Genomic DNA, 72089 nt, shown 5'->3' on the forward strand with positions numbered 1-72089 from the left:
AGGAAGTTCAACTTGACAAGAAAAATGACATTTCAATCAAAATTAGACAACACCCCCACTTCTTAGAATGGCTATGATAAAAAGATCAAAGAAGACTATGCTGGCTCAGAAACAGATAGCCAGTCACATTTTACACTAATAGTGGAGGTGTTAGTATAGACATAGGGGAAGATAGTATAGAATTTCCTTAAAATGCAATGCTAAAATGTGGCATAAAAAAACTAATCAACTTCTTGCTGTCTGAAGGAATAAAAATATCTTTTTTCCCCCAAACATCTTTAATGTGATTTTCCCATCCACCCTCCTCCTCCTCCTCCTTCTTCTTTTTAAGCTTAATATTTAATTTTAATACTTTTTATTTAAAAGCTTTTTTTCATTTTACATACCAAACACAGTTCCCCTTCTCTCCCCTCCTCGCACTCATCCCCATATCCCCCTACCTCACCCCTCCTTCACTCCTCAGAGAGGGTGAGGCTTCCTGCTGAGGATGCTGTGAATGTGTGGCTCTGACTGATTGATAAACAAAATGCTGATTGGCCAGTAGCCAGGCAGGAAGTGTAATGTAGGCAGGATAAGGAGAAAAGAGAATTCTGGGAAGTAGAAGGCTGAGTCAGGAGACACTGCCAACTGCCACCATGAGAAGCACATATTAAGATACTGGTAAGCCATGAGCCATGTGGCAACTTATAGATTAATAGAAATGGGTTAATTTAAGATATAAGAACTAGATAGCAAGAAGCTTGCTATGGCTATATAGTTTATAAGTAATATAAGCTTCTGTGTGATTACTTTATAAGTGCACTTCAGCGGGGGTGGGAGGTGGGGGGCTTGGCGGAACCAGGAGAGAAACTCTACAGCTACAGCCTCCCATGGGCAGTCAACAAAATCTGGCTTATCAAGTTGGGCAGAGCCAAGTCACACCCGCCCCAACTCCTTATCACCTTCTTTTTTGGGATTTTGTTTTTATTGTTAAGATATTTTCTATTCATTTTAATACCAACCACAGATTCCCCTTACCTCCCTCCTCCCATACCCTAGCCTTCCTTACCCCACCCCACCCATTCCCACCTTCTCCAAGGCAAAGTCTCCCATGGGGAGTCAGCAGAGCCTGGCACTCTCAGCTGAGGCAGGTTCAAGCCCCTCTGCTCTGCACCAAGGCTGCAAGTGTCCCACCATAGTCACTAGACTCCAAAAAGCCGATTCATGCATCAAGGATGGGTACGATAGGTCTGATCCCACTGCCTGGGGGCCCCTAAACAGTTGAAGCTAAATGACTGTCTCTCCTATCTAGAGGATCTAGTCCAGTACCATGGGGTCTCCTTAGCTATTGGTTCACAGTTTATGCATTTCTACTACTTTGGCTGGCCATCTGTGTACATTTTCCCATCATGATCTTGATGTTCCCTGCTCATAGAATCCTCTCTTTCACTGTATCACATTCTTTACAAAACTCTTTCTTGATAGAAAGTAGAGAACAACAGCATCTGTGTCCATACCTGTGCTGTATGGGAAGGAAAGATATGGCATACTTATATAATGAATTATCATGAGCCTAGGATACATTATAATTAATGAAGTAAGCTAGACACTGAAAGACAAATAGTGTACAACTTCCTTCATTTGCAGAATATAAAATTTACAAATTCATAAAAAAGAATAGTAGTCTACCATGAAAAGTAGAAGTAAAGAGGAGATGTACTTATTGTAGTGATGCAAAACAAGTCCCAAAGAAACAGGCACTACAGCATAGAATCTGGAGCTGACATTGGTGCACTGTGTACTTAAAATCTGCAACATTTTATATTTTAACATGAGTGCACTAATAAAGAGTAACACATGACTTTTGAGCAACGATGTAAATTGCTGACCTCTATAATGGTGGCAGTTTTCCATGAACATACTTATGCTGAAACTCATTAGTATTCATAGTTAAATAATATAGATTTTATATATTAGTGATTCAAAATATAGTACTTCAAAACAGAAGGGATAAAAAGGAAATCAATTACATAGTTCATTAAAAGGAACTATGTAATTGTGTCATTATTTTGTTCATGGAAGTGTAGGGGATGGTATAAACATTTGGAAAGTAACCCTGAACTGTATATTGTTCGAAATGTGCATTCTTTTGGACTTAGCACTTTTGCTGCACTGTTTAGAAGCCCCCAAATAACAAATTTAGTCGATGAAAAACTCTTTACTGCAACCAACAATTCCTAGTGACACCATGTTCCAACCACACCACTCTTTTAGAACAAAGTGTTTGATCTAGAGATCCACTATAATAGGAAGAGGCTTTATCTCCTGAACATCTGCACCAGGATTCCCACATGAATCTTTTTCAATTTTCAGACTTCCCTTCAATCTTAGTTATGTCCACATATACTCAATAATAGATCTAATCTTACTATTCAGGCCTGAAGTGCAAATATAGGCATAGATATCCATATATGTACATGTGCATACACACATGTGCATACACATACACACACACACACACACACACACACACACACACACACACTTCCTTCTCCGTTCTCTAATCTTTCAAGATGTGCTTCTATGAAAAAGTATTTGTCAAGGTGGAAATATTTTACTTAAAAAGTCATGCTTTTCATCGTATTTTCATATTATGGGCAATGTTTTAAAAAGGGTTTCTTTGTTACATGAATCACCACCTCATCCTTCAGTTCCTTGCTCTATTGTCCCTTCTACTGGAAATTTTCTTTTACTTTCTTATTTAAAGGACAGTATCCTAAGTTCTTCAAGAATCCACAAAAGACTTTGCAAGTTACAATTTACTGAATTTTGAAAAGGCATTCTTTTTCACATCTTTGTCTTCCATTGGATTGTTAAATCCACAGGAAAAACATATTACCTCATTCAGTACTTTTTATCTTAAAGTCTTATCCCACACTTGGCATATCTCAATCACTCCATTTTTTTCCTAAAAAAAATAAATAAATTATCCTAGGCACCATTTCTCATATATTGGGTTAATGTACATGAAAATGATCTTTGAGCTCTTTAGTAATCCATTTTTTTTCCCAAATTCGAACCTTGGGAAAATGAACTGATTAATTAGAGTCCTGTTATTTGATTTCTATGTAATTAAGTTTATTATTTCACACAAGTAGACCTCACAAAATTATAAGAGGCGTAGAATCGGTTTTTCTCATTCTATGTTGAAATCTTTTCCTTATTTTTACCTGTGTAATAGACTCTATATCTTCAGGTTACAAGAAAAGTCCCCTTCTGCTAATTAATAAACATAGACTCCCCATGCCTCTTAATTCCATACTAGTCACTAAAACTCAATTCTGTTAGTATAAAAAAATGCAGTCTTGAGTTCAAGCAATCAAAAAAAAAAAAGCATCACTTATCTTAAATCCTAGATACTCAAATATAGCCTATATATTCAAAATATTGTTTTTCTAATTGTAACACTAAGAAAGCACTGTTGGTTCAACATTTTTTTTTCTTTTTAACCTTCTCACATTTAATGATTCATTCTCAAAAGTGTCAGTATTAAATATGGGAACACAAAGTGAAGTTCTTTCAAAAGGTTAAACATTTTGTCATTTCCTGAAAGACTAAAGAAGCCAAACTCAGCTAGCATCATTCCATTCTATATTGACAATATTTTTATTTATATATGCATGATTGCAGGAAATCAGGATCTAAGATTGCTAGAATGTTTTGAAATAAATTATAATATCTTTAAAATTAGATCCCCAATATCAAACAAATTATGTTTGTTACTTTAAATTTCCTAACTTGAAGGAATTTCTCAATTCTTGTAAGCAAATATGCCAGCCAGGAAATAGAAACCTTTGTTTCCTAAGTATACACCCCTTGAAGTATTGTACATAGTAGAAAATAATAATTAAATATAATTTTAAAAATATTTTAGAAATAAGTATTCATAAAACTAGATAAAATGTGAGATGCATCAACATATTTTAAGATGGGCATGTGTGTGTATGTTTGTTGGTATCTTATCAAGGGAACTGAAAATTAGCTATTTTAGTTAAGAATGTAAAGAAATGCCAGACACTCTGATGCATGTCTTTAATCCTAGCAGGTAGGAGGTAGGTCTCTGTAAAATTAATAAATAAGAAAAGAAAAAAAACACAAAATTTAAAGAAGAATGCAAAGAAGTGCAAAGGCAGAAGGAAAGGAAACTTGTTTGCTCGATGACAATACATATGCTGCCTTTGCCAAGTTCAGATCAGGTTAATGTAGTCCAGTCGTAGATGGTTGTGGGCCTTGATTTCATGTATGCTAGATACTCAATGTGGATTGCTGACATTGACTTCACATTCAGGTAGAAGTCTGCCCTGTAAACCTATGCATGCCATTGTGTAATTACAACCAACACATGTGCCTCACTGGAAGATGCAGAACCCAGACAGTTTTAATAATCATTTTTCATCAGTTCCTGTCTTAGAGGACATCTCTTCTAAAGAACAAATGGCATTGCAGGGAGTCATAAACAAACCAGGAGACATGAACAGATAAATAGGAGAGGGTATTTGTCAGTGTAGTGGTATAGTTCAGCTTGATCTCTTGTTCATTTGTGCAGATGGCTAGCTGTTTGGCTTCTTATAAATAATAAGATGCAGATTTCTTTTTTTTTTTCTTTTTTTTTTTTTTGGAGACAATGTCTTACTACATGTCCCTTGTTAGCCTGGAGTTTACTGTGTAGACCATGGTGAATTTAATTCACAGAGTTCTGGTTACCTCTGACTCTTGATTTCTGGGACTAAAGGTTGATGAGCTAAGATTCGGATTTTTAAAAACATTATAAATTTTTTATGAACATTATAGTATGATTGCAGTGATATGTTGTGTATCCTAATAAACGTGCCTGAGGTTCAGAGAACAGAGCCAGCCACTAGATTAGACACAGAGCAAGGCAGTTGTGGCACACACCTTTAATTCCAGCATTTGAGATCTCATGTCTTTGATGGGGAAGCACACATTCCTTTAATCCCACAAAGAAATATGGCTGGACAGAGAAAGGTATATAAGGTATGAGGAAACAGAAACTCACTCTCTTTAGGCTGATGATTTTATAGAGATAAGAGCTAGTGGCTGGCTGTTCTGCTTGTTGATTTAGCTTTCACCCTGATATATGGCTCTGGATGTTTTATTAAAAGATTTGAACAGCATATGGTAAAATTTTAAGTTTGAATGGAATATGAATTTCTGTCAAAAGTATGTTGAGATCATAATCTTTTCATTATACATTTGTCATCAATACATTTAGGAAGCTTCATTTCTGTACATTCTAGCTGAAATCTCATATTATCCCAATTAGGTCATTTGTTCATTCTTGAAACAGTCTATGTCACCTAAAGGGAAGCTACTCCAATGTTCAAGAGCTATGTGAATCTCAGAAAGTGAGACAGTGGTATACTTTCTCATAGGGAAGCCGGTGCTCTACAAGATGATTGGATAATATCTCTGGAGGATCCAAGAGTATTTGATGACAAAGAATAGGATTATGTTCAAGTGAGATAACTGAACTTACACTATTTTGGAGGAAAAAATGAAAATAAAATGCCTCCTTTCTTTGTTAAAAATTTTCCCTCTTATTAAAATGTTTTTTTCCTCACATTATATATCCTGACCATAATTTTCCATCCCTCTACTCTTCTCAGTTCTTTCCAACTTCTCCTACCATCTGTATCCACACCCTTTCAGTCTCTAATTAGAATACAAATACACTTCTGAGGGATAATAATATAATAATATAATATGAAATAATATAATATAATAAATAATATAATATAATATGAAATAATATAATATAATAAATAATATAATATAATATGAAATAATATAATAAATGTAATAATAATATAATATAATAAAATAGATTAAACAAAAAAGTACATATGTATATAGTATCCCCATATAAGTGAATTATACAATATTTGCTTTTCTAGGTGTTGGTTACCACATTCAGGATATTTTTTCTAGTTCCATTCATTTACCTGTGAATTTCATGATTTCATTATTTAAATGGCACAGTAATACTCCATTTTGTAGACATACCAATTTTTCTTTATCTATTCTTCTGCAAGGAACAGATAGTTTGCTTCTAACTTCTGGCTATTCTGAATGGAGCACCAATGAACATGATTGAGCAAGTGTCTCAGTGGCAGGATAAAGTGTCCCTTGAGGACATGCACAAGATGGTATAGCTGTATCTTGAAGGAGATTGATTCTCATCTTCCTAAAGAACTTCCACAGTGATTTCCATATTGGTTGTTCAAGAGTATACTCCTACCAGCAATGGATGAGTGTTTCCCTTACTCCACATCCTTAACAGTTGGAGTTGTCTCTTGTATTATTACCTTAGTCATTTTGATAGGCCCAAGAAGAAATCTCTAAGTAGTTTTGATTTGCATTGCCCTGATGACTAGGGATGTTAAACATTTATTTGTTTCTCAGCTGTTTGAGTTAACTTTTTAAATAATTCTCTGTTTGGAATTATCACATTTTTTAATTGAGTTATTTTTTTCTTGATATATAGTTGTTATAAATTTTTTAAAAATATATTTTGGATATTAGCCCTCTATCAGATGTGTAATTGATAAAATCTATCCCCATTTCTGTTGATATCTTTGGTCCATTTGGAGTTGAGTTTTGTTTAGGGTGATGAGTATGGTTCTATTTGTCTTTTTCTAAATATAATTGTACAGTTTGACTAGCACTACTTGCTAAAGATGTCTTTTTTCCAGTGAGTGTTTCTGGCCCCCTTATCAAAAATCAGGTGCCCACCAGTGTATGGATTTATGTACAAGTTTTCAATTCAATTCCATTGATCAGTGAGTCTTTTTTGCCAATATCATGCTTTTATTATTATTATAGCTCTGTAGGATAATTTGAAATTGGTAATATCTTAGCAGTTCTTTAATTATTCAGAAATATTTTAGCTATTCTGAGGTTTTTAATTGTTGTTGTTTGTTTCCATATGAAGCTAAATAATGTTCTTTAAAATTTGTGAAGAATTGTGTTAGAATTTTCATGGGGATTGCATTGAATCTCTAGATTGATTTTGATAGAATGGATATTTTACTGTGTTAAATCTACTGCTTCATTAGTATGAAACATATTTTCCTCTTCTGATATCTTCTTCTATTATTTAAAGTTTTATCATACAAGTCTTTCACTTGTTTGTTTTGAGTTACTCCATTATATTTTATATTACATGAGGCTATTGTGAATTATCAGCTATTTTGCTGAAAGTGTTTAGCAACTGTAGGGAGTTCCTCAATGAAATTTTTCACTCTAATTATGTATAATATCTATTGATCTGCAAATTAAGACACTTGACTTCTTCCTTTCAAATCTGTATCCCTTTGATCTCTTTCAGTTGTCTTATTGCCCTAGCTAAGACTTGCAGTGTTTTGAAGAGATATGAAGAAAGGAGACAATCTTGTCTTGTTCCTGATTTTAGTAGAATCACTTCGAGTTTCTCTCCAATTAAGTTTATGATGGCAATGGGCTTGTAAACTGCCTTAATTGTATTTAGGTGTGTCTCTTGTGTCACTAATTTCTATAGGACTTTTATCATGAAGTGATAAAAAAGCATCTAATGAGATTATCCTGTGGTCCTTGTCTTTCTTTATATGATGGATTACATTTGTTCATTTGCATAAGTTGAATCATCCCTACATCTCTGAGATGAAGTCTACTTGATCATGGTAGATACTCATTTTGATGTATTTGATTCAATTTACAAGTATTTCATTGAGCTTTTGGCATCAATGCTCATAAGAGAAATTGGACTGTTCATTCTTTATTGGATTTGGACATCAATTTAACTATGGCCCCATAAAACAAATTGGTCAGTGTTCCTTCTGTTCCTATTTGGTAAAATAATTTGAGGAGTATTGGTGTTAACTTTTCTTTGAAAGTCTGCACTTAAACCATCTGCCCCTGAGCAGTTTTTGTTGTTGTTGTTGTTATTTGAGACTTCTAAAGATTGTTTCGTTTTCACTGTGGTTATAAGTCTATTTAAATTATTTATCTGTTCTAGGTTTAACTTTGATTAAGTTGTGCCTATTGAGAAAATTTTCTATTTATTTTAGATTTTATAATTTGGTGGAGTATAGCTATTTAAAGTATTTCTTTATTATTCTAAGGAGGTCTTATTGGTGAAATTATTAAGGCCACTCCACGTAGTTAAAAGGGAGGTTTATTTTGTGGGGTACTTACAAATGAGGGGGTAGGTTACAGGGTCTGGCAAGGGTATAGCACAATCCGGCGTTGTTCTCTGGAGAACTCTGCTCGGTCTACCTCCAGCGTCCAGAGTCCGGGAACCAAGAGCGTGAGTTCTTCCCGATCCTTCGTCTTCCGCTTCCTCCTCTGCCCCGCCTTGTGGGCGTGACCATTACCAAAGCCTCAGTGGGGGTTGGAACTTCCAGGCCAATGCTGGGATGGCTACCCACTACATCTCCCCCTTTTGTCTAAATAAGAAAGTTCTAACCTAATACAAGACTATATACAAAGAGATGGTTATCGAATATTGTCCAGGAGTCATGAGGGATAATGACCTAGATAAGTTGGAATTACGATAAGTACAAACAATATCAAGCAAAAAACACATAGTAAAATCCAGGGAAGTCTAGGGCATGGGTAGGTGGCGTGTTACAAAGATCATTCCAAAAGGTGTCCTATCCTAAAGAACCTGAGTCTAATACATAATATATCCTATCTAAGATATTATATATGTATATATACTAAGTTGTAACTATAACTGCTAATCTCCAACCTCATCAAAGACCTGAGAAGGAATATAATAATATCTGAGAAATGGGAGAAGGACGCAAGCAACTTTCGGGAGTCTTGCAAGAGTAGACAGAGACAGCTAGCAGCCTGGACAGTCACCTAACGTTTCTCAGTATCGTTGGTGCATTCAAATTGGCTACAGGCCTAGAGTATCTGACAGACCATTTTCAGAAGCAGGAATTCTGAAAGACCATCTTACCCTGTCTTGGCAAAGTATAGTGGTCGCTTTCCTTGTGTCCCACTTGTCCAGAAAGGACAGCATTTGTACTGTCAGCAGTTGAGGCGAGGGCAGTTCTTTGCCCAGTAGGCCATTTTGTGCCAAGAAGACAAAGACAAATTTCCAAATGGAAATGTCTTAGAAGCCCAACATTCTCTCGGGATCAAATTGGTGCTGCCAGGAGCAATTATGTCTCATGTCAACAGAATTCTAAGTTATTTAAATGCCATGTTCTCTAGGTCCATGAAGTGTTTGAAGATTACCTGTCCATCTGACCTATGTATTTATAAATCTGGATAACCTAACTAACATAATTATAGAGATGACAAGCATAGGTGACAATAACTATGTAAGTCTTATCTACCTAAACAACCTAAGGACTAAGCTTCCTATAAATAAGGCAAACAGTCTGTAAGCAAATGTACAGTAAAAGGACAATGACTTTAAATTGTGACAATACACAAAATAACTTTAACAGAGGTAGGAATGTATAGTGCAATATGCAATATGATAATAATCCTAAATATATATCAGTATACAGAATATCTTAAACAGAAGTAGAACATACATACAGTATGACAGATATAAATTCACATTTGTATCAATATACAAATATTTCACATAAGAGTAAAAATATGTGTACAATATAACAAACATAGTTCTGTATTTGTATCAATATACAAATTATCTTAAATAGGAATGTAAAAATTTTATAATTTTATCAACATATAAGAATTCATAACAGTGCAAAGGCTGCTATATTACTAAATTTGTTTACTAATGTATATGACAGTCTACCATAATATCTTATACCTATCCATTCCATTTCTTCTTTTCCCATTTTTTTAAAGACATATTTTCTTTCCTTAAGGAGAGTACTGAGTTTAACAGTTTCTTCCACCCCCAACCCTAGAACCATTATCCATAACCCTGAGAAATATGAACCTTAGGGAGAAGGGGCGTCGTTTTCTTAGAATTGCTTCCTGCTGTTTAGGGAGCGATGGTATCTCTGTTGGGTATTGTGAGAAAGCTCAGATAGTTAAATCTCAGTTAGACTAACTGTAGATTCTGCAGCAACTCTCAGAGTAATGGGTAAGACTGTCTGAAATTTTGGCAAGAAGTGTAGTATGATGATGATTACCATGGCATCATTCTGGATTGGGTAGAGTTGTTGTTGTTGGGGCCCCATCTTCCTTCTGGAGACTTCAGAGATTGCTATTGGAAAAAACTTATTTTTTATCAGAATGGAAGGTTTGGATTTAAAGATGTCATGACATGTAAGAAAGGATTCCAAGAAAGCAAGAGTAAGCATGGAGAGAATTAGAAGCTTGAAGATAATGGTCCCTTATAATTGGTTTCCTTCTGTCTCACACCAGAGGGCTCTTCTGATATGGGACTGAAGAATCTCTCAACCTTTTCTTTTATCAATATGCTTGGGTTTAGAGAAGGAGTGAGCCAGTTCCATCTCCAAAGCCAGCTTGGTTTATGATTAAATTGGAACCACAACTATTCTAGATTGATAGAGATATAGATGTTAGACAGTGATATCTTACCCTGTGTAGATTGGTACCAATAGATTCTTTCTTTCTGCTGTAAACATCCGGATATCCAAGGCCTTATGATTTCTGGAAGATGGGTATTTCCATTATCCTGGAAAGACAAAAACAGAACCCTACCCCAACCTTTGATTGTTAATTTTTTCTTACAACCTGAAGAGATGTCATATTGGTGGATGATCTTTTATTTCTCCTCATCAAGGGGTTTCTCCTGTTCGAATCAAATTTTTATTAATTTTGTTGGTATCCATAGCTTTTCTTCTCCTGTGGAAACAAAAGCAAAACCCCTTCCCCAACGTAGGACATATCCAGGTTTCCATTCTGAGGTCAACACATCTTTGAAATAAACCGGTTGGTTTAGCTCAGGAGTTTTGTCTGTCGTCCAATGTCTCTCCGCAGCTGTTGTTCCTTTCTCATCAGCATTGAGAAAATTCAAGGTTAATAAAGCACTATGCAATCTATTTCTAGGAGTCATTGTTACCTGTTGCTGTTTATTTAGCATATCCTTTAAAGTTCGATTGGATCTTTCTATGACTGCTTGGCCTGTGGGATTGTGTGGTATACCTGGAACATGCTTTATATTGTAATAAGCAAAGAACTGTCTCATTTTATTGGAGACATATGCTGGGGCATTGTCTGTCTTAATTTGTACAGGTATTCCCATGATGGCCATAACTTCTAATAGGTGTGTAATCACAGAATCAGCCTTTTCAGAACTCATAGGAGTTGCCCACTGAAATCCTGAATAGGTGTCAATGGTATGGTGTACATACTTTAATCTTCCAAATTCTGCAAAATGAAACACATCCATCTGCCAAATTTCATTTCTTTGTATACCCTTTGGATTGCTTCCTGCAGGTAATGGAGTTTGGTTATAGAAGGAACAAGTAGGACATTTTTTCACAATATCCTTAGCTTGTTGCCAAGTAATGGAGAAATCCTTCTTCAAACCTTTGCTATTTACATGGTGTTTCTTATGAAATTCTGAGGCTTCTAGCACATTACCTATTAGTAACTGATCAATCTCATCATTACCTTGTGCTAGAGGTCCTGGCAGACCTGTATGGGATCTGATATGTGTTATATATATAGGATGTTCCCTTTTTCTGATGATTTCCTGCAATTGTATGAATAATGAAGTTAATTCTGTATTATCAGGAATAAATTCAGCAGTTTCAATGTGTAAAACAACTCTCTCTGCATATTGAGAGTCAGTGACTATATTGAGGGGTTCTGTGAAGTCCATCAGTACCATAAGAACGGCATACAGTTCTGCCTTTTGTACAGAGCTGTATGGACTTTGTACCACTTTACTTAAGTCTCCTGATTTGTATCCTGCTTTCCCTGATTTATTTGCATCTGTATAGAATGTGAGGACTCCAGAAATTGGCTTGTGTCGTACAATGTGAGGAAGGACCCATTCAGTCTTCTTTATGAATTCTATTCTCTTGCTTTGGGATAATGGTTGTTAATCTCTCCCAAAAAGTTACTGCAGGCTCTCTGCCAGTATTCATTATCTTTCCATAGTGACGAAATTTCCTCATTAGTTAAAGGTACTACAATTTCTGCTGGGTCCATTCCTGTCAACTGACGAAGTCTTAATTTACCTTTTTGAATCAAATCAGAGATCTTTTCTATATAAGTCTTTAATTTTTATTTGGTTTACGTGGTAGGAATATCCATTCCAATATAATATCTTCCCTCTGCATCAAAATACCTGTGGGGGAATGTCTGGAGGGGAATATGACAAGAATAATTTAAGTTCTGGATCCACACGATCCACATGTGCTTCTCGAATTGTCTTTTCTACTAGAGCCAATTCCTTCTCAGCTTCAACTGATAATTCTCTGGACTATTAATTCTTTGTCCCCTTCTAGTAGAGTATTAGCCAAATTTTGTAGTCCGTCTTGGGTATTCCATGATACCCAATAAGTTGGAAATGTTTCCTCACCCACGAGAGAGGATCTCCTATCCAAGCCTCATTACTGTAGTTAAGAGATTCACACTAATTAGTATACTGAATCCATTCTTCCAAAGGAGCTGATCTGATCTTTAATGGTGTAAGTATTCTTTTGCATTCTGCATTAGCATTGTCGAATGCCAAGGACTCAGTTTAATACTTTTCTTAATTCTTTATCTGATACAGCTTTTGTTATAGCTGTGTTCAGCCTTTGTAAAAAATCAGTGAAGGATTCATGTGGTCCCTGAAATATCTTTGTGTATACCTCAGTTGCTTTTCCAGGTTCTGGAATTTTTTCCCAAGCATTTAGAGCTGCTGTACGGCATAGGGATATTGTATGCTCATCATAAATGGCTTGTACATTCCTGTCAGCGAAACATCCCTCACCAAGTATTTGATCTTGGGAGATCTCAAACCTCTGAGTTTACCTTGTTGTTCTAAATTTCTTGCCTCTTCTCTCAACCAGCTTTTCCACTGTAACTGCTGGCTATATTCTAGAACAGCTGAAATTAACTGATGCCAGTCATCTGGAATGATTCTATGTGAGGTAGACCATGAATTTAACATCTGTTTTACGTATGTGGAGTGTATCCCATATGTAACTACTGCTTCCTTTATATTTTTAAAGTCCCTTGTTGAAATTGGTTGTAATGTATATGTCGTATATGGCTCGGGGTGTGTGTCATCTGCTGGCTTCTCATGGATGATAACAGGATAAGCCATTGTATGAGAGCCATTTGGAGATGTTACAACCTGTATGGTCTTGCCCTTCTGCTTATTAGGTCCCTTGTCATGTTTATTTAGAGTTTCCTCCAGGGATTGTAAACGAGCACCTAGGGTCTGTTCCAGGGAGTAAACCTCCTCTCTTGTAAGGGATTCCAGATTTTTCATGGAATCATGGAAGTTTTTATGTTCTTCTGAAACACATGATTCTATGGACCTTATCTTATCAAGTAATGATAATTTTTCTTCCTTATATATTGTCTGAGTAGCTACAACTTCACTCTGGAGAGTTAGTGTTCTATCCATTAAATACTCATATTTATTATCAATAAAAGCAATTTTGGGTACAAGCTTGTTTTGTAAATTCTGGTTAGCAGATTCCAAAGAGAGAATCTTTTTATGTAAGTCCTGGCCAGCAGATTCCAGAGAAAGAATCTTTTTCTGTAAGCCTTCATTGCTATATTTTAAAAACCTGTAAATCCTGATTAGCAGATTCCAGAGAGAGAATCTTTTTATGTAAGCCTTCATTGCTATCTTTTAAAACCTGTAATTCCTGGTTAGCAGATTCCAGAAAGAGAATCTTTTTATGTAAGTCCTGGTCAGCAGATTCCATAGACAGAATCTTTTTCTGTAAGCCTTCATTGCTAACTTTTAAAACCTGTAAATCCTGGTTAACAGATTCCAGAAAGAGAATCTTTTTCTGTAAGCCTTCATTGTTATCTTTTAAAACCTGTAATTCCTGGTTAGCAGATTCCAGAAAGAGAATCTTTTTATGTAAGTCCTGGTCAGCAGATTCCATAGACAGAATCTTTTTCTGTAAGCCTTCATTGTTATCTTTTAAAACCTGTAATTCCTGGTTAGCAGATTCCAGAAAGAGAATCTTTTTATGTAAGTCCTGGTCAGCAGATTCCATAGACAGAATCTTTTTCTGTAAGCCTTCATTGCTAACTTTTAAAGCGTGTAAATCCTGGTTAGCAGATTCCAGAAAGAGAATCTTTTTCTGTAAGCCTTCATTGTTATCTTTTAAAGCCTGTATCAGTCCCAATAATGACTCATCTTTGTTCTTATTATTAAACCAGTGTTTGAACACTGTGTGAATTATTACAATGAATGTCAAAATGGTACAGGCCAGATATGTCTTAGGGAGGTCGTATATTTCCAGGAAAATGTCATTCATCATACAGGCAAAAAGGTTATTAAATTCTTGTGAGGTAATGTTGTCAGCCATATTACAAGAATTACTCAAAATTTGTTAGTCGTTTTTAAGTTGTAAAATTATCAGGTACTTTTACTTGAAAGAAGCTTACCTTTCCGTGGTTTTGGGAGGTGCAGTAGCACTCTTCAGCCAGCAGGAGGCGTTGGTATAGCTCCAAAGCAAGGCCTGCTGGCAACCTTGGCTGGCGGCAGCTGAAGGCAGGAGCCAAGATGGCGGGGAGCCAGCACTCAGGGAGGAGTGGGAATGCCTCACTCACAGCGGTTTTCGCTGGTCTAGGGGCTAAGCTAGGGAACTGAGACAGGACAAACTGCTCCCTTTTTCGGGAATGGAACCGTGTAGGCGTCCCCTGGTTAAATGGAACTTTGCAGGCGGGTTTAGGTACCCGCCAGCCGGGGAGGAGGCTGAGGGAGGGAGCCGCCTGGGCCTTTGGAATTTGCCCCACGTGAGCGCCAGATATTGGTGAAATTATTAAGGGCCACTCCACGTAGTTAAAAGGGAGGTTTATTTTGTGGGGTACTTACAAATGAGGGGGTAGGTTACAGGGTCTGGCAAGGGTATAGCACAATCCGGCATTGTTCTCTGGAGAACTCTGCTCGGTCTACCTCCAGCGTCCAGAGTCCGGGAACCAAGAGCGTGAGTTCTTCCCGATCCTTCGTCTTCCGCTTCCTCCTCTGCCCCGCCTTGTGGGCGTGACCATTACCAAAGCCTCAGTGGGGGTTGGAACTTCCAGGCCAATGTTGGGATGGCTACCCACTACAAGGTCTTCAGTGTCTATTGTTATTTTCCTGTTCTCATTTCTTTTTTTTTTGTTTGTTTGTTTTGTTTTGTTTTTTCAAGACAGGATTTCTCTGTTTATCTTTGTGCCTTTTCTGGGTCTCACTCTGTAGACCAGGCTGGCCTCAAGCCCACAAAGATCCGCCTGGATCTGCCTCCTGAGTTTTGGGAATAAAGGCGTGTGCCACCATTGCCCAGCCCTCTTGTCATTTCTTTCTTTTTTCATTATTATTATTTTGTGTTTTAATTTTATACATCAGCCATGGGTTCCCCTGTCCTCCCCTCTCCCGCCCCCACCCCCACATTCCCCCAAGCCCCTCCCCTCCATTCCCATCTCCTCCAGGACCAAGACACCACTGGGGACTCATTTAAACTTGGTGGATTCAGTACAAGCAGGTCCAGTCCCCTCCTTCTAGGCTGAGCATGTGTCCCTGTGTAAGCCCAAGGTTCCAAACAGCCAGCTCATGCACCAAGGATAGGTCCCAGTCCCATAGCCTGGGAGCCTCCAAAACAGATTAAGCTATTCAATTATCTCACTTATCCAGAGGGCATGATCCAGCTGGGGGCTCCACAGCCATTGGTTCATAATTCATGTGCTTCAATTCAAATGGCTATTTGTCCCTGCTTTTTGCAATCTTGGATTGAATAATTCACGTTCTTGCAGTCCCTCCTCCTTCTCCAGAGTTGGACACCTGGAGCTCCACCTGGGGCCTGGCTGAGGATCTCTGCATCCACTTCCATCAGTTACTGGATGAGAGTTCCAAGACAACTGCTAGAGTATTTAGTCATCTGATCACCAGACTAGGTCAGATCAGGCCATCCCTCGAACAATGACAGCAGTCTACAGAGGATGTATCATTGTGGATTTCTGGGGACCTCTCCAGCACTCTGTCTATTCTTGTTCTCATGTGGTCTTCATTTACCATGATCTGTTACTCCTCATTCTCCCTTTCTGTTCTTGATCTAGCTGGGATCTCCTGCTCCCCTAAGCTTTCTTTCCCTCAAATCTTGCCCTTCATTATTCCCACTGTCGACTAGGTTGTTCATATAGATCTCATTCATTTCTTTGTCATTGGGTGATCCCTGGGTCTGTCCTAAGATCCTGTTTTCTAGGTAGCCTCCCTGGAGTTGTGTAGCAGTCTAGTCATCTTTGATTTACATCTAGTATCCTCCTATGAGTGAGTACATACCATGTTTGTCCTTCTGAGTCTGGGTTACCTCACTCAGGATGATTTTTTCTAGATCCATCCATTTGCCTGCAAACCTCATTATGTCATTGTTTTTCTCTGCTGAGTAGTACTCCATTGTGTATATGTACCATATTTTCTTTATACATTCTTCAGTTGACGGGCATCTAGGTTGTTTCCAGGTTCTGGCTATTACAAACAATGCTGATATGAATTGTACCTTTTGGGTCTAATTTTTTGTAACTCTATCTTATAATCCTAAGTAATTAATAGAATCTCCTCTTTGTATTTTTCAGGAGCAATTTGCAGTCCCCAGCGAGGCAAAACTTTTTTCTTCTTCAAACATGCTTTCTAATGTGTCTAACTTTGGATCAGCTAATAGGATATCATCCATATAGTGATAAATTATAGATTGTGGAAACTTTACACGAATTAACTCCAATGGTTTTTGCACAAAGTATTGGCATAAGGTAGGGCTGGTTTAACATTCCCTGTGGGAGGACCTTCCATTGATATCTCTTGACTGGCTGAGAATTGTTATAATTAGGAACTGTGAAGGCAAATTTTTCTCTATCATTTTCTTGTAAGGGTATGGTAAAAGACAGTCTTTTAAGTCAATACTATTATAGGCCATTCTTTGGGTAGCAGAGAGGGCAAGGCATCCCAGTTTGTAGGGAGCCCATTGGCTGAATTACTTTATTAATAGCTCTCAGATCTGTCAGCATTCTCCATATTACCAGACTTTTTTTTAATAACAAATACAGGAGAATTCCAAGGGCTGGTAGATTCTTCAATGTGTTGAGCATTTAACTGCTCTTGAACCAGCTGTTCTAAAGCTTGTAGCTTCTCTTTTGTCAGAGGCCACTGTCCAACCCAGACAGGTTTATTAGTTAGCCATTTTAAAGGTAGGCAGTTGGTACTTCTGAGAGTTCAACAGGCAGTTGTGCTCTGTTTGTGTACAGCCTGAATGTTTGGTGACTGGTTTTTATAGCATGTTATGATATTATTCCTAGAAACATGCATTGGCCTGTATTCCTTTTCTGAGAGTGTAGGAATTTTAATCTGGGTATTCCACTGTTGTAACAGATCTCGGCCCCATAGATTTACTGCTACATTTGCTACATATGGCTTCAGCATTCCTCTCTGTCCTTCTGGCCCTATGCATTCAACCCATCTCGAACTCTGTTTTATCTGAGATAGGGTGCCAATTCCTAAAAGTTGACATCTACCTCTTGAAGAGGCCAATTTGGATGCCATGATTTTGGTGTAATTACAGTCACATCCGCACCTGTGTCTACCAGGCCCTCAGAACCAAGCCATTAATTCGAATTCTAAGCTTTGGCCTTTGTTCTTTTATGAAGTCTGCCAAATATTTGTTTTATTGTGTTCTTTGTAAACTGTGATTCATCTATCAGAGCTGTTTTATCATCCATTGCAGTATCCGTTTTTAAATTAGACATTGGTTTATTCAGTTGTCCTGGAGAGGAATGTCTTCCACAGTAGCTGGGAATGTTCTTACCACATTTGATTTGGGGGCCTGCAAGAGGCCCCCTGAGGCGTTTCCCGCTACTAAAGGGTTGCCTCGTATATCTATTTTTTGATCTGCCCACACTGGTCCAATGTCGGCCTTTGCCACATCTTCTACATAATCCAGGAGGTAGTTGGGGTCTTCTGTTTAGGCTATTCCTAGAAGGAGTATTACTTCTAGGATTACCCCATGTACAGTTTTTTACTTATATGACCCCTGGTGTACCACATTTAAAACATTTGATACCAACGGGGCCTTCTTACACCCACTGGGATTTGTCCTCTCCTATCCAAGCCTCATTACTGTAGTTAAGAGATTCAACACTATTAGTATACTGAATCCATTCTTCCAAAGGAGCTGATCTGATCTTTAATGGTGTAAGTATTCTTTTGCATTCTGCATTAGCATTGTCGAATGCCAGGACTCAGTTAATACTTTTCTTAATTCTTTATCTGATACAGCTTTTGTTATAGCTGTGTTCAGCCTTTGTAAAAAATCAGTGAAGGGTTCATGTGGTCCCTGAAATATCTTTGTGTATACCTCAGTTGCTTTTCCAGGTTCTGGAATTTTTTCCCAAGCATTTAGAGCTGCTGTACGGCATAGGGATATTGTATGCTCATCATAAATGGCTTTGTACATTCCTGTCAGCGAAACATCCCTCACCAAAGTATTTGATCTTGGAGATCTGAGCAAATGCCCTTGTTGGTATGACTGAGCATTCCCTGGGTATATTCCCAAGAGTGCTACAGCTGGGTCTTGGGGGAGATGGATTCCCAATTTTCTAAGGAAGCGCCATATTGATTTCCAAAGTGGCTGTACAAGCTTGCATTCCCACCAGCAGTGGAGAAGAGTTCCCCTTGCTCCACATCCTCTCCAGCATAAGATGTCTTCTGTGTTTTTGATCTTAGCCACTCTGACAGGTATAGGATGGTATTTCAGAGTCGTTTTGATTTTCATTTCCCAGATAATTAGGGATGTTGAGCAATTCCTTAAATGTCTTCCAGCCATTTGAACTTCCCCTGTGGAGAATTCTCTCTTTAGTTCTATAGCCCATTTCTTAATTGGACTGTTGGGCATTTTGATGTCTAATTTCTTGAGTTCTTTATATATTCTGGATATCAGCCCTCTGTCAGATGTGGGGTTGGTGAAGACCTTTTCCCTTTCTGTAGGCTGTCGCTTTGTCTTGTTGACCATGTCCTTTGCTCTACAAAAGTTTCTCAGTTTCAACAGGTCCCATTGATTGATTGTTTCTCTCAATGTCTGTGCTACTGGAGTTATATTTAGAAAGTGATCTCAGGTGACAAGGCGTTCAAGAGTACTTCCTAATTTCTCTTCTACCAGGTTCAGAGTAACTAGATTTTTGTTGAGGTCTTTGATCCACATGGACTTAAGTTTTGTGCATGGTGACAGATATGGATCTATTTGCAGCCTTCTACACATTGACATCCAGTTATGCCAGCACCATTTGATGAAGATGCTTTCTTTTTTCCATTGTACATTCTTGGCTTCTTTGTCAAAAATTATATGTTCATAGGTGTGCGGGTTAATGTCAGGGTCTTCAATTCTATTCCATTGGTCCACTTGTCGGTTATTATGCCAGTACCAAGCTGTTTTTATTATGGTAGCTCAATAGTAGAGCTTGAGGTCAGGGATTATGATGCCTCCAGAAGTTGTTTTATTGTACACGATTCTTTTGGCTATCCTGGGTTTTTTGTTTTTCAATATGAAGTTGAGTATTATTCTTTCCAGGTCTGTTCAGAATTGTGTTGGTAATTTGATGGGGATTGTGTTGCATCCGTAGATTGCTTTTGGTAAGATCACCATTTTTACTATGTTAATCCTGCCTATCCATGAGCATGGGAGATCTTTCCAGTTCCTGACAACTTCTTCAATTTCTTTTTTCAGGGACTTAAAGTTCTTGTCATATAGGTCCTTCACATGCTTAGTTATAGTAACTCCAAGGTATTTTATATCATTTGTGGCTATTGTAAAGGGTTATGTGTCTCTGATTTCCTTCTCAGTCTGTTTTTCTATTGTACGTAGGAGGGCTACTGATCATTTTCAGTTGATCTTGTATCCTGCTATGTTGCTGAAGGTTTTTATTAGCTGTATCAGTTCCTTGGTTGAATTTTTGGGGTCACTCATGTATACTATCATGTCATCTGCAAATAGAGAAAGCTTGCCTTCTTCCTTTCCAATCTCCTTATGTTGTCTTTTATCTCTGGCTAGAACTTCAAGTACTATATTGAATAAGTATGAGTAGAGGGGACAGCCTTGCCTTGTTCCTGATTTTAGTGGTATTGCTTTGAGTTTCTCTCCATTTAATTTGATGTTGGCTGTTGGCTTGCTGTAGATTGCCTTTATTATGTTTAGGTATGTTCCCTATATTCCTGATCACTCCAAGACCTTTATCATGAAGGGGTGTTGGATTTTGTCAAATGCCTTTTCTGCATCTAGTGAGATGATCATGTGGTTTTTTCTTTGAGTTTGTTTATATGGTGTATTAAATTGATGGACTTTCATATGTTGAACCACCCTTGCATCCCTGGGATGAAGCCTACTTGATCATGGTGGATAATTGTTTTGATGTGTTCTTTGAGTCTGTTTGCCAGAATTTTATTGATTATTTTTGCATCAATGTTCCTGAGGGAGATTGGTCTGTAGTTCTCTTTCTTTGTTGCATGTTTGTTTGCTTTAAGAATCGGAGTAATTGTAACCTCATAGAAGGAGTTTGGTAATATACCTTCTGCTTCCATTGTGTGGAACAATTTAAAGAGTATTGGTATTAAGTCTTCTTTGAAGATCTGGTAGAATTCCACAGTGAAACCATCTGGTCCTGGGCTTTTTATGGTTGGGAGACTTTTAATGACTGATTCTATTTTCTTAGGGGTTATTGTACTATTTAAATGATTTATCTGGCCTTGATTTAATTTAGGTATGTAGTACCTATCCAGAAAATTATCCATTTCTTATAGATTTTCCAGTTTTGTGGAGTAGAGGTTTTTGAAGTATGACCTGATGAAACTCTGGATTTCCTCATTGTCTGTTGTTATGTCCCCCTTTTCATTTCTGATTTTGTTAATTTGGAAACATTCTCTCTGTCTTTTGGTTAGTTTGGATAAGGGCTTGTCTATCTTATTGATCTTCTCAAAGAACCAACTCTTTGTTTCATTAATCATTTGTATTGTTCTCTTTATTTCTATTTTATTGATTTCAGCTCTCAATTTGATAATTTCCTGGCATCTGTTCCTCTTGGGAGACTTTGCTTCTTTCTGTTCAAGGTTTCAGGTGTGCTGTCAAGTCACTGGCATGAGATTTCTCCACCTTCTTTATGTGGGCATTCAGTGCTATGAATTTCCCTCTTAGCACTGCTTTCATAGTATCCCATAAGTTTGGGTATGTGGTATATTCATTTTCATTGATCTCTAGGAAGTCTTTAATTTCTTTCTTTATTTCTTCCTTAACCAATTGGTGATTCAGTTGAGCATTATTCAGTTTCCATGAGATTGTAGGAATTCTGTAGTTTTTTTCTGTTGTTGAAATCTAACTTTAAACTATGGTGGTCCACAGGAGGTTATTCCAATTGTTTTGTATCTGTTGAGATTTTCTTTGTGGCCAAGTATGTGGTCAATTTTAGAGAAGGTTCCATGGGGTGCTGAGAAGAAGGAATATTCTTTTTTGATTGGGTGGAATGTTCTGTAGATACCGATTAAGTCCATTTGAGCCATAACATCAGTTAAGTCCATTATGTCTCTGTTAAGTTTCAATTTGACAGATATGTCCAGAAGTGAAAGTGGGGTTTTGAAGTCTCCCACTATTAATGTGTGGTTTTTTATATATGATTTAAGCTTTAGTAATGTTTCTTTTACATATGTGGGTGCCCTTGCGTTTGGGGCATAAATGTTCAGAATTGAGACTTCATCTTGGTGGATCTTTCCTGCGATGAGTATGTAATGTCCATCATCATCTCTTTTGATTGATTTTAGTTTGAAGTCCATTTTGCTGGATATTAGGATGGCTACACTAGCTTGCTTCTTAAGACCATTTGATTAGAAAGTCTTTTCCCAGCCTTTTATTCTTAGGAGGTGTCTGTCTTTGAATTTGAGGTGTGTTTCTTGTATGCAGCAGAAAGATGGGTCCTGTTTTCATTTCCATTCTGTTAGTCTGTGTCTTTTTATAGGTTAATTAAGTTCATTGATATTAAGGGATATTAATGACCAGTGATTGTTTGTTCCTGTTGTTATTTTTATTATTATTATTTTTTTTTTTTTTGGTGGTAGTTTGTGTGTACTTCTCTTCTTTAGGGTTTACTGCTGTGGTGTTATCTATTGCCTGTGTTTTCATGGGTGTATCTGCCTTCCTTAGGTTGGAATTTTCCTTCTAGTGTTTTCTGTAGGGCTGGGTTTGTGGATAAGTATTGTTTAAATCTGGTTTTGACTTGGAAGGTCTTGTTCACTCCATCTATGAGGAATGAAAGTTTTGCTGGGTATATTAGTCTAGGCTGGCATCCATGCTCTCTTAGAGTCTGCATTATATCTGTCCAGGTCCTTCTGGCTTTCAAAGTCTCCATTGAGAAATAGGGTGTTATTCTGATGGGTTTGCCTTTATAAGTCACTTGGCCTTTTTTCTTTGCTGCCCTTAATATTCTTTCTTTATTCTCTATGTTTAGTTGTTTAATTATTATGTGGCAAGGGGACTTTTTTTGGGAGTCTAGTCTGTTTGGTGTTCTATAGGCTTCTTGTATCTTCATAGGCATTTCCTTCTTTAAGTTGGGAAAGTTTTCTTCTATGATATTGTTAAATATATTTTCTGTGCCTTGGAGTTGGTATTCTTCTCCTTCGTCTATATCTATTATTCATAGGTTTGGTCTTTTCATGCTGTCCCAAATTTCTTGGATATTTTGGGTCATGACTTTGTTGGTTTTAGTGTTTTCTTTGACTGATGAATCTATTTCTTCTAATGTGTCTTCAACACCAGAGATCCTCTCTTCCATCTCTTGCAGTCTGTTGGTTATACTTGCATCTGAAGTTCCTGTTTGTTTACTCTGATTTTCTATTTCCAGCATTCCTTCTGCTAGTGTCTTCTTCATTTTTTTCTATTTCCCTCTTCAGGTCTTGGATTGTCTCCCTTGCTTTTTCATGATTTTCTTTCAGGGACTTATTGTTTTCTTCTGCTTTAATTGTCCTTTCCTCTATTTTTTATAGCATTCTTCCATTTGTTGTTTGTCTGTTCCTCTACTTTATTTTTGATTTCTTCTATATATGGCTCTAGCCTCTTCATGATGTTACTTATAAGGTTGTTTTCTTTTTCTTCTTTCTTTCTTTCTGTGATGTTCCGGTCTAGCTGTTGGAGAAGGGCTAGGTTCTGGTGATGCTGTATTGCTCTTTATTTTGTTGTATGTACTTCTGCCTTGGCGTCTGCCCATCTCCTCTTGGGTTCGTTCTTGGTCTTATCAGTGTGCTTGGTCCAGAGAGAGCTGACAGATTTAGGGAGCCTCTCTCTGGTCCACATGGAAGCTCTGGGCCAGATGGGAGCTCTGGTCCAGATGAGAATGCTGGCCGAATAGGAGCTGGGGTGCTGGACTCTGAGTCTTGGGAAGTCCCTGGCGTCTCCTTATTTTGTTCAGATGGGAGTTCCTCTGGTCTCTGGTCCAGATGGGAGTTCCAGGGCAAGATGGAAGCTGGGGGCTGGTCTCTGATTCTCAGGAAGTGGCTGGGGGTCTCGGGCAGATGGGTGTGGGGACAGGGCGTAGAGACTGCAGGGTCTGCCTGCAGTCTTGGAAAAGGAGAGTCTTCCTGCAGGGCCCGCTGATTGGCTGGAAACTGTTGCCAAGTTTGTGGGACCCCGGGGCAGTTGCCTATCTCCCTCTTCTCATTTCTAATTTTGACAATTTGGACGTTCTCCCTCTTCCTTTTATTTAAGTAGAATAAAGGGTTGTTAATCTTATTCATTTTTCTCAAAAAACCAACTCATTGTTTCATTAATTCCCCATTTTATTCTGTTAGTTAGTTTGTTTCTATTTTATTGATTTCAGCTTTGAGTTTGATATATTTTGCTGTTTGTTCCTTTTGTGTGTGTTTTCTTCCTTTTGTTCTAGATGTCTCAGATTGTAATAAAGTTACTAGTATGAGATCTCTACAATTTTACTTTTTTACGTAGGCACTTTGTGCTGTGAACTTGCTTCTTAGAACCACCATCATTGTGTTTCATAAGTTTGGGTATGTTGTGTATTAATTTTTACTCAGTTCAAGAAAGTCTTCTATTTTCTTTATTTCTGTCTTGACCCATTTTTTTTCATTCAGCAGTGAATTATTTAGTTTCCATGAGTTTATAACCTTCCTGTTGTTTCTATTGTCATTGATATCTAGTTTTAATCCATAGTAGTCAGACAGGATAGGGTGTAGGGTGTTATTTCAATTTTCTTATATCTATTGAGACTTTATTTATATCTGTATATGTGGTGAATTTTGGAGAAAGTTCTATGAGATGCTGAGAAGAAGGTATATTCTGTTGTGTTCATGGTAAATATTCTACAAACATTTGTTAGGTCCATTTGTTTTATGTCAATTAGCTCCAGATTTTCCCTGTTTATTGTTTTTCTGGGTGATCAGTCTATGATGAGAATAGTATTTAAGGATCTGAGTGTCAGTATGGAAGGGTTAGTATGTGGTTTAAGGTGTAGTACTGTTCCTTTTATGAACTAGGATATCCTTGTGTTTGGGGCACAGATGTTAAGAATTGCAATGTCATCTTGGTGGATTTTTTTCCATTAATGAGTATGCAGTGTCTTTCCCAACTTCTTCCAATCAGTTTTGATTTGAAGTCTATTTTGTCACATTTTAAAATGGCTATGCCAGCTTACTTCTTAGGCCCATTTACTTGGAATATAGTTTTTCATCCTTTTACCCTAAGGTGATGACTATCCTGTATGTTAAGGTGTATTTCTTGGATGCAGTAGAAGGATGGATCCTATTCTCAGAACCTTTCAGTTAGTCTGTGTCTTTTCATTAGGGGATTGAGATTATTGATCAATGGGCAATATTTGTTGATTATTTCTATTTTGCTGTTGTGGTGTTTGTTTGTATGTTTATGTGTGTGTTCATCTGTATGTGTGTCTATGTGTTTCCCCTCTTTTCCTTTGCTGTTATGAGATTATACATAACCTGTGCTTGCTTGAGTGTGGTTAAGCTTCTTATGCTGGAATTTTAATTCTAGCACCTTCTCTGGTGCTTGATTTATAGATATTTTTTTAAATTTGGTTTTATCATAGAAGGTCTTTTTTCTCTATCTATTATGATTGAAAGTTTTGCTGGGTATAGTAGTCTAGGCTAGCATTGTGGTATCTTACATTCTGTAGAAAATCTTATCAGACCCTTCTAGATTTTTTCTTCATTGAGATATTAACTGTCATTCAAATATCTTTGCTTTTGTGTATTAGATGGTCTTTTTCCCTTCCAGCTTTTAATATTCTTTCTTTGTTGTATGTTTAACATTTTGATCATTAGATAGGGGAGGGGCTTTCTTTCCTGTTCCAATCTATTTGATGCTCTGTATGCTTCTTATAACTTAGTAGACATCTCTTTCTTTAGGTTAGGGAAATTTTCTTCTATGATTTTGTTGAAAATTACTGTGCCTTTGACCTGGATTTCTTCTCCTTCTTCTATTCCTATAATTCTTATATTTGGCCTTTTCATAGTGTCCCAGATTTTCTGAATGTTTTGTGCCAAGATTTTTTTTTTTAGATTTAACATTTTCTTTGATGGAGGTATCCATTTATTTTATCTTGTCTTCAATGCCCGAGAATCTCTTCCATCTCTTTTATTCTATTGGTGAGGCTTGCCTCTTAGGTTTCCTTTTGAGTTCCTAAAATTTTCATTTACAGATTTTTCTCAGTTTGATTTTATATATTGATTCTATTTCCACTGTCACGTCTTGAATTGTTTTATTCATTCCCTTCCATTATTTGTGTTTTCATACATTTCTTTAAGAAGAATTATGTATTCCCTCTTTAAGAACCTCTACCATATTTATAAAGGCTATTTTAAAGATTTTTCTTTATGCTTTGCCTATATTGCAATACTTAGGGCCCATTGCAGTTGGAGTTGCTGGGGTCTAATGGAGACATTACCTTAGCAGTTAATGATTGTGTTTCTACATTGCTGTATAGGCATCCAAGTTTTAGAGAATTTTAATTCTGGGTGGTAATATCTGGTCTTGTCTTCATCGAATGAGTATTTTATTCCTTGGTTTCTGTTGCCTTCCTTGGTTCTTAAGAGAATGTGGTGGCTATGTGTTCCTTGGTAGGAAATTCTTCTGGGATTCTTATTGGTGTGATCACTGGGCATTGTGGGTAAAATGTTTCTAGGTAATTGGGAGTTGACATTTAGGGATGGGGATTCACTAGAAAGAGGGGACTGAGGAGCATCATAGAGTGAGAAAGGAAGCTGCTCTATTTGAATCTGCTTCATCCCCTGGGAATATGGGCAGAGAGTGAGGAGAGGTCACACAGCATGTGGTCTATTGCATAATAGAGCATAAAACTGGGTGATTGGATTTGGAGAAGCTGAGGAAGAGGTGGAGATCCACAAGTAGCCTTCCTTCTTCCCTTGCCAAAGTCATGAATTCTTCCTAAAGATAGGCTCAAAAATACTTTTACTTTAAAAGATAGACTCCCCTTCACCAGAGAAAAATACAGCTAGATAATAGTTCCTATTACTCTCTTCATTCTTTCAAGCCAGCTCTTATAGAAGTCCGACCTGCTAGATTTTGAGGTTTGAATTTTTATTTTGTTCAATGCTATCAAAACTAAAGGAGAGAGTCATTTTCTAGCCCTCCAAGTAATATCAATACTTCCTATTTTACCTGATCCCATCTATACATTGGCGTAGGTGGACAAAGAGTAGAGGAGTTAAGATTTAAATGCCAAAGAAGTTAATGAAAGGTGGTTCCAAAATTATCCTGAACTGAAGGTAATCTGAAAGGTAAAGATAAAAAACCTTCACAGTGTAAAATGCACTAGAATGTCACTGTAATGCTTCCTTAATTCTTTAATAAGATAATTTGGTCTATAGTTTTGATTTTCTTTCACTTAGCTCTCAGATATGTGTTTCCCTCCATGATAAATGTTGCATTTATGATTAAACATTGTTGTTACAGATGTTTAAGGCACACAGCCTTAGAGAGAGACTGACATCACTTTCCCTTACTAATTTGAATCCAGGCTTATTGTGTTCCAGGTTCATATGGCAGAAATTTATGATTCAGTAAAGAAAAGCTCAAAGAAGTTTGAGTTGTTTATAGGGAGCACAAAAATTATTTTTAAGAAGTACAAATCATTATTATGTTCTAGTAATTAGTAAATGACTAATATCATAATAAATGACTTTATATCTTGGTTCATTTGATTAAAACAGGAAGGGAAATTGACTATCATAAAAATAGGAGAGAATATTCTTGTCTATGGTCTACTTGACACAATCAGTTATTAAATTGGGTGAAGATGTGAAAAAGAAAGTACAGAAATATCCAAAACTGGTTCCTTTATAAAAGGCTATAGGCCTGATGTGGGAAGGAAATATGGGTGGAGCTCAGCGAGTCACTTGAGAACTGGAAGCAAACATATAACCTCTGGTGTGCAGGTACCAATGTGCAGAACAGGGAAAAGGAAGTCAACTCAAGCTTTTGACATAATAAATACCTTTAATCTTTGTGTGATAATTCTTACCTTTTAGGTGTATGAATGTTTGGGATAAATGTATGCCTATGCACCATGTGTGTGTTTGCTGGACTTAGAGGCTAGAAGAGGACATTAGAACTCCTACAAATGGAATTACAGATGATTGTGAAACAATATGTGAGTATTTGGTATCAAACCTGGGTCTTCTGGAAGAGCTGCAGATGCTCTTAACCATTAAGCAATCTCTCAAATGCCAATAATTTTAATAACTTATGCAATCATATTTATAATTATATTTACCTTTTGTACATGTGTATGTTTGTCTATGTCTTAAAATGAATGATAGTTCACTAAAAATCTATATCATCAGGAAAATAGACTTTCTTTTATAAATGTATATCATCAAGAAAATAGACTTTCTTTTATAAATACTCTACTGAATTATAACAGCATTACTTCCTGAGTCATAAGAAAGCACTAAAGACAACTAGCATACAACTTAAGACTTCTGAGTTAAATCATAAACATAATTCAATAATATATTATATAAGAAATCAAGAAAATTTTTAAATGCCTATAGAAATCAGCCAGGGCTCAAATGAGTTTAAGAAAGATGAATCTGATGCTAACATTGCTGAACAGCTGGCTCCTACCTTATCCTCCACTAACAAAAGCCAAAACAACTAAAAAGTTATAGTTGAGATAAGAGGCTGAAAGAAAACCCTGGAACTTAGTGTAAGAATACTGAAAAACATGGATACCTATGATGTCAGCAGAAAGAAAGTAGAGTACTTATATCATCCTCCAGGTAGAGCAGAGGTTCTCAATCTGTGGGTCATGACCTCTATGGGAGTCAAATGACCCTTTCACAGTTGTTGCATATCAGATATCCTGCATATCAGATATTTACATTTATGATTCATAACAGGAACAAAATTACAGTTATGAGGTAGCAATAACATAATTTTAAGACTGGGAGTCACTACAACATGAGGAATGTACTTAAGGGTCATAGCATTTGGAAGGTTGAGAATCACAGTGTGGAAAAATGTTGGAGTAAGGATGGACAAGAACTCATCTTTTATTGAGCATGTCAGGCACAAGCAATCTTAGTAAAGCTGTAACATACTGGAAGCCCATAACACAGTAAAAATGTTTGTAGCCTTAGTTATCAAATTACCTAGAAATGTACCTATGACTTCACAACTCAAGTCTATGAATCACTCTACACTAAAAGTAGGTGGCTAAGGGCAAAAGAGTAGTGTGCAATCCCTAAGAACTAAGATGCTGGGGTAGTTTTAATTAGGATTTAGGATCCATATCCTCTTCTCCCCAGTTACATGGCTGAAAATAATGTGATTCACTCCATGTCCCTGCTACTATCAGTCTTGCACTAGCCTACAAGCCATACAAGACTGGATGCTTCAATACAGTGTTTATGGCCACACTACTCACAAAACACCACAAACATTGAGAATGTGCATTCTTTTGACGAAACTCTGCCTGCTGCTGTCATCAACTAGAGCTTGAAAGGCCTATAGAGAGAATGCACTATGGCAGTTAGTGGCATCAAAGCTAACACAGCTTATCAAATTGATACTTCTCTAGAATAATGGCAGAATTTTCAGCTGAAAACTTACAAAGAGTGAAGAAAATGATGTTTTTAAAATGCAGAAGGGAAAAAAATCTGTCAAATGAGAACACTGTATTCCTAAAAATGATCCTTCAAGAATGCTGTAGAAATAGAATCCTTAAGGACTGCAAAAAGTGAGTGACTACATCATCACTAGACCAAGCATACTAGAATTCCTAAAAGGATTCTACATGTGAGTTTGAAAGAACAATATCTACTCTGACAAGAACACATGAAGAAAGAAAACTTCAGTGTCTGAAGTGCATAGTGTTTTCAGCAATGGGACTTACTGTCCACCTCTGGAGGGCAACTGAAGACAGTGGCACAAAGTTCTTATTGCCTTGAGGGTTTCTTGGACAAAACTGGCCAACAACCCAAAAGAGGGCTTCCTGGACCTGATTTGAAGGATTTGTTGGATGGCCTTTGACTCTTGCAGGGAGCATTGTCAGCTCAGATGAGAAAATTTCACTTAACCTGTATTTGTACATTTATACACAGACGAACATATATCATGGGTTTTATTTCATGCAGCTAGCTAATAACATTATTCTTTATTACCTTCTTAGACATCTTTACTCTTTTTTTCTCCTCCCTTCTTCTGTACTTATCTCCCCTCTTCCTCCCTAATTAGAAACCCCACATTTTTCCTGTGATCCTGATAAAATTACTTTTACCCTGCTATTCCATTCTCTATTGCTCCTCTATTCACAACAGGACCCAGTGTGTGTGTGTGTGTGTGTGTGTGTGTGTGTGTGTGTGTGTGTACATTGTGGTGATGTATTGTGTCCCCCATTATACTGTGTCTCCCAATAAAATTTACCTGAGGATCAGAGGAAAAAGCCTGCCACTATATTCACATAGAAGCCAGATGATAGTAGCACATGCTTTTAATCCTATCACTTGGGAGGCATGGATCTGTCTGGATCTATGTGAATTCAAGGCCACACTGGGGAACATAGTCAAGCATGGAACACACACCTTGAATCCCAGCACCAACCATAGAGGTCTGGAGGTCTATGTAGACAGACAGGAAGCAACAGCGCTGGGCAGGAAGAGGAAGTGATGTAGCTGGGCTGAGAGAGCAAATGAGAGTCAGAACAGAAAGGCATATAGGTATGGGTAGACAGGAAGTAGCTCGCCTTGGAAGCTGCAAAGTTGGTGAGTTGAGGCTAGCTGTGGCTGTACATTGATCTCTCTCAGGCTTTAACCCTCATTTCTGGCTCCAAGCTTTTATTTAATATGACCTTTTAAGATTGGTCTACAGTACGTGTGTGTGTGTGTGTGTGTGTGTGTGTGTGTGTGTGTGTGTGTGTATGCATATAGGTAGCACAGGGGTGAATATGCACCACATGTGGAAATCAGGAAAAATTGTGGGAGTCCAGTCATTCTCTCTTTCCAAGTGGATATGTGGCATAAAACACAACTCATGAGGCTTCAAAAGTGCTTTGAACCACTGAGTCACCTTATTGGCCACCATGAAGTCACATTTAAAAGAATCACTGACAAAATAGACTACTGAAATAATCAGCTGAATAAAGTGGGAAAATAAAGCCAGAACATAGGCAACAAAGACAGCAAAGTGGATGGAAAAAACAATGTAGAGGGAAATTTTACAAAATGGAGCTGGGCAGGTCAGGTGGCTCAGGGCCTAAGGGCCTAAAGCACAGGCTGTTCTTCAAGAGGAACTGGGTTCAATTCCTATCACCCACATAATGTTTCACAATCATCTGTAATTCTAGATCCTGAGGATCTGATAGCTTCCTTCATAGAAACAATGTCCACACCTGAAACACAGACATGCACAAAGGGAAAACATTTACAAACATTTAAAATAAGAACACGGATCAAAATCCAGCAAGGCAATGAATTTATGATAAGAACAAGAAGTTAGGGTAATGAGTCAAACAATCCAATGAGAAGTACTGTGGAAACTGTCAGGGAAGATCAATGGAAGAAAGTATCAAGATGGAGGAAAACATTGAGGCAATTAGACATGTAAAAAGAAAAACATAATTAATGAATCTGACCAGACCTCTCAAGAACTTTGGTATGTGTTTAAATAACCAAACCTAAGAATTCATAGGATATCTGGAACTCCCACCTGGACCAGAGGTGAGTGTCTGGGGTCACACCCAGAGAGGCCCTCCCCTGGGTCACAGCCCGGGGCACAAGCCACTCTGGGGAAGACCTGCCCAACTGGGACCCAGGTTCTGGCCATAGAGCAGGGCCCCCTTATCCCCACTGGGAAGGTTCCCCCTCTCCAAGACCCTTTGGTGAACGCTACAACCTCCACACCCTGCCCCCACACCCATCTGCCAGAGACCCAAGCCAATTCCTGAGATTTAGGAACCAGCCCCCAGCATCCATCCTAACACTGAACTCCCATCTGGACCAGAGGTGAGTGCCTGGGGTTGTAATCAGAGAGGCAAACACCTCTGGGTCCCACCCCTGGACACCAGCCATCCCAGGAGGACCTGCCGAACTTGGCCCCGGTTTCTGGCCATTCTTCAGGCCCTGCAGGAAGGCTCCCCTTTTCCAATACTGCAGGCAGACCCTGGAGTCTCCACACCCTGCCCCCACACCCATTTGCAGGAGACTCCAGCCACTTCCTGAGACTCAGAGACCAGCCCCCAGCTCCCATCAGCCCTGGAACTCCCATCTGGACCAGAGCTTCCATCCTGCCCTGGAACTCCCATCTGGATAAGAGGATCTCCCATCAGGACAAGACAAGGAGACCCCAGGGACTTCCTGAGAAACATAGTCCAGCACCCGAGCTCCAATCCGGCCAGCACTCTCATCTGGACCAGAGCTCCCATCTGGCCCAGAGCTTCCGTGTGGACCAGAGAGAGGCTCCCTAAATCTGTCAGCTCTCTCTGGACCAAGCACACTGATAAGACCAAGAACGAACCCAAGAGGAGATGGGCAGACGCCAAGGCAGAAGTACATACAACAAAATAAAGAGCAATACAGCATCACCAGAACCTAGCCCTTCTCCAATAGCTAGACCTGAACATCACAGAAAGGAAGAAGAAGAAGAAAACAACCTTATAAGTAACATAATGAAGAGGCTAGAGCCTTATATAGAAGAAATAAAAAATAAAGTAGAGGAACAGACAAACAACAAATGGGAAGAACACTATAAAAAACTAGAGGAAAGGACAATTAAAGCAGAAGAAAACAATACGTCCCTGAAAGAAAATCATGAAAAAGCAAGGGAAACAGTCCAAGACCTAAAGAGGGAAATAGAAAAAATGAAGAAGACACTAGCAGAAGGAATGCTGGAAATAGAAAATCTGAGTAAACAAGGAACTTCAGAGGCAAGTATAACCAACAGAATGCAAGAGATAGAAGAGAGGATCTCTGGTGCTGAAGATACATTAGAAGAAATAGATTCATCAGTCAAAGAAAACACTAAAACCAACAAAGTCATGACACAAAATGTCCAAGAAATTTGGGACACAATGAAAAGACCAAACCTATGAATAATAGATATAGATGAAGGAGAAGAATACCAACTCAAAGGTACAGAAAATATATTTAACAAGATCATAGAAGAAAACTTTCCCAACTTAAAGAAGGAAATGCCTATGAAGATACAAGAAGCCTATAGAACACCAATCAGACTAGACCCCCCAAAAAGTCCCCTCATAATAATTAAACAACTAAACATACAGAGTAAAAAAAGAATATTAAGGGCAGCAAAGGCAAAATGACAAGTGACTTATAAAGGCAAACCCATCAGAATAACACCCAATTTCTCAATGGAGACTTTGAAAGCCAGAAGGACCTGGACAGATATAATGCAGACTCTAAGAGACCATGGATGCCAGCCTAGACTAATATACCCAGCAAAACTTTCAGTCATCATAGATGGAGTGAACAAGACCTTCCAAGTCAAAACCAGATTTAAACAATACTTATCCACAAACCCAGCCCTACAAAAAACACTAGAAGGAAAATTCCAACCTAAGGAAGGCAGATACACCCATGAAAACACAGGCAATAGATAACACCACAGCAGTAAACCCTAAAGAAGAGAAGTACACACACACTACAACCAAAAAATAAAAATAATAACAGAAACGAACAATCACTGGTCATTAATATCCCTTAATATCAATGGACTTAATTCACCTATAAAAAGACACAGACTAACAGAATGGATATAAAAACAGGATCCATTTTCTGCTGCATAAAAGAAGCACACCTCAAATTCAAAGACAGACACCTCCTAAGAATAAAAGGCTGGGAAAAGACTTTCCAATCAAATGGTCTTAAGAAGCAAGCTAGTGCAGCCATCCTAATATCCAGCAAAATGGAAATCAAACTAAAATCAATCAAAAGAGATGATGAAGGACATTTCATACTCATCCCAGAAAATATCCACCAAGATGAAGTCTCAATTCTGAACATTTATGCCCCAAACACAAGGGCACCCACATATGTAAAAGAAACATTACTAATGTTTAATTCACATACAAAACCCCACACATTAATAGTGGGAGACGTCAACACCCCACTTTCACCTCTGGACAGATCGGCCAAATTGAAACTTAACAGAGACATAACGGTCTTAACTGATGTTATGGCTCAAATGGACTTAATCAATATCTACAGAACATTATACCTGAACAAAAAAGAATATACGTTCTTCTCAGCACCTCATGGCACCTTCTCTAAAACTGACCACATACTAGGCCACAAAGCAAATCTCAACAGATACAATACAATTGCAATAACCTCCTGTGTTCTATTGGACCACCAGGGTTTAAAGTTAGATTTCAACAACAACAACAACAACAACAAAAAAAAAAAAAAAAAAAAAAAACTACAGAAATCCTACAATCTCATGGAAACTGAATAATGCTCAACTGAATCACCAATTGGTTAAGGAAGAAATAAAGAAAGAAATTAAAGACTTCCTAGAGATCAATGAAAATGAATATACCACATACCCAAACTTATGGGATACTATGAAAGCAGTGCTAAGAGGGAAATTCATAGCACTGAATGCCCACATAAAGAAGGTGGAGAAATCTCATGCTAGTGACTTGACAGCACACCTGAAAGCCCTTGAACAGGAAGAAGCAAAGACTCCCAGGAGGAACAGATGCCAGGAAATTATCAAATTGAGAGCTGAAATCAATAAAATAGAAATAAAGAGAACAATACAAATGATTAATGAAACAAAGAGTTGGTTCTTTGAGAGGATCAATAAGATAGACAAGCCCTTATCCAAACTAACCAAAAGACAGAGAGAATGTTTCCAAATTAACAAAATCAGAATGAAAAAGGGGACATAGCAACAGACAATGAGGAAATCCAGAGAATCATCAGGTCATACTTCAAAAACCTCTACTCCACAAAACTGGAAAATCTAAAAGAAATGGATAATTTTCTGGATACGTACCACATAACTAAGTTAAATAAAGACCAAATAAACCATATAAACAGTCCAATAACACCTAAGGAAATAGAATTAGTCATTAAAAGTCTCCCAAGCAAAAAAAGCCCAGGACGAGATGGTTTCACTGCAGAATTCTACCAGATCTTCAATGATGACTTAATACCAATACTCTTTAAATTGTTCTACACAATGGAAGCAGAAGGTATATTACCAAACTCCTTCTATGAGGTTACAATTACTCTGATTCCTAAACCGAACAAAGATGCAACAAAGAAAGAGAACTACAGACTGATCTCCCTCATGAACATTGATGCAAAAATAATCAATAAAATTCTGGCAAACAGAATCCAAGAACACATCAAAACAATTATCCACCATGATCAAGTAGGCTTCATCCCAGGGATGCAAGGGTAGTTCAACATGCAAAAGTCTGTCAATGTAATACACCATATAAATAAACTCAAAGAAAAAAACACATGAGCATCTCACTAGATGCAGAAAAGGCATTTGACAAAGTTCAACAACCCTTCATGATAAATGTCTTGGAGCAATCAGGAATATGGGGAACACACCTAGACATAATAAAGGCAATCTACAGCAAGCCAACAGCCAACATCAAATTAAATGGAGAGAAACTCAAAGCAATACCACTAAAATCAGGAACAAGGCAAGGCTGTCCCCTCTACTCATACTTATTCAATGTGGTACTTGAAGTTCTAGCCAGAGCTATAAGACAACATAAGGAGATTAAGGGGATACACATTGGAAAGGATGAAGTCAAGCTTTCTCTATTTCCAGATGACATGATAGTATACATGAGTGACCCCAAAAATGCAACCATGGAACTGATACAGCTAATAAAAACTTCAGCAAAATAGCAGGATACAAGATCAACTGAAAAAAATCAGTAGCCCTCTTATATACAACAGACAAACAGGCTGAGAAGGAAATCAGAGATACATCACCATTTACAATAGCAACAAATGATATAAAATACCTTGGGGTTACTATAACTAAGCATGTGAAGGACCTATATGACAACAACTTTAAGTCCCTGAAAAAAGAAATTGAAGAAGATGTCAGAAAATGGAAAGATCTCCCATGCTCATGGATAGGCAGCATAATCCTAGTAAAAATGGCATCTTACCAAAAGCAATCTACAGATTCAATGCAATCGCCATCAATTACCAACACAATTCTTCACAGATCTGGAAAGAATAATACTCAGCTTTATATGGAAAAATAAAAAACCCAGGATAACCAAAAGAATCCTGTACAATAAAACAACCTCTGGAGGCATCACAATCCCTGACCTCAAGCTCTACTATAGAGCTACCATATTAAAAACAGCTTGTTACTGGCATAAAAACTGACATGTGGACCAATGGAATTGAATTGAAGGCCCTGACATTACCCCGCACACCTATGAATGCTGTGGATATTGCTCTCTACAAATAAAATGCTGTTTGGACAGTGGCTAGGTGGGAAGTATAGGCGGGACAAGAAAGAAGAGTATTCTGGGAAGTGGAAGGCTGGGTGGAGAGACACTGCCAGTCGCCACCATGACAAGCAACATGTAAAGACACCAGTAAGCCACAAGCCATGTGGCAAAGTATAGATTAATAGAAATGGGTTAATTTAAGATAGAAAAAGTAGATAACAAGAAGCCTGCCTCAGCCATACAGTTTGTAAACAATGCAAGTTTCTGTGTGTTTACTTGGTTGGGTCTGAGCGTCTATGGGCCTGGCGGGTGAGAGAGATTTGTCCTGACTAGGCCAGGCAGGAAAACTCTAACTACAAATGGTGCCCTACGTGTTGGCTAGAGTTTCCACCTAAAACCTGAGAAAAAAGATTCTAAAACGGAGCTAAAAACAGCTTCCTAGTTGTCTCTCTCAAGTTAGTGGCAGCCTGCCGGTTTGAACTACTGTGGTAGCAATGAGAAATCTACAAGTGGCACTTTACTCTGCTGCATGGTGGATTTAGCCTTTGCTAGTTTAAAAAAAAAAAAAGTTTCTGGGATATTCACTACTTTGATAGAACTGCTTCTGATAGTTGATGGTACACTTGGCTCCAGACCCAGAGCTGGTGGTAAACTGTACCACTGACCTGTTGGGAAGGTGAGGTGGGCAGGACCAGCAGCCACAGAGGCGTTTCAACCTTACAAAGATGGATATTACACAGAGAATCTGGTTTATGTAGTCTTTGGGATTTTTAACTACAGAAAAAGATTTGATCATAAAAGCTGTTGAGTTAAACAAATATATAAATTTTAAAGGTACTTTGACTTCAAAATTTGGATAATGATATGTTGCTTTGAAAAAGAGTCTCTGATTTTGTTTCCACAGAAAGCCAGAGGCTGTGGATTTGTTCCAGATTAAGATACATCAGGTTTCATCAGCCAAGACCACCTGAAAGGTCTCCAGTGATACCATGGCCCAGATGATCCAACATCCAGAATGGTTTCAAGGCAACTGGCTCAGAGGTTTACCCTCACGGACTACTCCATAATCCTAAAATTTTCTTTATGTCCCCATAAGATACAGCACCCCCCTCCAGCAGTAGTAAGAAAAACTATGCGCAAATTCCAAAAAAAACATCAAGCTGGCTTTGGAGATGGAATTGGCTCACTCCTTCTCTAAACCCAGACATATTGCTAAAAGAAAAGGTTAAGTGATTCTTCTGTCCCAAATCAGAAGAGCCCTCCGGTGTGGGACAGAGAAAAAAAGTATTTTTATTTAAAGTGGGTTGAGATCTCTTTCTAAAGAATAAAAGGGGATATGATATAGATATAATAGGAAGAAAGTGTAGATTAAGGAAATTACTTCTAAAGAGCAACAACTTGTTTAAAATGTTTTACATTGGCATAGATTTTAGTCTATTGATACAAACTTAAAGTTAATTATGTTTATATAGCTCATTTAAAATTGTAATGGATAATTAAAGATTAATAATTAATCATCTATGATAATCATACTCTTAGCCATGTTAGTTAAGTCTTCTAGGTATACATAGAGATATTTCAGATACATAAGTAATCTTCAAATACTTCAAAGACCTACAGAATATGGCATTTAAAATATTTTTAAAATTTAGACTTTCTGGACAATGAGACATACCTGCTCCTGACAACACCAATTTACTTCAGAGAGAAGGATGGGCATTGAAGACACTTCATATCTTATCTTCACCTTGGCAAAAATAGCCATTTGGGCAAGAAACCCTTCTTGCCTGGACTGCTTGATCGACTGGACGTGCAGGACCCATAGAAAGGTGACAACTAAACTTTGCTTGACAAAATGGTCCTTCAGGTACCTGCTTCACAGAGGAAACTGCCAGAAATTCTACAGGACACTGACAGAAGTGACGGAGAGACTCTAGCCCTGTGGGCTAAAGACAAATGCCCCAACTTTACAAAGGAACATTAGGTGACTGTCCAGGCTGCCAGCTGTCTCTGTCAACCGTACAATACTCCTGAAAGTTATTTGCATCCTCCTCCCATTTCTCAGGTAATAACATATCCTTCTGAGGTCTTTGATGTGGTAGAAGACTAGATAGTTATAATTTTGCTTAGTTAAAATAAAAGATAAGTTAGATAAAACCTTAGACTCATAAATATAGCATAGATAAAATATTTTATTTAATTTTGCAAAAACAAATAGACTAGATATTTTAACTATAATTCTTACTTGATAATTGTTTTGTTATATGTAATTTTACTATGTAAAAGTTAAAACCTTACTTTTAAGAAAAAAAAAGAAAAGGGGAAGTGCTATGGATATTGCTCTGTACAAATAAAATGCTGTTTGGACAGTGGCTAGGCAGGAAGTATAGGTGGGACAAGAGAGAAGAGAATTCTGGGAAGTGGAAGGCTGGGTGGAGAGACACTGCCAGTCGTCACCATGACAAGCAACATGTAAAGACACCAGTAAGCCACAAGCCATGTGGCAAAGTAAAGATTAATAGAAATGGGTTAATTTAAGATAGAAAAAGTAGATAACAAGAAGCCTGCCTCAGCCATACAGTTTGTAAACAATGCAAGTTTCTGTGTGTTTACTTGGTTGGGTCTGAGCGTCTATGGGCCTGGCGGGTGAGAGAGATTTGTCCTGACTGGGCCAGGCAGGAAAACTCTAACTACATATGAACACACAATTTTTGAAAAAGAAGCCAAAAATGTACAATGGAAAAAAGAAAGCATCTTCAACAAATGGTGCTGGCATAACTGGATGTCAATATGTAGAAGGCTGCAAACAGATCCATATCTGTCACCATGCACAAAACTTAAGTCCAAGTAGATCAAAGACCTCAACATAAATCCAGTTACTCTGAACCTGATAGAAGAGAAAGTAGGAAGTATTCTTGAAGACATTGGCACCGCAGATCATTTTCTAAATATAACACCAGTAGCACAGACACTGAGAGAAACAATCAATCAATGGGACCTGTTGAAACTGAGAAACTTTTGTAGAGCAAAGGACACAGTCAACAGGACTAAGTAACAGCCTACAGAATGGGAAAAGGTCTTCACCAACCCCACATCTGACAGAGGGCTGATATCCAGAATATATAAAGGACTCAAGAAATGAGACAACAAAATGCCCAACAGTCCATTTAAGAAATGGGCTATAGAACTAAACAGAGAATTCTCCACAGGGGAAGTTCAAATGGCTGGAAGACATTTAAGGAATTGCTCAACATCCCTAACTATCTGGGAAATGCAAATCAAAACAACTCTGAGATACCACCTTATACCTGTCAGAGTGGCTAAGATCAAAAACACAGAAGACAGCTTATGCTGGAGAGGATGTGGAGCAAGGGGAACTCTCCTCCACTGCTGGTGGGAATGCAAGTTTGTACAGCCACTTTGGAAATCAATATGGCGCTTCCTTAGAAAATTGGGAATCCATCTCTCCCAAATCCCAGCTGTAGCACTCTTGGGCATATACCCAGGGAATGCTCAATCATACCACAAGGGCATTTGCTCAGCTATGTTCATATCAGCATTGTTTGTAATAGCCAGAACCTGGAAACAACCTAGATGCCCGTCAACTGAAGAATGGATAAAGAAAATATGGTACATATACACAATGGAGTACTACTCAGCAGAGAAAAACAATGACATAATGAGGTTTGGAGGCAAATGGATGGATCTAGAAAAACACAACTTGAATGAGGTAACCCAGACTCAGAAGGACAAATATGGTATGTACTCACTCACAGTAGGATACTAGATGTAAAACAAAGATGACTAGACTGCTACACAACTCCAGGGAGGCTACCTAGAAAACAGAAACCTAGGAAAGACCCAGGGATCACCCAATGACAGAAAAATGGATGAGATCTACATGAACAACCTGGACGACAGTGGGAGTAATGAAGGGCAAGATTTGAGGGAAAGAAAGCTTAGGGGAGCAGGAGATCCCAGCTGGATCAATAACAGAAGGGGAGAACAAGGAATAACAGACCATGATAAATGAAGACCACATGAGAACAGGAATAGGCAGAGTGCTCGAGAGGTCCCCATATATCCACAATGATATATCCTCTGTAGACTGCTGGCAATGGTCGAGAGAAAGCCTGATCTGACCTAGTCTGGTGATCAGATGGCCAAACACCCTAACAGTCATGCTGGAACTCTCATCCAATAACTGATGGAAGTGGATGCAGAGATCCTCAGCCAGGCCCCAGGTGGAGCTCCAGGTGTCCAAGTGTCGAGAAAGAGGAGGGATTTTAAGAGCGTGAATTTTTGAGACCAAGATTGGAAAAAGCACAGGGATAAATAGCCAAACGAATGGAAGCACATGAATTTTGAACCAAAGGCTGTGGAGCCCCCAGCTGGAGCAGGCCCTCTGGATAAGTGAGACAATTGAATAGCTTGAACTGCTTGGGAGGCATCCAGGCTATGGGAGTGGGACCTGTCCTTAGTGCATGAGCTGGCTGTTTGGAACCTTGGGCTTACACATGGACACTTTGCTCAGCCTGGAAGGAGGGGACTAGACCTGCCTGTACTGAATCCACCAGGTTTAAATGAATCCCCAGGGGTGTCTTGGCCCTGGAGGAGATGGGAATGGAGGGGAGGGGATTGAGGGAAGATGGAGGTGGGGGCGGGAGTGGGGAGGACAGGGGAACCCATCGCTGATGTGTAAAATTAAAACACAAATATAATAATAATCAAAAAATATAATACCTGAAAAAAGAATTCATAGAATAATAGGGTAGTGAAGGTAAAAATCTCAAAATTAGACAATCTTTTCAGTGAAACTGTGGCAGAAAAGTCTCAAATCAAGAGAAAGAAATTAACAATCAAAACCAACAAGCTTTTCAACCCTTAAAGAGGGATCATCAAAGAAGAAACTCTCCAAGAAATTTCCTAGCCAAATGTCACAAATACAAATCAAAGATACAATATTTAAAGCCCCAAAGGCAAAACATCAATTCAACTACAATAACAAACACACGAAAACAGCCTATATTCACTCATCTGTGATCTTAAAAGATCTGCAAAAAATGAGTATCAGAAAACAATTTATCGTTCTTTCAATGATAGAACCAATAGTCTGATGTGTGTTGGATATGAAGGTAGGAAAGTCCCATGGGTAGAGAAGATGAGATCCTAATGTAGCATGTTACTGTGTGTCTATGAGAATGTAACTGAATGTATAAAACACGGAAGTGGAAGAAGACACATGTTGGGGAAGAGGGAGAATATCAAGAGAGAATAGCATTAAGAAAGAAAGAAGTTGGGAAGGACTGTGAATAAGCATAAATTATAAGGAGTCATATATATCAATATGTGATAATGGAATCTTTTCATGCTAACATAAATTAATCTTAAAAATTAGAAAAGTATAAAACAAATTGAGAAAATTAATTTAATTTCATTAATTAGAAAACTAATGAAATAGTGTTAATATTTTCAGAAAATGAAGATTTAACAAACCATTATCTTGGTTAATCAAGAAAAAAAGGAAGAGAAGAAAAAACTTCATCTGATGCAGTGACACCTTTCTATAATCCTAGAACTGGGAAGGTGGAGGTAGGAGAATTAGGAGTTCAAGGCTTCTCTAGCTACATATTTAATTGAGTTTCAGGAAAGCTTATATTCAATGATACCTTGCCTTTAATATCAATCAATAAATAAGTAGAAATTAGCATTGACATTAAATGCCTTAATGTACAAGTATATATCCATATATTTCAAAATTAAATGACATAAAATGTAAAATCTATACTTGTAAATTTTTACGGAATACTTTGCCAGTAATAAGGAATAATGAGATTTAATCCATAATAAAAAGTCTCTCAACAAAGAAATAATTAAAGTGTTGGGGATTCATTGATAAATTATGTACACACACACACACACACACACACACACACACACACACACATATCCATGTGATATTTACCCCAGGGATGCAAAAATGTTTAAAGGTACAGAATTCACACAACATTATACATATTCTATAGCACATCATCAAATTGAAAGCAAAACCTTTATAATCATCACAGTAGATACAGAAATGACTTAAAATAGTTCAATATTCTTTCATGATAAAGTCACAACAAATTGTAATCATAAGGAGTAAAATGCCACATAATAAATCTACATGGGAAAAATTGACCTTTCACATCATGTTAAAGAGGAAAAACTTTTAAATTTCTTACTTTTGGGGTGGTGTGTGTGTGTGTGTGTGTGTGTGTGTGTGTGTGTTTATATGAATATGAATGCATGTTCAGATCCCTGCTGGAAGTTAACCTCAGGTGTCAATCTCTGGATGACCCACAGCCTACCAGCAAGCCTGGATTATGTCTGTTTCTACCTCTTCTGGGCTGGAATTCCAAGCGTGGGCCACTAGGCCTGTCTTTTTGTTTGTTTGTTTGTTTGTTTGTTTGTTTGTTTGTTTGTTTGCTGGTTTGTTTTGTATTATATTGATGCTGGAGATAATGCTCCAGTCATAGCAAACGCTTTCCCCCCTGAGCTATTCTCCTAGTGCAACAATAATTTTGTCTAATATGAGAAACAAAATGAGATTTTTACCATTCTGATTCAACATAATAACACAAATTTTAATCAGAGGAAGTGCTCAGAGAATAAATCAAAAAGAGGAAAAAAACTGGAAAAAATAATCAAAATTAACCCTGTATGAAGATAGCCTGGTTTTACAAATAGAAAATTCCAAAAGCTAAACCAAAAACCTTTTGGAACTGATAACTGATTAGGAACATTATGAACATGTGTAGATTCAACATATTGAATTTGTACTGAAACTGTACAATTTTTATATATCAAAAACATATTGAAAGAAAAATTGTAAAATGAGTCTGCTGTACAATATATATTAAAAATGAAGACACAAGAAATAATTTTTTATCAAAAAATTAAATACCTTTAAATTATAGGATATAAAAGGGAAGACATTCTATGTTTATGGATTAATAAAATTAGTATTATAAAATTGATATTATCCAAAGAAATATTCACATTCAATACAATTCCCTCTAAAGAACCAATGTAGTTTAAAGCAGTAAATCTTCTATAATTGTATGAAACATTTAAAAGGAAATCCAATTTTAAGGAAAACATTTTTTATCTTGGCCAGAGGTTTAAATATATATTTCCTGTACCTAGTTGCTTCTGGGCTCATGCTGAAGCATGGCATCCTAATGGAAATAATTGGTAATGGAAACTGTTAACCTCATAGTTTAAGAGAGACTGATAAGGATGTGTCAAAGATGCAAATATGTCCCATGGACTATGTCGCATAGATGAAAAGCCCTACTACTTCTTGGTAGTGGTACGGGCTGGGGACTAAGCACATGGGTCACTGGGATTTCTGATCCAAATAATAGTACAATTCTTTTTAGACTTTCCCAAAACAAGATAAAAAACTTATACAGAATGATCAATGATACATAACAGCAAACCAAATACAAATAACATTATCAACAAAAATGCCAAAGCTGGTAGCATCAAAATGCTTCACTTTAAAACACATTTCAAAACTATAGTTATCAAAGCAGCAAGTCATTAGACTAAATATAGACACAGAAACAAATAGAACAGAATAAAATATACAAGAAAGAATTCCACACATTATAACCTAATGAATTTCATGTATAAATAATGTGCTTTAAACAAATTCTTCCTCATTATTCTCTTGTCTCTACCTGATCTGGTGCCCCTCCTTTTCTCAGTAGTCTTCCCTCTACTGCCATGTCTTAAAATGTAGATTACATATATAAAATGTGAGCTTTGTCTTTCTGAATCTGGCTGAGAAATAAAAGTGACCCATTAACACATAGCCAGATGAATTTTTACAAAGCTGACATACACATATTAAAGAAAAAACAGTCTCTTCAATAAATGGTGCTGGCAAAACAGAACACAGATATTCAGAATGGTAGCACCTCTCACATTATATGAAAATCAACTCAAAATGAGTTAAGAATAGCTGTGAATCAGTCTACTCAAAAGGGAAGCACTTCAAGATATTGAGAGCATTCATTAAGACATCAAAGCAAAAACAAGAAAAATTGTAATATATAATGAGATTGAATTGCACTAATATGTTTCTATCCAGACAGGTGACTGAACAATGGGGTCCCAAGACAGGCTATGAATGGGGAGATTTTTTTTCACATTATTCATTCAAGAAAGAGTGAAATATCCAAAATACAAAAGGAACTAAAAAAACTTAAAAAGACAAATAAATCAATTAAAAACGACCAAATTCTGAGTGGAAGATGATTGAAAGTGCCTACCTCACAATCAGGAGGACCTGAATTCAGATCCCCAATACCCATTGAAGAAAAAAGAAAGCTAGTCATGGTGGCATTCATTCTCAGAACAGGGGAGAAAAGAACAGGTAAATACCTAGCTCATTTTTCTGTTAGCCTTTGTAAATCTTTGAGCTCCAAGTAGAGAGATCTCTCAAATAATGAGGTGGAAAGAAATTGAGAAAGACATTTCCCATTGACATCAAGCCTCCGTAAGTACACGTATTAATGTGTATGCACACTTTCATGCACATGTACATGCACACATACACATTGATATAAAAAACACACACATTCATACACATATACAAACATATACAGACCACACACACACACACACACACACACACACACACTGAACATAATTATTTAAACAAAAAATTATCAAGAGAAACATGCTTTAAAAGTTTGACCTGGCCTACTCTGGTGATCGGATGGCCGAACACCCTAACTGTCATGATAGAACTCTCATCCAGTGACTGATAGAAGCAGATGCAGAGATCCATGGCCAAGTCCAAGGTGGAGCTCTGGGAGTCCAATCAGCAAGAGAGAGGAGGTATTATATGAGCAAGAGATATTGAGACCATGATTGGAAAAAGTGCAGGGACAAATAGCCAGACTGGTGGAAACACATGAACTGTGAACCAATGGCTGAGGAGCCCGCATGGAACTTAACCAGGCCCTCTAGATGGGTGGAACAGTTGATTGGCTTGAATTGTTTGGGAGGCCCCCAGGCAGTGGGGCCTGTCCTTGATGCATGAGCTGGCTTTTTGGAACCTGAGACATTTTGCTCATCTTGGTGTAGGGAGAAGGGGTCTTGACCTGCCTTGGCTGAATATACCAGGCTGAGCTGATCCCCCAGGGGAGACTTTGCCATGGAGGAGGTGAGATGGGGGGTGTATTGGGGGGAGGGCTGTGGGTGGGAGTGGAGGACAGGGGAATCCGTGGCAGATATGCACAATTAAATTAATTATAAAATAAAAATATTTTTTAAAAGTTCAGTATGACTATTCTCTGGGCAGTACTAAACAACCCACAGTGAGATTTTATTTTGAACTAGTTAGAATGGCTGTTATCAAAAACAAAACCAAACAAATTACTGGTGAGAATATTGGCAGCCTGAAGAAGATGAACTTTTATAAAAGGTTGACTGGAATATAAATTAGTATAAACATTATAATGAAGTATAGATTCCTCAGAAAACTGAAGATATAATTTCCATGAGATCTCTGTTGGGTATGGATCCAAGGAGAGGTGACACAGCCATGTTTAGAGCAGTGCTTCTCTGAATCATCACAGTGTGGAGTCAAGAAAGATACTCACTGACAGATCAAAGGACTTAGAACGTGTGTGTGTGTGTGTGTGTGTGTGTGTGTGTGTGTGTGTGTGTGAATGTGTGTGTGTCTCTGTGTGTGTGTTTATGTGCAATATTATAAAAACTGAATTTGCAGTAACATGGATGAATTTGAAAGTCAGGTAAAGTAAAATACATCAGACACAGGAAGACATGTACTGTGTGCTCCTAACCATTTGTTGTAGATAATTATTTGATTATGTGGAAAGAGAAAATGGAATACAGTTTGAAAAGAAGCCAAGAGTATGTACTGAGGGGAAAGAAGAATGGGGTAGTAATATAATTGATAATGGCTAAGAAAACACAGTTAGGAATGATAGTTCTGGTATAACAGGACACAGCCAAATAACTGAAGCTTGGAGCAATTACATTTAAAATATGTACATGAGTCTGAAGGTTTCTGACACATAGAAATGACAATATTTGACTAGATGAAAATGCTAATTTCCCTAATGTAATCATTTCTATCATATTAATATACTTTATTAGATACTGAAGCTGACAAAAATGGATAGATATTAAACGATAGTTTTAAAAGTAAAGTAAGAAACAAAAAATAAGAATGAGTCAGAGTGAGTCAGGGCAGACTGACATCATTCTCTCTTGATCAAGTATTCAAAAAAGGTAGCTTACGTCCATCTGGATTTAGCAAAGTATTTGTCACACTGGCAATAGAAACAGAGCTTGGTCAATTGTACAGGGAAATCAATCCATGAAGATCTAAACAAGATCAATGATTTTAATTAGTGAATTCATTAAAGCTTACAGGACAGTTGACTACTATTCTGAAAAACCATTAACCATCAGTCTCTTTCTTTATAAACATGGTAGCTATTAACATTTAAGCACCTGTTATACACTGGGTATTAATTATGTCAAGCTCATGAAGTTGATTTTATCCTCACAATAACCAATAAGATTAATATTCTTTGAACTTTACAACAAAAAACTAAAAGACTTTCTCAAAATCACCAACCTATAGATAATGAGCTTAAATTATCATATAGATGAAGCTGGAGAAAAAGTAAATATGTTGGATTACAGTTATGGGCTATAAAAGAATACAAATTTATTAGTATAGCACACAAAAAAATTCGTAATTTTTGTTTTCACAAATATAACACTTTAACAAGAAGTGACATATTATGAGATTCTTTGGCATCTTGAGACAGGAAACATATCCTACCTAACCACAACAAAGCTTTAGAAATGCAGAATGAAGTTATATAAATATCTGTGGGTTTGGAAAGTGAGAAAGATTGTACATCTCCTTGGAATTTGTCTTAGAAATCTATTATTTCTGTGATAGTATAGGGAAAACATAGTTAACAATTACAGTTTAGATACCAAATTTAGAGAGGTCAAACGTTATGACATAGAAAAATTACTTAGAATAATTCTTAATGTTCAACAAAAACACTCATTATTATCTCAGCTAAAGATTTATCACAATAATGGTTTGATCTTAACAACAGGATACTACTAATATATATATACTACTATACTGACTTCTGGTTTTGTGATCTTGACTACTGTGCTCCTTGGTGCTTTACAAGCAGTAAAGTATAAATTTTCAGAAGGAGATTAATGCTAACTTGAATACAAGCCACAAACTAAATGTTATAAAATAAATTCTTGTGAATTAATATCTATCCATATACCTGGAATAGAAGGAAGACACATGAATCCTAATTGGCAGCTGTAGAATAGGACAGCAGTGTGGTAGAAGGATGAAAGCCCAACACCCAACAGAATGAAGAATTGCTGGATCGAAGCACCATGCCTTATGACTCTAAAAAGTTATAGAATCCAAGATTGCAAAAAGCACAGGGACAAATAGCCAATCAAATGGAAGCACATGAATTATGAACCAACGGCTGTGGAGCCCCCAGCTAGATCAGGCCCTCTGGAGAAGTGAGACAATTGAATAGCTTGATCTGTTTGGGAGGCACCCTGTCTGTGGGACCAGGACCTGTCCTTAGTGCATGAGCTGTTTGGAACCTTGGGCTTACACAGGGACACATGCTCAGCCTGGAAGGAGGGGACAGGACCTGCCTGTACTGAATCCACCAAGTTTAAATGAATCCCCAGGGGTATCTTAGTCCTGGAGGACATGGGAATGGAAGGGAGGGGCTAGAGGAAGGTAGGGGTGGGGCGGGAGAGGGGAGGACAGGGGAACCCATGGCTGATGTATAAAATTAAAACACATAATAATAATAAAATTTTAAAAAATTTATAGAAGCTATACTTACACAATAAAAATTAGAAATTTAATGATCCTGGATTTTTTGCCATACTTTCCTGGTTGATGATTTCACAATTTAAGTTTATATAAGAAACAAGTTTAATACAATGTTTTCATATCACTTTGTATTTGTTTTTTAAGCCACAAAGTCAGTAGCTAGCAGACATGTGTATCAAGTCCATTTCATTGAAATTATTTCCTGTCCCTTACAAACATTTTGTGTTTCTTACTCTTGACTGTAGAAGGGTTCCCCAAAAAATGTCTATCATGGCATACATAAAAGAAATGAAATAACTTTAATTGTACAGTGTTTCAGCTAGAGGAAGGAGATACAAAGGAGTCTTAAGACACTGCTCCCAGACCTTTAGCTGCCCCAAGTCTTATATGACTGTGGGAAGCCACTTTGTGAGGAGATCTGTGTCTTCTTGGGGCTGCTGTCAAGGCAGCTGCCCCATAGTAATCCTTCTTTTATGTACCAGGAAAATGTGGACATTGTCATTTGTGCAAGTCTGTTTATTCGCCAAAGATTGAAGAGTTGCTCTTCTGGTCACTAAGATACAGACAGGAACAGAGCAGTGTATCCTCTTCTGGAAATTGGCTAAAAGAGTAAATGACCAGGTCAAGTTCACAAAATGTGGGACTGGAATCAGAGGCCCTATAAGGTTCAAATTAGAGTTCTTGGAACCCAAAAAATTGTTTAAGAGTCTATGTTTTATAATACATTATTCCACAGTGAATAAAATGACCACCATTTCTTTTGCAACTTTGTTTCAATTTGGAATGTAGGAGAGTTTGTGTGTGTAAAGTATAAGCTTCAAACTGAGGTTACTTCTACTCTGACCCTTGTTTATTTTTTTTTCTTCACAGAGACTTTAGTGTCTACCAATATCTTTCAGTGTAGATGATACCCAATCATAACAAAAAAAGTAGATAACAGAGAACATAATACAACACCATCACTGGCTATCCTTAGAAAATTTGCTAGTATATCACCAAAACAAGATAATATAGTCATGCAGCACATTTAATTTATTTAGTAAAATGAACTGTTAATGTGCATAACTGCTAATTATATAGCGTCTTCAGTTTTCATTAAAGGAGGTCTCTGAGTTCTTTATTTAGAAATTATTCAATGATATATTTAAATCAGTATGTTCTTATAAATAATAAACTCACTGCATTCTTTTTCAGTAATTTGAGCATTTTCCTAATTCTTATAATGAAACATGGCAAATGGTAAAATATGCAGATTTCAAGTAGAGAAAGATTTCACACATCCTTATAATTTGAATAAGCAGAGATGCATGTGTGTGTATCTAAACCTTAATTATGACTCCTATCCACCTGGGAATCACATAGCATCCAACATGCCTCCCAGCAGTAGCACAAGCCACCATGTTGATTCCAGCACTACCCACCTGAGAAAGCCCTGAGCCTTGTTCACTTCCCACAGATGACTGAGGAGCTACAGCAAGAACCTGCTAATGTAAGGAGGCTTTGTTGTGTGCTCAGAAGCTGTACCTAGTTTTGGATGAGCCAAAACCATTTCTGATACAATAATAATGAGACTGGAAAGATATGTTCACTGGGGATATAGTGGCATGAGTATTATAGGAGTAATCAATTAACAACATTCTGATTGGATTTGAGGCCCAATCCATTAGAGCAAACTCATTTCTTGTACTGGGCTAAAAGCCTGTAGCTGCATTGGTCACAAGCCGTAGGAAAGAAACCACTACTATTATTATGCTATTATTATTATTGCTAGTAGTAGTAGTAGTAGTAGTAGTAGTAGTAGTAGTAGTAGTAGTATTTAGTATTAGTACTAGTATAATATTGCCTCCTAAGTGTACCCATCGATTAGTATACCCCTTTCCCCTCATCAAAGAAGCGTCTTTTGTAGTAGATAGTTTCTAATACAGAGACTCATAACTGGTCAACATGCACAGAGGACAATAGACTGATGACGCTCTGTTCTAAACGTATATTCACATCACACCCCTTCCATTCAAGATTGAAGCATCATTGTGGTATTAGTAAAATTAGAAGATTCAGAGGTAGTGGATAGTTACAGAAAAACAATGTTTTCTGGACATGCACATGCTGCGGCACACATGTACTTGCTATGGCTATGACATCATCCACTATATCTGTACATGTTCTCAAGCATGGACAGGGCAAAGTCTCAAAGCCGCAGACCTGGTGAGGAGCTATTAACAAACATGTTCTCAAGCATGGACAGGGCAAAGTCTCAAAGCTGCAGACCTGGTGAGGAGCTATTGACAACTGATGAATGCCTGGAGATGGAAATTTTTTTCAGGGCTGTATTTCATGAGAGGACATCCAGTACCCATTAGCTTGTCCTACAGCCACACACATATGGGCAAAGCTAAGTTTATTCAGTACTTAAAAACAAGAGCACGTGAATTTTGAAGGAAAGAGCAGTGTAGAAGAGGATGGGAATTAACTGGAAAGGAGGGAATAGTGTTTGAAAAATAGATTTGACAATTTTTTGAAAATAGAAATTAAACATAAAGTTAAAAATAATTTTTCAATTTTGAAAAGGGTAAGATATTCTCACTGCTCCTGCATTGGATCAGATGTATTATTGCTGATGTTTTCTTAGTTGGGCAGGTGTATGATCTATCTATTTGGTGTATGTGTATGTGCTACATGTAAGTAATGGATTTACACCAGCAAGATCCCAGGCTCCTCTTGTCTTTCCTACCCAATGCAGAGAGGTTATAGGCATTCTCAGCCATTCTGGGATTTTATGTGTTTACTAGACATCTAAACTCAGGTCCTTATATATTCACAGAGTAAAAACTATTCCTCAATAAGACATTTCTCTAGGCCTATTACTGTAATTCTATAATGGTAACATATAACTTACAAGGTTGAGGAGATGATTTCGTTGCCACAGAGCATATTGTGTACTCATAAAGATTTGGGGTTGGATTACTATCACCCACATAGAAAAATCCAAACAAGGCAGTCTTGACTGTAACCTAAATACTTGGTGAGACAGGGTCAGAAAGATCTCTGAAGTTCTTTGACCAGGAAATCTAGCCAAACTCCAAACTCTAAGATCAGTCATATGCCATTTCTCAAAAAGCAAATTGAAGAACAATTGATCTTTGGATTTTATACATAAATACACATACATGCAAGCATACCAACATACACATATGCCCATACCCACATTAAAAGATACTGATGCCCTCTCAACAAAATACATAGATAAATCAAATAACTTGCTACAGAGAGTAAAAGATGGATTGAAATGGAATTCAACACCTTCAAGCATACTAGACTCTAGATTTTTTTCTAAAATTGTGGAATCTACTTAATAATCTCTTCATGTTTCTGATACTTTCCCAAATAGTTCATTGAGATTTTAATATAAGTACTTTTTGGTAGACACTCTTGTTTAGAAATGATAGGTGTAAATATGCCTTCAAAATTTTAACATTCATACCAATTCGTCTAACTATTTTAGCCTTGGCATTTGGTTAAGTGTTTAACTGTAGAGAAAAACAAAAAATTGATCTTTTGAAAAATATACAAATCCATAAAAAGAACATTGGTTCAATATGGTTTGTTTAGGCCATCTTGAAGATCAGGGCCATTTATTTTGAAAGAAAAGAAAAATACTTTTGTTAAGTGGAGGGAGAACAGAGTTAAAGAATTTATCAGTACCTGCCATGAGCCTCTCATGGCACATAGCATTAAGATCTCCATCAGTTCATCTTAAACTGCAATATGTGTACCTTTCAGCAGGAGACATGTTACAAGGCACATTGTGTCAGCATATCTGCGGTATCTGAATCAGTGTGAGTTGGGTAAAAGCTGGTCAGCATTCCTAGAAATCAAGGAACTAGTAAAACAAATACAATGAAGAAAGTTTTCATGGGGATTTTAAAATATAGTAAAGCCAGTTTCGGTTTTGGAAAAGAGTTTGAAATAATTTTCACAGTATCTTAATTAATGTGGTGGTTTAAATAAGAAAGGCCCAGTAGGTTCATATGATTGAATGCTTAAGTAGTACTATATGAAAGTATTAGAAGATTTAAAATGTGTGACCTTGTTGGAGGAAGTGTGTCACTAGGGGTTGGCTTGAGGTTTCAAAACTCCATGCCAAGTTCAGAGTCTATCTCTCTCTCTCTGCATGCTGACCAGAATGTAGAACTCTTAGCTACCTTCTCCAGCACCATGACCACCTAAATGACACCATGGAGATAATAGATTTACCTCTGAAACTGTAAGCAAGCATTTAATTATGCTTCCTTTTATACGATTTGCCTTGGTCATGATATCTTTTCAAGCAATAGGACAATGACTAAGACAATTAGGTTGTGTTGAGGTTGTGTGCCATACATAAAAAAATAAAATAATGACCAGTGAAAATTATATGAAAGAAGAAATTACATTATTCTACAACCATCTGCCTATCTGTAAAGGCATGGAGAATGTGAGATTCACTTAACATGATTTAATTTTCCTTGACTACATGGTGACATGCCAGAGAATAACTGTGTTGTTCATACCTAGATACTCAGTAGCTTAGGTAGTTTCCAAGGTAACCACAACTTTTGATTAGTATCAGAGTATGTAAGATTAGAAAAAGCTCAGAATTTTCATTTTCTGCATTACCATGTCACTTGTGCTAAGAGTAATGTGGATGTGGGCTTCTCCTTCCCCTTCTTATAGGAGGATCTTTCCAAGTCACTAAATTAATAATTTATTCTTCAGGAAAGAAGACTACAAACAAGAAGCAATCAGGAACTGCAGAGATCATAAAGTGCACACTATGCTATATGAACACCTGAGTTCTGGTCTCCAGTACCCATATAAAAAGCCCAGTGTGTCAGTATGTACCTATAACTCCAGTGCTGATTGGATAGAGATATGTAGATTCTGGAGCTCATTTCTTGGCCATTCTGTCTGGATTGGAATGATTTAGGCTCAGCTAGAGACCCTGTCTCAAAAACTGAACATAAAAAGTGATAAAGATGAAACACTGTCTATATCTGGCCTCCATACATGTGCACACAAGTGTATCTGACCAACATGTAAACATCCACACTACCAAATACATACACCAAATATACAAAAACAACGCACACCTCCCCCCACACACACACTCATCCAGAAAAACGAGGTAATAGATTTGAGAAAGGCAATGTTCTTCTCACAAATACTTCAATAAGTAAGCAGTTTGTTTTGGCTGAGAAACAAGCCAGTTAATTGTGAAAAACAAAATTAAAAAGTACAAAATAGCAGATGACCAAGCTGTTGAACACAAAGCTCTAGGGGGAATGCATAATTAATCAAATAAAATTTCACATAATAAATTAAATTACTGTACTGTTACTATATAATGTAACAGGAAACAATGTGACAAAAATATAATAAAATTCAGGGCAATAAATATATTCTTTTAGAAATGTAAAATGTGACTATTTTGGAGTTTTGTTTGATTTGCTTTTAGTGTTATATTTACAAATCTAAGATACCGCTCACCTCACATGTTGTTCAAGAATGAAATCCTACCATATTATAAGAATGCACAAAATTTCCTAAAAATTACAGAAGATTTGAGTTTTTTTAAAAAATACATTACTACTCTTTATTAAAAAACTTAATATCTTATTAGAAAAACTTTGAAGACACCCAAAGAAAAATATTCAAATTTCTCTAAATTGCTAATATCATTATTATTTTATTGGAGGTAGTTAAGCATACAATGCAGTGTTTTGATATGCAAAAACATTATGAAATGAATACAGCTATCAAAATAACTAACAGCTCACATAGTTGTAGTAGAATTGTTAGAAGTTCTTATTAATAAAATAAACTCGAAGCCAAGTATTGGGGTGAATGCTGGAAGATCAGAGACACAGAACAAGCTACAGCTTCCTCACCTTGCCAGTTCCTCAGCTGGTCTTATTTCCTCAGACTGCAAGCTCTGAGTCCTCATCCAAATGAATCTCAGCTGAACTGTGCTGTTCAAAGCCTAAAAGCTTAACCAGCCAAATGCTACTAGTTTCTGGTCTCCATGTCTTATATTTTTTTCTGCTTTGTGCCATCACTTCCTGGGAGTAAAGGCATGAGTCACCATGCTTGGCTGTATCCTTGAACACACAGAGATCCAGGTAACTCTCTGCCTCCGGAATGCTAGGATTAAAGGCGTGTGCAACCACTGCCTATGTTTAATATTGTGGCCGTCCTGTTCTAAGATCCCAGATAAGTTTATTAGCATGCACAATATTTCGGGGAATACAACACTGTCACGCCCGCCTCGACCAGCAAGGATGACGCAACACCGGGATTCTTCTTAATACAGTTTAATCAGGACCTTGTTTAGTTGCATTGTCTCTCCCCCGGGGCAAGCCTCTCCCAGCACCTAAGTAGGGCTGGGCTACCAACCCCAGGTAGACACGTGGGCACTGTCCACAGGTTCACGCATATGCCAGCAGCACACGAATCCAGCCATAGCCAAATAAGGAGCTGTTTACCATAAAGAGTGTTTGCCATCGGGAAGGCAGAGGGTAGAAGCCAGCGCCATCTTTAAGGTGCGGCTACACACAGCTCTCTACAGTTCCCCCTTTTTGTTTTACAGAGCAACAGGCAAGAGTAGAGGTCTGATCTCTGCTAAAATGGAACATGTACTAATGTTTGTCCAGGCGTCGTCCACCCAGAGAACACTAGACCTGTCCGATACCCTTTTCACAGAGGTGGGAGTTAGGGTACCAACCCACATGCAATCAGACTTGCTCTTCTTGAGGTCAGCGTATCATAACCTCAAGTGCAGTGTGCAGGCCTCGCATCCTGTGCCTAAATATCTTTTAAAGTAGCCAACCAGGCTTGGGGGGACTGTCCTGCATCAATGGCCATAAAGGCTTGGACAATCATGGCCACATGGCGACGCTGTGAGATCCTAATGTGACAAATGCACCACAAGCATACTAGGGAGGTGAGCACCAGTAAGCCTACTAGGGCTCCTATTCCCCCCCAATCCTTCATGTGATCCATGGCTGTAGCAATCCAGGAAGATAATCCCTCCACCATTCCGGTCAGTCCGGTATCCACTCAGGTCGAATTCACCGTGACAATAGCCACTCTCAGCTGGTCCATCAGGTTATCAAACTCTCCGGTCCAATTGCCTAAAAGATAACTAGACAACCTTTTAGATAAATCTGTAGCAGAACAATTGGAAGCATCCAAATTCAAAAAATTCAGAGTAAATAATGCAAGAGAGAGTCTGTCCTTAGGGGTACGGCCATAGCCTATTCCCCCTTTTTGTTTTTGAAGCAACTCCTTCAAGGAGCGATGAGCACGCTCCACAATGCCTTGACCTTGTGGATTATATGGTAGGCCATGTACAAGTTGCACATTCATCTGTTGACAGAAGGAAGCAAACTTCTGTCCGGTATATGCAGGACCATTGTCTGTCTTTAACTGTTGAGGCTTACCCCATGCTGCCCAAGCTTCTAAGCAATGAGCAATAACATGAGAGGCTTTCTCTCCTGCCATTGGGGTGGCATGAATGATTCCAGAACAGGTATCAACAGATACATGTACATATTTGACACGTCCAAATTCAGAGATGTGTGTAATGTCCATTTGCCATATTTTTAGGGGGAGCAAACCACAAGGGTTAACTCCTAATCTAGAAGGATGATGAAAAATGACACATTGGGGACAATCTAGTACCACCTTTCCTGCATCCTCACGTGAGATAGAAAACTTTTGTTGTAATGTCTTTGCATTAACATGAAATTCTTTGTGGAAAGCATGTGCTCATTGTATGGCAGAAGCCACAAACATCCATTCCTGTCTAGTACACTGGTCCACTATATCATTGCCTTTAGCCAATGGACCTGGCAGACTGGTATGTGTGCGGATGTGTTGCACAAAAAAGGGATTTTTACGTTGCCAGATCAGTTTCTGTAACTGGCCAAACAATGAGCTAACCGGGCTAGAAGATTTGATGGGCCCTGCACATTCAAGGCTTTTCAAAGCATTAACAACATAACTAGAATCTGACACTAAATTAAATGCAAATGGACAAGACTTGAAAACTTCAAGAACTGTTGAAAGCTCCACCTGTTGAGGTGCACCTGGCAAGAATTGATGCTTTACAGGTTCATTAGAATCCACCATATAAGCACCACAGCCTGTGTTAGACCCATCTGTAAATATAACACTTGCTCCTGGAATGGGCTGGGAAGCAGTTACCTTAGGGAAAACTACAGGATGTTCTTTGAAGAAAGTTAATAGTGGATGTTTAGGATAATGGCAATCTATGTGTCCTGAATAGGTACAACTCAGTATTGCCCAATCATCTATGGCAGCACATAATACCTTGACTTGAGTAGAATCATAAGGAACAACTAGCGTTTGTGGTGATATTCCAAAATATTGTAAACATTGCTGAATACCCTGTTGTGCAAGTAATGCTACAGCAGTAGGATAACACTCAATTGATTTTGCAGGTCCTTTTTGCCATAAAATCCCCGTAGGTTGTAACTGGGTAGGCAGAATGCAAAGGGTAATATTATCATTATTTTGTACTCTTTGAAGAAAAGCTCTTTGTAGCCTATCCTCTAATTTTGTTAAGGCTTCTCGGGCTGCATTGGTTAGTTGCCTCGGTGAATCCAAGGCTGCATCTCCAATTAGAATATCATATAACGGTTTTAATTCATAATTGGCCATTCCTAAACTTCTTCTTATCCAATTTATATCTCCTAATAATTTCTGAAAATCATTCAATGTGCAAAGATGATCCTTCCTTAACTCTACCTTTTGTGGCATGATATGATGATTAGTTATTTTAGAGCCAAGATAATTGACAACTTTGCTCTGTTGCACATTCTCAGGGGCGATACAGAGTCCCTTTTGCTTTAGCAGTTCTACAAGTGAGCTATATGCTTCTTGAAGAATGCTCTCCTCTTTTGCTGCTAACAGTATATCATCCATATAATGGAGGCATTTCAAGCCAGGAAAACGTGCTCTCAAAGGTTCTAAAGCAGTTGCTACAAACAATTGACACATAGTGGGACTGTTGGCCATGCCTTGTGGCAATACAACCCACTGATATCTTTAATCAGGTTCCTCATGATTAGTGGACGGTAAAGTGAAAGCGAATCTCTCACTGTCTTTGCTATTCAGTGGAATGGAAAAGAAGCAGTCCTTAATATCTACCACAATAATAGGCCAATTTTCAGGCAAGGCTAACAGCAATGGAAGACCATGCTGTATGGCTCCCATAATTCTCATTTGCTCATTTATAGCTCTAAGATCATGTAACAATCTCCATTTTCCTGATTTTTTTCTTGATGACAAATATGGGTGTATTCCAGGGAGAAAGGGAGGGTTTAATGTGCCCTTCCTCCAATTGTTCTTTCACTAATTGATATGCATCATGTAATTTCTCAGAGGAGAGTGGCCACTGAGGAACCCACACTGGCTCCTCCGTTACCCAGGATATGGGAATGCCCTCCTCAGAGGCCCCTAGGAAAAACCCAACCCTTGTTTGGGTTTCCTAGGTACTGTTTGTATTGGCTCCTTTCTGCCTTGTAAAAATTTTCCCAGGCCAAAATCAGGATGACACCCCATGTTTTTCATAATATTTTTAGATTCTTTGGAGTATTCATTACTCAACTGAAAGCCCATGGATTTCATAAGATCCCTCCCCCAGAGGGACACTGGAAGCTCAAGGACATAGGGTTGCATAACGCCAGAGTGACCTTCTGAATCTTGTCAATTTAACAAATTTGCACTAATATTTGGAACACTGGCATAACCCAATCCCTGCAATGTTTATGAGGAAGCCTGTATAGGCCAACCTCAAGGCCAATCTTTGCTAGCTATGATACTGCGATCTGCTCTTGCGATCCGCTCCAGTATCCAAATCTAGGTCTCTTCCCAATTTCTCCCAGGAAGGCACTGTGAGGCTTCCAGAAATTGCAAACCCAAGGAGCAACTACATCGCACTCTTGTAGAAACCGTGCTAGGGTGTGTTTTTTTATTTTTAATTTCTTAGAGAGAAGCAGCTCATTATGAGCCAAAAAAATTGGGTGCGAGGAGGAAGCGCCCATGTTAGTATATCCTTTTCTTTCCTCAATTTGAGAAGTTTCTCGGAGGTTTCTCGGAGCCTTTGCAGAACAGCTCCAGCCCTCCGGTTTCACCTGTTTGCTGGTTTTGTTTCACCTGCTTGTTTTGTTATGCAAATTACCCGTCCGCTATAGTCGCAGAATAGGTTTCCCTTGTTGACTTTGCTATTCTAATTACCAATCCGCTTTTGTCGCGGCCCTATTGAATTATCCGTCCGCTTTTGTCGCGGCTCTATTATCCCGCTCCCTTTTGTCTACAGGTGAGCATTACCTGCTTTTGTCGCGGATCCCCAGTTTGTTTGTTTTTTTTCTGAGGACTTACCGGTACCGCCTGACTGTAAAAAGTTCTGAATCCCACGGAGAGACGTGGTAATTTTCCCCGTACGTTCGTTCGTTTCTCCGTTTTCCCCATACGGGCCACCACTTGTCGCACCCGCCTCGACCAGCAAGGATGACGCAACACCGGGATTCTTCTTAATACAGTTTAATCAGGACCTTGTTTAGTTGCATTGTCTCTCCCCCGGGGCAAGCCTCTCCCAGCACCTAAGTAGGGCTGGGCTACCAACCCCAGGTAGACACGTGGGCACTGTCCACAGGTTCACGCATATGCCAGCAGCACACGAATCCAGCCATAGCCAAATAAGGAGCTGTTTACCATAAAGAGTGTTTGCCATCGGGAAGGCAGAGGGTAGAAGCCAGCGCCATCTTTAAGGTGCGGCTACACGCAGCTCTCTACACAACACCACCACACATAGTTACACAATCCTTGTAGTGAGAACCACTATTATATTGGAAATTTTCAAATGTGCAATTTTTAATTGAATATAGTTACCATGATGTACATTAGTTCTTCAGAGCTCACTCATTCTGTCCACTTATAAATTATTAGTTGAGTATTTCATAAAATGTGTTTTGATCATATTCTCCCTCCTTATTCACCAATTCTCTCAATCCCTACACATCCAACACTCTGACACTCTGCTTCTTTAAAAAAAAAAAAAACCGTCAAGTACAACTAATGTTGACCTTATATTCTTGGGTGTCTGGCCTTCTACTGGAGTGTGGTTGACCTACAAGGAACCACACAGTTAAAGATAATTAACTCTTCCTCTCCTAGTAGTTATCAGTTTCTAATAGCTCCTCAGCTAGGTGGTGGGTCTTAATACTCACCTTCTGTTTCCACTTTTGGGATTTGGTCTGACTTGAGTGTGCCCAGCGTTTGTGTATGCTTTTGTAAACATGGTGAGTCCATAGGGGCATCTGACTTGCTGTGTCCATGGAAGTTTCCTTATCGTCACCCACCATCTCTGGCTCTCAGTCTTACTCTTACCTCTTTCGCAATGATCACTGAGCTTTGGGAAGAAGGGATGTTGTACATGTTGGACAGATGTCCCACTAAAGCATATGAGCATTCTCTTACCTCTTCATTTCTGCACCAGAACAAGCTGTGGTTCTCTGTGTTGATCCCCATCTAATACAAACAGAAGCTTTTTCTGATGAGGGTTGAGAGATGTACTTGTCCACAGGTGAAAATACAATTATTTGGATGTTACTTCAATAGTATGTTGATTTAGCAAGATAATAGTGAAAAGTTCTTCCCCGGGACCTGTCCAGCCACAAGTTCTTTGCCCTGATAATGGTCCCAGATATGGATTTCATTTCATGAATGGAGTCTTAAATTCAATGAAAAAGTGACTGGTTATCCCTATAATATTCCTGCCACAATTGCAGTGGTAGGTGTGTCTTGCCAGGTTAATCATTATTGTACCTCAGAGGTTTTATATATAAGACTGATGATTATATTTGTCCTCAGGTAGTGCTCATACTACTGTGAAAGATAGCCAGCAGGATTGAACCTTCATTTCTACGTATTCTGATTCAAGTATGTGATATATTCAACAATAGAATCCTACCATCAAGTTTGAGACAGTAGCTAAGAGCATTTGCAACCACCTATAATATGAAGATGCATGGGATCTTACTGGCTAAAAATACCAAAAGAGGTGACCCATTTCTGGCACTGTTTTTTTGTTTGTTTGCTTGTTTGTTTTGTTTTGTTTTTAATTTATTAGCTTGTGGTGACTTATAGGTACATTGTCACCCATAGTAGTGTAATTTAAATTGTGGTGTGTGTGTGTGTGTGTGTGTGTGTGTGTGTGTGTACGCGCGCGCGCGCGCGCACGCGCACAGGTGCACGCGCGTTTTAGGAGTCTTCTGCATCTCTAAGGGTTTTTTTTTATGACATTTTAAAAGGTTTTCCTGTTAGAAATCCCTCCCTGCATTAAATGATGGAATAGAATTTAAGATCCATTTGTAAACCTACACTCCTACAGCCCTTGACTTTTCACAAAGAGGCAAACAATACACATTGGAGTAAAGACAGAATCTTCAAAAATGATGCTGCTCAAACTGGGTAAGTGATAGCATGTAGAAAAATGAAACTGTATCTTTACACATTACCCTTTATGAGGTGCAAATTTAAATAGAGCAAGGACCTCAACATGAGCTATGCTATCTTGAATTTGATAGAAGAGAATTATGTAATATGCTTCAACTTAAAGTCACAGAAAATGACTTTCTGAGCAGGACCCTGGTAGCCCAGACCATAAAATCATCATTTAATAAATGAAACCACATGAAGCTAAAAAGCTTCTGTACAGAGAAATATACCTTCATTTGAATAAAGAGGCAGACTATAGAATAGGAAAAATACCTTCACCTACTTTAATCAGACAGAGGGTTACTATTTAGAATACACAAATAACTAAAAAAAAAACAAAAACAAAAAACAAACAACAACAAAAACCCTGAACATTAAGAACACATACACATACAGCCCAATTGAGAAATGGGATCTGGAACTAAACAGAGAGTTCTCAAGCAATGAAATACAAATTTATGAGAAAATTTTAAAGTGTGTTCAGCATCATTAGCCATCAGGGAAAAGCAAATTAAAACCACTTTTGGACGTTTTCTTACCCCATTTTGAAATGGTATGATAAAACAAAGCAAGAAAGAAAAGAAGACAATGCTAGAGTGGAAAGGGAGGCCCTACTGGCAAAAACAAACAAACAAATAAAACCTCTACCAACCAAACATCAATAGCAACAAAAACAGAATGAAATGCCTCCTAATGATAGTCTGCTACACTCATAGATTGGCGCCTTGTCAGGGTGTTGTCAGAGAGGTTTTCTCTGGCAGTAGATGGCAACAGATGTAGAGATTCACAACCAGACATTATGGAGAGAGAGACAGAGAGAGAGAGAGAGACAGAGAGAGAGAGAGACACAGAGAGAAAGACAGAGAGAGAGAGAGACAGAGAGAGAGAGAGACAGAGAGAGACAGAGAGAGACAGAGAGAGACAGAGAGAGACAGAGACAGAGAGAGAGACTAAATTAGAAGTTCTTCATAGGGTCCTGCCCCTCCAAGCTGGAGGGGTGCGCAGGGGAAATTCCCCAGAACAGGAGGAGGAGAGACTGTAGGAGTCAGAGACGATGAAGGACACCAGGAGAGCAGGGTTCATAGACATCAGCTAAGCAGGGCACAGCTAACAGGGTTTACAGAGACTTAAGCTTCAAACACGGGACCTGCTGAGGTCTGCACAAGGACTTCTGCATATATGTTACCGCTGTTAGCCTGATGTTTGTGTGGAACTCCTCACAGTGGGATCGGGTGTGTCTCTGACTCTTTTACTTGTTCTTGGGACTCTTTACCCCCTTTTGTTGCATTTGGTTGTCTTTCAGAAGCCTGCACTTTTCTTAAGGGAAACAAACTAGGGAATGGATCTTGGGGAGGGAAGATATGGTGATGGAGGGAGCTAGGAGAAGTGGAGGGAAAACTGTGGTCATGTGGTCAGGATTATTGTGTGAGAGAAGAAGATATTTTCAATAATATATATGTATATATGATAGCCAACAGGAATATAATTGTTAGCCAAAAGGAGTACATGTTAAATTCTTGCTAAGAGATGTCTTTTGTTTTTGAATGCAAAAGGATTTGTTATTGTGTATCTTAGAATATCTTATTAAATGCCTAAGTGTAGGTGCCTTTTTTTTAAATATACAAACATTAGGGCAGATATACAATAGTAAGGACCATTAGATTTTGAGATGAATGGCATAAGTAGAAAGTTTTCATTCTTTTATTCAGACCTTGCCATACATTTGTGGCCTCTAGGAGCTGTATCTATTACACTCAGTTCTGTGCAGTCCATTCCACAGGAGAAGGAAAAAACACTTAAAATGAGAGTGTTAAGCAGGCAGTAAATCCTATTCCCCCATCCTATGCTCCATCAGATTCTGTTTCTACCTCACAGTGCCTTGCTGTATGCATTCAGACTTCAAATATTGGTTTTCTGATCTAATCATCCACAAACTGCTTTAAAACACATGCTTTGTGTGATTTAGCATTGAAGCTCACTGAGCTTTGATGAGATAAATAGTGCTTTCCTCTTGTCATGATGTCATTACCTGCTCAGTGCATTTCTCTCTTTTTTGGAAGCATGTCATGATCATTGAACTACCTAAATCCTTTAATGGCAGATTTTTTTTGTGTGTGTGTTTTTTAACCTCATGTATGCTCTCTTCCAACCTTTTATCATAAAAGCCTGTTTGTTCACCTTCTGACAGCTCTCCACAGCTCATCACCCTGCAGGCTGCAGTTAAACCATACCATTGTATGAATTTCAATATATAGGAAAAAAGATGAAAGATGGAAAAAATAGATAATGGGTCTGTGATAAGTCAAAGAATTAACAAAAAGGGTCAAATTACTTGAAGTTCAAACCAAAAGACATCAAAGAGGGAAAGCCAAGTACTAAAATAAGAGATAATAGAAGATGATTAGGGGAGAAAAATCATAACAAAGGAGAGATAATGGTTTGTAACTGGGAAGAGAAATTATAAAGAACTAGAAATAAATCGGTAAGATAGAATTAAAGGTATAATAATGAGAACTGAAAACTAATAGTGGCTGTAGTGAGAGACAAACCTGTCAGTTTGCACACAGAGGGTAGGAACATGAGGGGCCATCCCTGTGGGAAGTTTGCAAAGACTTGAACCAGGTAGTTATAGTCAGATGTGCTGTGGAGTCGTGGGAATAAAGGTAAACTGGGAGAAAGTTGAAACTGAATAATTAGATGGTGGCAAATGGTTATTTGGATTTAAAACACCAGGATCACAGGAAAAGCCTGCCAGCTTGTTGTTCCATAAGGAATGGGGAGCATGATGACACACCAACCTGTTTTCCCAGTTCACCTTATTGACATTCGATGTTGCACATAATATGGGACTCTATTGTGTGCTATGTGTTCATCTTTCTTTCAAAACATGCTGATTAGGACAGAATGTCCTATGTGTTTGTAGTCATATCTGCCTGCAGTCACCATTTAATTTGTTGCTGTTACCTCTGTAGCTAAAAATTAAAAACACTTTTATTAGGTGGTTATAAATAAATGGATTAATTAAGGTGGCCTTCATTAGTAGGACCATGTAATTTGACATTCAGAATCACTATTCTGACTTGATCTGATCTGGCATTTTGAATATACATATTTGGTAGTGAAACTCTATTTACAGAATTAGCAAAACTACATAAATAAATCATTAACACAGCCTATAGTTGATTTTTGAGAGCTTGTTAATTTCCAGATGCATATAATAAATTACTTCTGCTTCTCCAAGGTACAAGCTTTTTAAACAATAAGATATTTTGAATCTCATATCTTATTATGTGGCCAGGGGCTTGCTTTAAGTACACTGCAAAGCTGACCCAGCTTCAATAACACAGCTACAAATGTAACAAGAAACTAAAATGTACCACCCTAAACTTGGCCCTAAAGTTGATACACTCTTGCCAGCTATAAAATATTGAAGTTGGGGATGCCCCTTCTACTTTGTGAATTAGAAGAAGAATACATGAATATTTGTATTAATACAAACTTTCCTTCATGGCAAAACTGGACTCAGCTACATAACAAAGATTAATAATATTTTCAAATTCTTGAATTTTAGGAAATATTTTAAAATTTCATATGAACGCTCCCCTAACAGGTGTCAATAGCAAGCCCACAGCTTTAGATATTGTTTCCTAACATTCTTAATAACAGCTCACAGTCAAAGGCCACCTTCATTAATCCATTTATTTATAACCACCTAATATAGGTGTTTTTAATTTTTAGCTACAGAGGTAACAACATGCATAGGTTCCTAATATTAATATTAGCCTAATTGTACCAGGTGCTTTGTGAGATTAAGTACCTATAAGTAAGACAGGATGTGAGTAACAAAGTTTAACTCAGTAGGATCTTTAAAATTTGTATTTGTAAGAACAAAGAAGGTTTCTACTAATATCAGTGGCATTAAATTATTTTTAATTCTGTTGAAGCAGGAACATAAAAGTAATGCAATATATAAATATTGAAATAAGGAAGCACATTATTAACAACATTTAATTAGCTAGTCAGGTACTTCATGTCTGTAGTCCTAACACTCAGAAAGCTGAGACAGGAAGAAGGCCAAGAATATCAGGCCAGTCGGCGATGCATTAGGATTCTCATCTTAGCCTGGGCTCATAAAGGAAAATATCTATCCTCTCAAGTTAAAAAAATAATAAGTGAGCCAGTCAGTGGTGGCACATGCCTTTAATCTCAGCACTTAGGAGGCAGAGGCAGGCGGATCTCTGTGAGTTCGAGACCAGCCTGGTCTACAGAGATAATCCAGGACAGGCTCCAAAGCTACACAGAGAATCCCTGTCTCAAAAAAACAAAATTTAAAAAAAAATTAAAAATTTAAAGAAAAAAATAAGTGAATTAATTAAATAAATTAGATTTTGCTTGGTTCCATTTTAGAAAATATTAAAGTACACTAATAATACATAATAACATTAAAAATACCAAAATCAAAATATTTTTTGGAATTTCAACTTATAAAATATATTCTCAGAGCAAAATTGATATATCATCTATGAATGCATCAGAAAGATTTTACAATTTACAAACAGAGTTTTGGATAGGACCTATATAATCTAGAAAGAAGGTCTTAATATATTACCTATTTGTAGGAATAGCAATGTATAAATACATTAAAACTGAAGGTTGCTTGTTGATGTAGACAAAATTGAAAAAAATTTCATTAAATACATATTACTAATAAATATTTACATAATTTTGTTTATATGGATGTGCTGATATTAATAGAATATCTTTGAAATGTTGGGCCAGAGAGCTTTAGATTTTGTAAAGTTTCCTTTACTTTCAATATATGAAATAAAACAAAAGGCCTCTTTCTATTTTATAAAATTGTACATATAAAGAACATCTCTTCATGCATAGTGCTTTGGAAATGGAGTGTGGGATAGTGTTTAGGAGGCTGAGGAGAAAGTCAATATTTAAAATCTAATCATTTTTTTTTTTTGGATTTTTTTTTTTTTTTTTGCTTTTTCGAGACAGGGTTTCTCTGTAGCTTTGGAGCCTGTCCTGGACAAGCTCTGTAGACCAGGCTGGCCTCGAACTCACAGAGATCCACTTGCCTCTGCCTCCCGAGTGCTGGGATTACAGGCATGTGCCACCACTGCCCGGCAAAATCTAATAGTTTTATTCTCCAAAAAGATTTATTTAGCTCAATATTAAACTGGTAAAGCTGCTTCTAAATGAAGAAGTTCATACATTTATTCAAAAAATGCAGAATTATGATACTAGAATAGTTGTAAAACTGGTTCAAGTTCTGTGGTCCAGTCATAACAATTTGAGTTATTGTTTCTATTGAAGAGAACACACTTCTCTTTCTATCAAAGAAATGTAGTTTTCAATTAATCAAACTTCTATAGATTGACATGCAATTTTATACACCTGGGCCTTGTTGATGAGTAAATAGTACATCAAATTTACTCCTGAGGAGAGTACCAAATGTCTCATAGACAGTATTCTCATTCAATGACCATGTTAGGAATAATCTATTTGGATGATGCTACACAATAACATTATTTTGGAGAGAACATGTGAATGGTGTAGAGCAAATATAGTGAATTAATCTTGAACCATTTGTAGTATTTATTATTTCATAATTTGACATTTTCCTTGCCATTTCCTTTTCCCTTATTTTATTATGTACTTGTTTGGCCATTTTAGTTTTTGATTTAATTCACAAAAGTATATAATTAATAAATAATAGTAATAAGGAGGGGTTCACTCCTAAGATCAGGAATGCATGAAAATCTTGACTAAGAAACATTGTTTTGTCCTACATAACACCAACTTGGAAGCATGCTGGTATGACAAGTTCCAAGTGACTTCATTGATCTACCATTTCCATACTTAGCTTTCTTTATCTCTGTTTATTCCTGCTATGTAGACTCCCTTGTGGGGACTTGAGAGCTGGACTTCTGATATGACCACTCAGTTCTTTTGGATCCCAAAAGATGTTGACTGTCTTTTAACCCATCACATTGACTATAGTCTGACAAACAGTCACAGGTCAGTGAAATTCAAACACAGGGAAATTGAGTCCATTTACTAGTGGGAGAAATGTTAAGGATTTTGCATTCTTGCCTGGTGGCAGGGACACACACCTTTAATTCCAGCATGGGAGGCAGAGCTAGGTAGATCTCTGTGAGTTTGAAGCCAGCCTAGTCTACAGAGCGAGATCCAGGATAGACACCAAAACTACACAGAGAAACCCTATCTGAAAAAAACCAAAACAAAACAAAAAATATTTTGCATCCCCCTTTAAATAACCATGTTATGATTAAAAATGAACTCTTTATTAATAAAATCTCTATTCTCTACTTTATAAGAAGTCCTCTTTCTAATCATGAAATTGCTTAGTCTCTGAGGGTCTAAAATAGCTTTTCTTGTCATTATTTTTATATAGTGATAAAACGTCATAGCTTTATTGTGAAATTTTTTCTAGCATCATCCTTCACAGAATGTTAATTTAGAAGTTATATTTTAAAAATTTTGTGCAACAAAAATTTTAAATGTGATAATGCTAGTTTATCTAAATAAAGAGTGAGATGTTTAGTCTTTATTTGTATAATTTGGGAGTATAATATTTGAAAAATACTTAAAATTTTACCTCAATTCCCATATTTCCGGTGGTATGTCCAATTTTGTTACCAGGATATTGAAATGTGTGAAAAATGCTGTACAACCTACTAGCTGCAGTGATCAGGTGTTCAACTTTTAGGATTTACTTCTGCAGTTGCTTAGATTCTGCATTAACTCCCAGTTCTTCAGAATTTCTAAGAAGATCTTTTCGTGGGTAAAATGAGCTGCCACACACCAGGATTGTCTGGTATTTTTTGATTTGAAAAGTCATGATCATCATGCAATTATGGTGGATCACACATAATAGTGTGTGGACAAACTCAGGTGCGAGGAGAATGGAGCTTTTCTCCTGTCTTTCAGGAAATCTTTGACAGTGAAAATGACCAAGTAGGAAAGGGCAGGGCAGGAAGAACCAGGAGAGCAGGAAATATGACAGCTGGAGCCAAGCATCAATTTCTAAAGGTGGTGTTTGCAAAAGCTTGAACCATATAGATTAAAGGGCTATTATCATCGAAAATATTGGTGGAAAAGTACAAATCATAAATTGGATGGGCAGAAAAAGAAACATTCTAATGGAAGAGTTCACTGCCAATTCCCAGCAAGACTGGAGACTCTTAAAGGCTAGTAATCTGTGGGCCACATCACTGGCATAGTTCATAAGAGTGAGCAGAATGCGCCTGTGCTCTTTAAGAGTTGGGGAGAAAAAGTGCCTGAGTTTCACAAACAAAATGTGACTAGACTCTTCTTCCTGATAGCCATTTTTGGAAATAAGTGACTATTAAACCTACATCAACAAAGCCAGAGCAGGAAAGACACAGAATTCCATAGAGAAGGAAATCTCAAACTCAAGAAAATGAGAAATTGTGTCCCTGGGTGGGTTACAACATAAATACATGTAAAAAGGATTATACATGTGATGATTACACTTTGCTTCCAAAAAAGCATGCCAGAAACTGGTGTCTGTAGCTGGAAGTTTATCCAGCCCTGCCTTTCCCTTTGTTTCCCAGAATTTCTCCCACCTGTGGTCCCACAGCCACTTACAACATAATTACTCAGAGGCTTAAATTAATTAAAAGTGTATTGTTCCAGCTACCTGCTAGCTAGCTTTTTCATCTTAAATTAACCCATTCTTATTCATCTATATGTTGCCATGTGGCCATGGCATTACCTGTCAGCTGGAAACCTGTTGCTCCTTGCATGACAGCTGATGTCTCTCTTGACTACACCCTTCTACACCCTGTATCTCCACTTGGATTTCCCACCTGGCTGTAAGCTTTCTTGCCATAGGCCAAAACAGCTTTATTTATTATCCAACGGAAGCCACACATATTCACAGCATGCAGAAGGACATCCCACAGCAGGTGTCTGCTGTAAAAATTAAAGTTTCATTTATCATGCCTTTAATTCCAGCTTTATTCCTTAAACCCATATGGTTCCCACTGTGGGGCTGGCTCTTCAATGCTTTGTTTTGGTCCATGCTCTCATTTGTACTCTTCTTTCTCCATAAAATGCTTTTATTAATGTATTTTACATGTGTCTTCTGGGAAAAAACAATGCTTTCACTTGTTTGTATGGCTAAAGTAAGCATTGTCTATCTTTTTTCTTTCTTTTAAAGATTTTTGTTGTGTGACCCATGTCAGCCTTGTGCCCACAATCCTTCAGTCTCCTCCAAGTACTGAGATTGCAACTATGTAACATTTCCTCTTTCTTTCACTTTTGAGATTTACTTTCTGTTAATATAGAAAATTTTGCTTAGATATTTAAAGACTTTTAAAATATTTTCCAAGAAAAATGTACTATCTGATTTGATTTTTGTTTCTCTGTCACACATATGTTACCAATGCTTCAAATTGGGTCCTAGAAGAGACAGTAGTGATATTCCTATAAAATTAAAATTTGAAAACTCAGAAAGCTGATATTTTAATTTCAATTAAAACTCAATGTGTGTGTGTGTGTGTGTGTGTGTGTGTAACCTACTGCCCCATTTTGAAAGCAATCAAGCATGATGAAATTTCTCTTACGCAGAGGAGGGTTGGCTTTTATTTGTTTGCTGGCATACATTTTACTTGTTTCCTATTCTGACTTTCCATGGCAATTCACTGTGCCTCTATATGGGCAGTCTTAGAGTTTATGGCTGATCTCCCAGAGAGAAAAACCAGGATCAAACTCAGGGGCAACTTTAATTGCTCTTATCCTGGTTCTTAACTGTTGTTTTGTAGCTGCACACAACTCAATACACAAACACTAACACACACACACACACACACACACACACACACACACACACATGCACATCTATTTTACTATAATGTTGAAATAAAAAAGTGGAAAGACATCATTGGGGAAGGTAAAACAAAATAGGAATGAAGGTCCACTGTATGTAATCTTTGGCGAAATTTTAAACATCAGAAGCTAGCCTTAATATATAGCATAAAAACTACATATTTTTTGGCAAAACATATCATCATGCAAATCCATATCTTAAGTTTTTACAAAACACCAAATTTTAGCTTTCTTTCATTACTTTCATGCCAGTATGGTATTAGAGGCACACAATTGACCTAGTTGGCAATACAGAAGGTAAGTGGCTACTAGTCAGCTTACAGAAATACTGTCTTGCTTCTGTGGTATGATGCTTTCACCATGCATGTCTTATTAAACACGTTTTTTGCATGTTTTATTCTAGAATTTGTGAATATACAACCCTATTGATAGTCATCACATTTTTGTGCAAATTTACAAAGAAAAGAAATGTGGTAACATTTCGAATACACAAAAATTACTAAAAAGAGTGATGACAAAAGAGCTGTACTGAAACTTGCCTGGGCAATACATCAGTCTCAGCACTTACAGTGACAATACACAAGTCTGATTGACTCTGGTACGGAAATAAAAGGTGGTGTTTATTTTCTTCACTACCATCCAAGGACATAGAATTTTCACTAAAAATATATGGAGCTTTTAAGTTCACTAAATGAGTATAGAAGGAAAGTGCTTAATATGAGAAATTGCTTTACCAGATAGCATGAAATAAAACCAAGACTATCACAGGACAATACTCACCACTAAAGCCATGTGTAAACTCCCAATGTGTCCATTTATATCATTGACTGAGTTTAGATTCAATTCATTTATTTATAAGTGAGATGCCAAAATAAAGTCAACTAACCAGCCTGCCTGTCTGCCCTTTTTCCTTCTCCCATTCCATCCTTGTAGGGTTAGCAAGCTGTGTGAAATATCCGTTCTTAATCTACAATATAGTTTTTAGGGCAATATATCTGATTTATAAAAATCAAGTCTAAATAATACTTAAAATAATTCTACAAGCAAAATAGCATGCAAAATTTTTAAAATAAAAAATTAATGTGTGGATATGTGTGAGATGACATTGACTACACAAATTTGAGGCTCCATGCAAGATGAAACTTCACATTCCTTGCTCAAAATTATTAAAAGTTTTGTGTTGGCAACAGTAGAGCATAAAGGCAAACATAGAGCACCATGAGACTGCACAGGTGGTGTGCCCATAAATCTGGCTTTGCCTGGAGACACAGATAACTGGCCAATGCAACAACAGTTTTCATATGAAACCAAACCAGCATGTACTAAAATAAATCTGTCTGGACAGTACCATTATAGTATCTTTCCAAAAATTCAGAAACACAACATTTTTCTAATCTTTCTATTATGGGCTAGCCCTACAGATTAATTGATGGGAAAGAAAATTGCTTGAAATTTCATACCAAATTTTGACAGAGAAAATGATTCATAAATCTGGAAAATAGCATTGGACTGTTCTTTTTTTGGTCTGTCTATCTTTTTGAGATATGGCTTTGTGATTAAATTATAACAAAACAAGCAGAATTTAAAGGACATGCAGGATTGTGCAATTACTTTTGTAGCTGATGAAATGTAAATGCCTAAAATTTACAAAGTAATTACAAAGCAATTATGGAAAGAAAGGCTGTTTTGTTCATTCTTAGTTCAGCTCCTATGGAAATAAGTTAGTGTGTCAAACTATTATCTTTAGGGAAGTTAATCACCATTTTTAAAACTAAATTTAGAAATTTGGTTATCTTGCCAAAAAGAACTATAGCAACTATTTTTTTTTTTTTTAAATTTGACAAACCAATACCTGGTAACAGCTGCTTTCTGGCAAAGGAGGAGAGATGATTGTATTATTAACACTCAGGCAAGTAAATCTTTATTTGGGGAATTAATCTTTTTTGGTTTTTGTTTTGTTTTGTTTTGCTTTTTGAGGCAGGGTTTCTCTGGGTAGCTTTCCGGCCTGTCCTGGAACTCACTCTGTAGACCAGGCTGGCCTCGAATTCACAGAGATCTGCCTGTTTTTGCCTCCCCAGTGCTGGGATTAAAGCTAGGCACCACCATTTCCTGGCAAAATATATTTTTTAATTTACGATTTGTGTGTGTGTGTGTGTGTGTTTGTGTGGTCAGAGGATAACTTGCAGGAGTTGCAGAACTCAGTCCTCATCCTGAGCCTTGTGTGTAAAAGGAATCAAACTCAAGTTGCCCAGTTTGGCAGCAAGTGCCTTTATCCTCAGGAACTATCTTGCTGGCCCTGGGACAATTCTCAAGACGCTGTCTGATTTTTACATAGGGAAGTGTGATGGATGATATTGTTTAAACCTGGCAACTATGACCCCAGGAAATGTATGCTGAATCATTTGTAATCAAATTGAATATATAATTATCCTAAGCTTGTAAAGTGCTTTTTTGAGAAACATCAACATTTTACTCCAAATATTTTTAAAATTCCTATGGTTTGGGAAATCTGGTCACAACACTTTCACATAGAATTTGTGACAGATACTTGTAAAGTACTAGGGAGTGAAATTCAAAGGATTAGATT

Source organism: Onychomys torridus, chromosome 4 (genome assembly GCF_903995425.1).
Source record: "Onychomys torridus chromosome 4, mOncTor1.1, whole genome shotgun sequence".
NCBI classification, from domain to species: Eukaryota; Metazoa; Chordata; class Mammalia; order Rodentia; family Cricetidae; genus Onychomys; species Onychomys torridus.